The 66,031-nt window shown below is 45.3% G+C and overlaps 5 protein-coding genes and 1 non-coding gene across 7 annotated transcripts; 2 read left to right on the top strand and 4 right to left on the bottom strand.

The window, feature by feature from the left end:
* Positions 1–17,455: 17,455 nt before the first annotated feature.
* Positions 17,456–20,663, bottom strand: LOC127343808 (uncharacterized). The gene has a single exon (XM_051370009.2). The coding sequence runs from the start codon at positions 20,519–20,521 to the stop codon at positions 18,008–18,010; it is 2,514 nt and encodes an 837-aa protein (XP_051225969.1). The 5' UTR covers positions 20,522–20,663; the 3' UTR covers positions 17,456–18,007.
* A 9,657-nt stretch (positions 20,664–30,320) lies between these two features.
* LOC127343781 (transcription factor IIIA) lies at positions 30,321–33,850 on the bottom strand. Of its 2 annotated transcripts, XM_051369969.2 has the most exons (7): positions 33,771–33,850; positions 33,495–33,662; positions 33,231–33,359; positions 31,458–31,737; positions 31,113–31,348; positions 30,866–31,009; positions 30,321–30,727 (listed from the first exon to the last, which is right to left on the bottom strand). In XM_051369969.2, the coding sequence occupies exons 2-7, from the start codon at positions 33,660–33,662 to the stop codon at positions 30,563–30,565; spliced, it is 1,122 nt and encodes a 373-aa protein (XP_051225929.1). In that variant the 5' UTR covers positions 33,771–33,850; the 3' UTR covers positions 30,321–30,562. The 2 variants fall into 2 exon arrangements, with proteins under 2 accessions (XP_051225929.1, XP_051225944.1); XM_051369984.2 differs by lacking the exons at positions 33,495–33,662; positions 33,771–33,850 and adding an exon at positions 32,843–32,977 and having other exon boundaries at positions 33,231–33,361.
* Positions 33,851–34,014: 164 nt separating this feature from the next.
* On the top strand, positions 34,015–39,869 carry LOC127328961 (thylakoid membrane protein TERC, chloroplastic). Its single transcript, XM_051355519.2, has 14 exons — positions 34,015–34,314; positions 34,588–34,703; positions 34,810–34,886; positions 35,300–35,387; positions 35,474–35,554; positions 35,638–35,694; positions 36,197–36,278; positions 36,483–36,532; positions 36,805–36,861; positions 36,949–37,027; positions 37,671–37,729; positions 38,033–38,090; positions 38,198–38,323; positions 39,343–39,869. The coding sequence occupies exons 1-13, from the start codon at positions 34,083–34,085 to the stop codon at positions 38,302–38,304; spliced, it is 1,143 nt and encodes a 380-aa protein (XP_051211479.2). The 5' UTR covers positions 34,015–34,082; the 3' UTR covers positions 38,305–38,323; positions 39,343–39,869.
* Positions 39,870–40,008: 139 nt separating this feature from the next.
* On the bottom strand, positions 40,009–41,995 carry LOC127343798 (uncharacterized). Its single transcript, XM_051369998.2, has 4 exons — positions 41,971–41,995; positions 41,436–41,533; positions 40,932–41,146; positions 40,009–40,514 (listed from the first exon to the last, which is right to left on the bottom strand). Exons 2-4 carry the CDS (start codon positions 41,526–41,528, stop codon positions 40,235–40,237), a joined length of 588 nt encoding a protein of 195 aa, XP_051225958.1. The 5' UTR covers positions 41,529–41,533; positions 41,971–41,995; the 3' UTR covers positions 40,009–40,234.
* Positions 41,996–44,139: 2,144 nt separating this feature from the next.
* On the bottom strand, positions 44,140–44,212 carry TRNAE-CUC (transfer RNA glutamic acid (anticodon CUC)). The gene has a single exon. It is a non-coding gene; the product is annotated as a tRNA-Glu (tRNA).
* Positions 44,213–44,444: 232 nt separating this feature from the next.
* Positions 44,445–51,541, top strand: LOC127343771 (ribonuclease II, chloroplastic/mitochondrial). The gene is made up of 14 exons (XM_051369961.2): positions 44,445–44,722; positions 45,584–45,743; positions 45,878–45,991; positions 46,073–46,150; positions 46,222–46,350; positions 47,099–47,317; positions 47,439–47,621; positions 47,705–47,767; positions 47,876–47,982; positions 48,074–48,223; positions 48,373–48,532; positions 49,310–49,705; positions 49,879–50,103; positions 50,842–51,541. Exons 1-14 carry the CDS (start codon positions 44,499–44,501, stop codon positions 50,968–50,970), a joined length of 2,337 nt encoding a protein of 778 aa, XP_051225921.1. The 5' UTR covers positions 44,445–44,498; the 3' UTR covers positions 50,971–51,541.
* The last annotated feature ends 14,490 nt before the right edge of the window (positions 51,542–66,031 follow it).

Genomic DNA, 66,031 nt, shown 5'->3' with positions numbered 1-66,031 from the left:
TAGCGAGACGAAAAGACGCTTCTAACCCTGGTGTGTTATGTTACCAAAAATCTGTAAAACAGGTTCCGTGACATATTTAGGCATGCACGTATGGCTAAATAAGGTACGTACACTTGATCATGGAACCGACCTCTATGCCATATCCCCGCGCTGTAATGCCACGAACATACATGTGTTTTTTTGACATAAAACAACGCTTTATTGATTAAATACCATCAATACACAAAGTTCGCTAGAGGCGACATTATTACAAGACTTAGCTAAAATATGGGCTGCTATATTCAAATTACGCTTATGAATACCTAGTAGGCCAGGCAGCCAACCCAGTGCAAAGCTGATTCTAGCCACACACACACACGACATTGATTGAATTTTCGTGAGGGAATTACTAAACAGATTAATGCTGGTGCAAACGCTGGGCTTTGCCGGTGCTGCGCAGCAGGCGTGTGGGCCATTATCATCGCATGGTCAGGTTTAATGGGCTCTGCGTTGCAGCTGGCGTGGACGGTGTGTCGGTGCGTCGCGTCCATTGGTGAACGCATTTTGCTGCCCTCCATGCCGGTCAAACATTCCAACCTTCTTCTCCGATCCCTAATCGCCATATAATGGTAGATCACATACCAAGAAGATCACGATACGATATTTTTCACGACACTAGATCCATAATGCATATTATCATAAATTAGTATCATAGTTTTTCTATATTAATTGATTTGTAGACTCCCAATACAAATTTGTGGCCAAGATTTATTCGATACTAACTTTTCTCGACAAGTGCGCTATGATACAAGATTCACCGCATGATACTCTAATCTCCTCTTCCATCCATAATTACCTGCCACATCAAGACTTTTGGTGCAGATGACGATACTAATGGCGATATCAAGACTACGGCCTAGCCTAATCTCCCCACAAATCCACGGTCGTCGCCCTTCCCCAGAAACCATCGATGGAGTGGGACCACTGCGCTGCCCTCTGAATCCAATACCGCCGTCGCCGTCGCCCCCTGGAACCACGTTGCAGCCCATCCCCCGGTCCCTGCCCGGAAACCACCGCACCTGTGCCCTCGGCTGGATCCACCACGCCAACTCCACTCCTGGCCTCCTGGCCGGGTTCAAGCGCCACGCCGGGTCGGCCACGACCCATCTCCTCGTGAGCGGCCGCCTCCATCTCCTCGCGCACCGCCGCTGGTGGCCACCGGTTTCCATCCTCCATGGACCATGGGGCGTCGTCCCGCTTAACTTCCATGGCGCGCGTATTGGCGTCGGCTCCGGACTGCTCAGCCTCCTCCTCAGACTCTGGACTCTCAACTTCCTTGGCACCACCACGAGTTGATCGATCGGGAACATATATAATGGTGCCAATGAGTTCACCACTATGCATTGGGAGTCCGGCCACCTTTGTTGGCGTGTCCCTCCTCCATGCTGCTCGACCAGCCCGGGGAGAGCTTGACGTGCTCCAGCTTGCCGTTGCATCTGGCCGCTTTTAGTAGCAGTCTAGCAGAGCTCATCTCCCCGTGCATAGCCATCAGGTGCAATCACGAGAGTCCACATGCTCCTCCACACCCCATGTGCACTTCATCGCCAAAGTTCAGTTAGCTAGCTATGATGTGTAAGTTCAGTTAGCTAGGTGTGAAGGTTCAGTTTAACGCTGAGAGTGAAATTCGTTGTTAGGCTCGATCTCACCAAGTGGAGCAGCTCTATGTGAGTATGTGTGCTGCGTGTGAGCTCAATTTTAGCAGATCGATCTTGAATATTGGTTTATGTGATGTGTTAGGAATAATGAAGATTACTTTTTTACATAGATTGTATGTGAGAGCAGTTCACCTTCTCTTGACACAAATTAAGTTTGCTTCTTAGAGTTTCCACAATGCGACGCTTATCTGCCGACGCTACCGTTATGCATAATCACGTCTGTCTCAGGGATCGGGCTTGGCATCGGCGCAAAACCCCCAGTATCCTAGGCAACGTCATGCTATCTAGGTGCCAGAAAAAAAAATCTGTAGTGGCTGGAGCGGCCGCTAGTGTTGGAGCCGGAGGCTCTTACTCGGACGCTATTCGGCGGTATCAATTTCTTGATTGGGAGGTTAACCTAAACATTTTCTCAACAAAGTGCATATATTAATATTGCAAATATACCAATTACACTAAATATTTTTTCGACAAAGAGTAATATCGCAAACACACCCATTACACTGAGCCTTTGCAATAAAGTATTGCTCTAGCAGTATTATGGATGTACACAGCCAAGAACGAAGAAGAACTACAATAAAAAAAAGGTCCCGCTACATTGATCTATTCTTTTTACCAGCAGTACTAACACCACTAAGACAGCACCAGAAGTTCAGTTTCTCCAAAAGCGACGCCTTCAAGAAGGAAACAATGCACAAGCGCCATCATTGTCCTATCATAGATCTTATATATGTTTTCACCCTACAAAAGATGCCCACAAAACAATGCCTTCAATAGGGCCATTATCAGGCACAACCAAATAAGACCAGATCTTGGATTTTCACCCTCAAAAACAAGACTTTAAACTTCTCATGTGCTGTCGCCCCCTCTTACGATACCGCTGCCCCAAGTCACAAATCACCAAGCTAATTCCTCATCGCCACAAAGACTTGAATCACCATTGCTAGTCCTCGGATCTTGGCTTCCATGACATTCTCCGCCAGCTGACTTCACCGTGGAACGAGAAAGTATGCCCCATGATGGTAACAACCAGCACAGCTTCGCATCGCTCCATGTGAAACCAAACGACCAAAGAAAAACATGGGTGCGCACTACCGAATCTCACCCGATCCAGCAATCTCTAGGCATAAATCGCCCGTCGGTGGAGCCTTCCGAAACAGATCAGCATCTTGGCGCGAGTTGAAACCCTAGGGCTGTCACCTTTATTCAACCCAAGCTAGTAGCCCTCACGCCACCCGACGGCACCCTGTTGAATCTGCCACTCCGAACCTCACTTGGACGAACCGCGCAACAAGGAGGAGCCCATATCGCCAGTTAACACATTGTCGTGAAAGACCTCTGCCGCCCCTTTGACGGCCCTCCTTGCGCGTAGGAGACCGTCGGAGCTCTCCCCCCCCCCCCCACCCATATTTTATAGGCGGGAGCGGCCTGATACGCGTACAACACGCGTCCGTTGGGAACCCCAAGAGGAAGGTGTGATGCGTACAGCGGCAAGTTTTCCCTCAGTATGAAACCAAGGTTTATCGAACCAGTAGGAGCCAAGAAGCACGTTGAAGGTTGATGGCGGCAGGATGTAGTGCGGTGCAACACCAGGGATTCCGGCGCCAACGTGGAACCTGCACAACACAACCAAAGTACTTTGCCCCAACGAAACAGTGAGGTTGTCAATCTCACCGGCTTGCTGTAACAAAGGATTAACCGTATTGTGTGGAAGATGATTGTTTGCAGAAAACAGTAGAACAAGTATTGCAGTAGATTGTATTTCAATATAGAGAATTGGACCGGGGTCCACAGTTCACTAGAGGTGTCTCTCCCATAAGATAAACAGCATGTTGGGTGAACAAATTCCAGTTGGGCAATTGACAAATAAAGAGGGCATGACCATGCACATACATATTATGATGAGTATAGTGAGATTTAATTGGGCATTACGACAAAGTACATAGACCGCTATCCAGCATGCATCTATGCCTAAAAAGTCCACCTTCAGGTTATCATCCGAACCCCCTCCAGTATTAAGTTGCTAACAACAGACAATTGCATTAAGTATTGCGCGTAATGTAATCAGTAACTACATCCTTGAACATAACACCAATGTTTTATCCCTAGTGGCAACAGCACATCCACAACCTTAGAACTTTCTCACATCGTCCCAGATATCAATGGAGGCATGAACCCACTATCGAGCATAAATACTCCCTCTTGGAGTTACAAGCATCTACTTGGCCAGAGCATCTACTAGTAACGGAGAGCATGCAAGATCATAAACAACACATAGACATAACTTTGATAATCAACATAACAAGTATTCTCTATTCATCGGATCCCAACAAACGCAACATATAGAATTACAGATAGATGATCTTGATCATGTTAGGCAGCTCACAAGATCCGACAATGAAGCACAATGGGGAGAAGACAACCATCTAGCTACTGCTATGGACCCATAGTCCAGGGGTAGACTACTCACACATCACTCCGAGGCGACCATGGCGGCGTAGAGTCCTCCGGGAGATGAATCCCCTCTCCGGCAGGGTGCCGGAGGCGATCTCCCGAATCCCGAGATGGGATCGGCGGCGGCGGCGTCTCGCAAGGTTTTCCGTATCGTGGCTCTCGGCACCGGGGGTTTCGCGACGGAGGCTTTAAGTAGGCGGAAGGGCAGGTCGTGAGGCGGCACGAGGGGCCCACACCACAGGCCGCGCGGCCAAGGGGCCGCGCCGCCTAGGGTGTGGCCACCTCGTGGCCCCACTTCATCTCCTCTTCGGTCTTCTGGAAGCTTCGTGGCAAAATAGGACCCTGGGCGTTGATTTCGTCCAATTCCGAGAATATTTCGTTACTAGGATTTCTGAAACCAAAAACAGCAGAAAACAAGAATCGGCACTTCGGCATCTTGTTAATAGGTTAGTTCCAGAAAATGCACGAATATGACATAAAGTGTGCATAAAACATGTAGATAACATCAATAATGTGGCATGGAACATAAGAAATTATCGATACGTCGGAGACGTATCAGCATCCCCAAGCTTAGTTCTGCTCGTCCCGAGCAGGTAAAACGATAACACAGATAATTTCTGGAGTGACATGCCATCATAACCTTGATCATACTATTTGTAAAGCATATGTAGTGAATGCAGCGATCAAAACAATGTATATGACATGAGTAAACAAGTGAATCATATAGCAAAGACTTTTCATGAATAGTACTTCAAGACAAGCATCAATAAGTCTTGCATAAGAGTTAACTCATAAAGCAATAATTCAAAGTAAAGGCATTGAAGCAACACAAAGGAAGATTAAGCTTCAGCGGTTGCTTTCAACTTGTAACATGCATATCTCATGGATATTGTCAACATAGAGTAATATAACAAGTGCAATATGCAAATATGTAGGAATTAATGCACAGTTCACACAAGTGTTTGCTTCTTGAGGTGGAGAGAAATAGGTGAACTGACTCAACATTGAAAGTAAAAGAATGGTCCTCCATAGAGGAAAAGCATCGATTGCTATATTTGTGCTAGAGCTTTGATTTTGAAAACATGAAACAATTTTGTCAACGGTAGTAATAAAGCATATGTATCATGTAAATTATATCTTACAAGTTGCAAGCCTCATGCATAGTATACTAATAGTGCCCGCACCTTGTCCTAATTAGCTTGGACTACCGGATCATCGCAATGCACATGTTTTAACCAAGTGTCACAAAGGGGTACCTCTATGCCGCCTGTACAAAGGTCTAAGGAGAAAGCTCGCATTGGATTTCTCGCTATTGATTATTCTCAACTTAGACATCCATACCGGGACAACATAGACAACAGATAATGGACTCCTCTTTTATGCATAAGCATGTAACAACAATTAATAATTTTCTCATATGAGATTGAGGATATTGTCCAAAACTGAAACTTCCACCATGGATCATGGCTTTAGTTAGCGGCCCAATGTTATTCTCTAACAATATGCATGCTTAACCATAAGGTGGTAGATCTCTCTTACTTCAGACAAGACGAACATGCATAGCAACTCACATGAAATTCAACAAAGAATAGTTGATGGCGTCCCCAGTGAACATGGTTATCGCACAACAAGCAACTTAATAAGAGATAAAGTGCATAAGTACATATTCAATACCACAATAGTTTTTAAGCTATTTGTCCCATGAGCTATATATTGCAAAGGTGAATGATGGAATTTTAAAGGTAGCACTCAAGCAATTTACTTTGGAATGGCGGAAAATACCATGTAGTAGGTAGGTATGGTGGACACAAATGGCATAGTGGTTGGCTCAAGTATTTTGGATGCATGAGAAATAATCCCTCTCGATACAAGGTTTAGGCTAGCAAGGCTTATTTGAAACAAACACAAGGATGAACCGGTGCAGCAAAACTCACATAAAAGACATATTGTAAACATTATAAGACTCTACACCGTCTTCCTTGTTGTTCAAACTCAATACTAGAAGTTATCTAGACCTTAGAGAAACCAAATATGCAAACCAAATTTTAGCATGCTCTATGTATTTCTTCATTAATGGGTGCAAAGCATATGATGCAAGATCTTAAACATGAGCACAACAATTGCCAAGTATCACATTACCCAAGACATTATAGCAATTACTACATGTATCATTTTCCAATTCCAACCATATAACAATTTAACGAAGAAGAAACTTCGCCATGAATACTATGAGTAGAGCCTAAGGACATACTTGTCCATATGCTACAGCGGAGCGTGTCTCTCTCCCATAAAGTGAATGCTAGGATCCATTTTATTCAAACAAAACAAAAACAAAAACAAACCGACGCTCCAAGCAAAGCACATAAGATGTGATGGAATAAAAATATAGTTTCAGGGGAGGAACCTGATAATGTTGTCGATGAAGAAGGGGATGCCTTGGGCATCCCCAAGCTTAGACGCTTGAGTCTTCTTAGAATATGCAGGGGTGAACCACCGGGGCATCCCCAAGCTTAGAGCTTTCACTCTCCTTGATCATGTTGCATCATACTCCTCTCTTGATCCTTGAAAACTTCCTCCACACCAAACTTAGAACAACTCATTAGAGGGTTAGCGACAATAAAAATTAACATGTTCAGAGGTGACACAATCATTCTTAACACTTCTGGATATTGCATAAAGCTACTGGACATTCATGGATCAAAGAAATTCATCCAACATAGTAAAAGAGGCAATGCGAAATAAAAGGCAGAATCTGTCAAAACAGAACAGTTCGTATTGACGAATTTTATCGAGGCACCAGACTTGCTCAAATGAAAATGCTCAAATTGAATGAAAGTTGCGTACATATCTGAGGATCACTCACGTAAATTGGCATAATTTTCTGAGTTACCTACAGATAAAACAGCCCAGATTCGTGACAGCAAAGAAATCTGTTTCTGCGCAGTAATCCAAATCTAGTATGAACTTTTCTATCAACGACTTTACTTGGCACAACAAAACACTAAACTAAGATAAGGAGAGGTTGCTACAGTAGTAAACAACTTCCAAGACTCAAAATAAAAACAAAGTACTGTAGGTAAAAACATGGGTTGTCTCCCATAAGCGCTTTTCTTTAACGCCTTTCAGCTAGGCGCAGAAAGTGTGTATCAAGTGTTATCGAAGGATGGTGCATCTACAGCGGGGTGTGGAGTTTTCTCAACCATGCATAGTATATTGGATACATAAGTTTTAGCATCTCCCTTTTCATTAGTCTTGGGCTTGCTACTCTCATCAAACAAATTTTCAGGAACAAGCCAAGCATAGTTATTTTCTAGTGCTTCATGCATTGCTAGGAGCTTACATGGTATTGGTGCTTTGATCTCCCCACCATCATTAATATTATTAGTGTACTTTATTCTATCCATATCCATCTTTTCAAGGAGACTAATAAAATTGGTATAAGAACCAAGTATATTATATTTAGCAAAGACCTTTCTAGCCTCTCTTGCTATACCACCAAATTCTCTAAGAAGGGTTTCTAAAACAAAGTCTTTCTTTTCCCCTTCTTCCATATCACCGAGTGTAAGAAACATGTGTTGGATTATAGGATTGAGGTTAACAAATTTAGTTTCCATCATACGAACTAAAGCAGCAGCGGTAATTTCATAGGTAGGAGCAAGTTCTACCAAGTGTCTATCTTCAAAATCTTCAACGGTATTGACATGATTGAAAAATTCTTCTATATTATTTCTCCCAATTATAGACCCACGTCCTACCGGTATGTCTTTCGTGGTAAAATTAAAAGGAAACATGATGAATCAAGTAAAGTAAATGCAAGTAACTAATTTTTTTGTGTTTTTGATATAGTAAACAAGATAACAAATAAAGTAAAACTAGCAACTAATTTTTTTGTATTTTGATTTAGTGCAGCAAATAAAGTAGTAAATAAAACTAAGCAAGACAAAAACAAAGTAAAGAGATTGGGAAGTGGAGACTCCCCTTGCAGCGTGTCTTGATCTCCCCGGCAACGGCGCCAGAAAAAGAGCTTGATACGCGTACAACACGCGTCCGTTGGGAACCCCAAGAGGAAGGTGTGATGCGTACAGCGGCAAGTTTTCCCTCAGTATGAAACCAAGGTTTATCGAACCAGTAGGAGCCAAGAAGCACGTTGAAGGTTGATGGCGGCGGGATGTAGTGCGGCGCAACACCAGGGATTCCGGCGCCAACGTGGAACCTACACAACACAACTAAAGTACTTTGCCCCAACGAAACAGTGAGGTTGTCAATCTCACCGGCTTGCTGTAACAAAGGATTAACCGTATTGTGTGGAAGATGATTGTTTGCAGAAAACAGTAGAACAAGTATTGCAGTAGATTGTATTTCAGTATAGAGAATTGGACCGGGGTCCACAGTTTACTAGAGGTGTCTCTCCCATAAGATAAACAGCATGTTGGGTGAACAAATTACAGTTGGGCAATTGACAAATAAAGAGGGCATGACCATGCACATACATATTATGATGAGTATAGTGAGATTTAATTGGGCATTACGACAAAGTACATAGACCGCTATCCAAAGATGCATCTATGCCTAAAAAGTCCACCTTCAAAGTTATCATCCGAACTCCCTCCGCATTAAGTTGCTAACAACAGACAATTGCATTAAGTATTGCGCGTAATGTAATCAAGAACTACATCCTTGAACATAGCACCAATGTTTTATCCCTAGTGGCAACAAGACATCCACAACCTTAGAACTTTCTCACATCGTCCCGTATATCAATGGAGGCATGAACCCACTATCGAGCATAAATACTCCCTCTTGGAGTTACAAGCATCTACTTGGCCAGAGCATCTACTAGTAACGGAGAGCATGCAAGATCATAAACAACACATAGACATAACTTTGATAATCAACATAACAAGTATTCTCTATTCATCGGATCCCAACAAACGCAACATATAGAATTACAGATAGATGATCTTGATCATGTTAGGCAGCTCACAAGATCCGACAATGAAGCACAATGGGGAGAAGACAACCATCTAGCTACTGCTATGGACCCATAGTCCAGGGGTAGACTACTCACACATCACTCCGGAGGCGACCATGGCGGCGTAGAGTCCTCCGGGAGATGAATCCCCTCTCCGGCAGGGTGCCGGAGGCGATCTCCTGAATCCCCCGAGATGGGATCGGCAGCGGCGGCGTCTCAGTAAGGTTTTCCGTATCGTGGCTCTCGGTACTGGGGGTTTCGCGACGGAGGCTTTTAGTAGGCGGAAGGGCAGGTCAGGAGGCGGCACGAGGGGCCCACACCACAGGGCCGCGCGGCCAAGGGGGGGCCGCGCCGCCCTAGGGTGTGGCCACCTCGTGGCCCCACTTCGTCTCCTCTTCGGTCTTCTGGAAGCTTCGTGGCAAAATAGGACCCTGGGCGTTGATTTCGTCCAATTCCGAGAATATTTCGTTACTAGGATTTCTGAAACCAAAAACAGCAGAAACAAAGAATCGGCACTTCGGCATCTTGTTAATAGGTTAGTTCCAGAAAATGCACGAATATGACATAAAGTGTGCATAAAACATGTAGATAACATCAATAATGTGGCATGGAACATAAGAAATTATCGATACGTCGGAGACGTATCATGGCCGCAAAAGCCAACAAAGATGGCGGCATCGCCCATCGGAGGTAGATCAAGGGTTGAATCGCTAGGGCGGGGGAGGGGCCTCCAGAGTCGCCCCGCGCGAGGCGACCCAGGAGGGAGGGGGAGGGAAGGAGGGATGTGAACGACGGTGGCTAGAGGCGGCGTGCATGCACCATGAACTTACTGTAGGAATATTTGATTTGCGGCGACCTAAAAAATATGTTGAATTTGTATCAAATTATGTTGTAAGCAAAGCTCATGTATCAATGTCATGTCCACTAGAGTCAAAGATACTTGAATTTGTATCAAAATATGTTCCAATACACCATACCAACAACTGAATTTTGCAATAGAATTTCCCCACAGATCAAACTTTTAAAATCCTGTTAAAATTGCTTGAATGAAATTAGAGGTTATTTAAAAAAAAACTTAGCATATGAGACATGAGCACGTAGTAGCCCCATGAATGGGCGCCGTATCACACTCGACCTGCACCAAATGGGTGCGCCGGGTCGGCCTGGCATCGTGGCGATGAGCTCCTCCGCCTCGTCCACACTCCACACCCTACCGCGCAGCCGTATTTTTCGATGGCAGGCGCCAAGGAGCTCACCGTGGCCGTGCGCACTGCGAGCAGCGCACTGCCGACAGCACCATCGGCGTGCACCCACCTGACGGCCGGCGTCGAGCATGCCGTGCCGCGCGGCGTGGAGACATTGACCAAGGTCACCTGGTTTAGGCTCAGTCCGGCCGGAACAAGAATGCCAGAGCCCGGAGCTCGCCGCCGCCGTGTTTAGGCGTTCCAGGAGACCATATCCTTGTGTGCACCGGAGCGCGCCCGCCGCGCTTGCCGTACATGTCCACCAGCTCATTGCAAGGACTCACCGGTGCACCTATCTTGTCGCCGGCCATCAGGAGGAATAGCGCCGCGCGCGTTCTCTTCGAACAGCTCTACCCCCCGCGTGTCCGCCCAGAGGTAAAGAATTCCTGCGAGCAAAACACAACTTGTTGGTTTTGCAACCATACAAGGATTCTCAATCATGTGAGTGTGCTTGTGTTGAACCTTTTTTTTTTTTTTTTTTTTGTATCGATCTGCAGTTACCAGGTCATGATTTCTAACTCAGTAAATTAATCGTGGCCTTATTATGCTTCCCCTAGTTTAGGATGATGATCATGGTCTTGCCATGCTTTCCTTTTCTTCTTGCTATGAAAAATGCCCATGATGTACAGAAGAGCGGTACCAAGTTTTGTGGCAATTAAACGAAACGAGCGCTTCTGGTCACAAGCACACACACGCGCACAAGGTAATAATTCGGTGATGACCAGATCAAGCAAATCGTCGGAGAAAACGGCTCAGGACTCAAAGTTCAAGTCTTCTCTAGTGCATTTTGAATCATCAACCATCCGGCCATTGGAGCATCTCCCTCGAACGGCGCCGGATCGAACGTTTGGGGGACGTGGCGTTTGGTGGACGCCGCTCCCCAGTCGCGTCCTCCAAACGGAAATTCAAATAGTTTACATTTAAAATAGATTTAAACCGATCGTTTCCGCTAAAGTCGTCGCGATCGAAGTAGCCACGATCAAAGTACTGGACGCATGATCATATTACAGATTGGTGGTGCAAGCTAATAAGACGTAAATTAAAAGAAGGGGTTGGGCGACGCCAATGGCGCATCCTGAGTCGACGTAAGCATGTCGATCACGATGATCTCGTCGTGCTCTGCCCGGTGTGTCTGCTCCGCCACCGACGCCGAGGCAGATGCTGATGCCGCTGACGCAGGTCTACTACAAGACGCTGTCGCAGACGGGTCTGCTGGTGTCGGCTCTTGTTCCGGGGGCGGGGTTACTGCCGCTGCCTCGGCCGCCGCCATTTTGGTTTCGATGTCGTCGAAGATCATTCCTTTGTAGAAGTTGTGTGTCGCCCACGTCCGGAGAGACATTCTAGCTATCGACGCGGTCAGCAGGGACATGTCCTTCTTGCGTTTCTTGAGCTCCATCTTCTCCTCTTGCCTCTTGAGCAGCACCGCCCACCTTTGGTCGGTCTTTTTATCGCGGAAGAGCAGGGTCGAGGAGACCTCGGCGAGGCACTGCGTGATCGACACCTGCGTCTTCTCGGTCGATGCAGCGTCAGCTAAGGCGGCCTTGGCAGCCTGTTGCCGATAGGGCGCCCTACCAATGTTGTGAGCGGCGCATCCAGATCAATGGCATCTTTCCCCTTCGACAACGAATGGCGCATCAACCGCCATTTCTCGTTTGTTTTGAGCTTGCTATAGCAAAGCATCAGCCCGAAAGACTTATTCCCCTCCGAGTGCTTCTGGTACATCGCCATGGCCTTGTCGAACTAATCAAAGGAAGCGCAATCAGATCGTGATTACAAACTAGGCGTTCGCGCCGATGTCGTCTCTGGTCTCGGCCTCGTTATGGTACCCATGGAACATGTTCACCGACACCTGGATGATGGCCCATCGCGTCGACATTGCCTTTTGGCTCCTCTTCATTGTCACTTTGCGGTAATTGTTGTTGACTAGCTTGCGCTCATCAAACTCCGCCTTGATCCTCGCCCAATATTTTCCGAACTTTTGGTTGGCGTCGATGATGGAGTCATGGCTGACCGTCGACCACGACTCGCAGAGACATTCATCCTCCAGAACCATCCACTTGGGGCCTCGTGTGCCCGAGGCCTTCTTCTTCCTCTTCTTCCTCACGCCGGCCGCGTCAACCTCCGCGGCACCCGTGTCCTTGTCATCCTCTTCGTCGCCGCCCTCTTTGTCCTCGTCGTCGTCGTACTCCACCCCCTCCTCGTCCCCCCTCCTCCTCCTCAGCACCGGCGCCCCTAGAATTCGAGCGGGGCCCTGCGGCCAGTGAACGGTGCGTCGTCCGCACCGGGGCCTGGCTCGCGCTGGGGCGCTTGGTCGTACGCCGGGAAGTAGAAAACGGCGTTAGGGCTGAAGCCACCATGCGGCAGCGTATCCTCGTACCGCGGCGATAAGTTCGGTGTCACGCACCCGGGAGTGGCATAGGGGTCGTCGTTGTAGAAGCCGGATGTCGACGGGGACAACACTCCCAGAATGTACGCTGGCCCCGACGTACTCCATGGGCTCGCGTTGTTGGCCGCGATACACGCGCTGGTGCGCACGCACTGCCACCGTCTTCTTCTCCATCTGCGCCGCCCTACGTCCCCTCTGCTCTACCGTCGACAGCTTGCGGCGCAGGCAGTCTTGCTGCCACTGATCGTCATCCAGCCTTCCGGCTTCTTCTTCGCAGCCGGCGCCTTCCGCGGCTTCGCGAAGGGCGCCTTCGACCCTTTCGTCTCATTCCCGGCAGCTCGGCGGCCGCTTTCTTGGCCATTTCTTTGGGGCATGTCGGCGGCGCCATGGATGGGGAGAGGGTAGCAGCGGCGGGAGGGGCAGAGTAGCGATGGCGGGAGGGAGAAATGAATGGGCGGGATAGGCAGTGAAATCTGTTGGGAGGGAAGAAATGCGTGGCGGGAGAGACGCGATGTGGCGGTCCCCAAATCCCTTTGAGGGGCACTTTGGGGGAGATGCTCTTACATTATGTTGCCAAGTACTTCAAAAAAGGACACAGAAAGCTCAAGGTAACTATATAACTAGAAGAGACAGCTAAAAGGAGTACAATTTATCTTTAGGTTCGACACATGGCAGTGCTGATAGAGTGGTGTTTTGAAACATGGGAGCATATGCTCCCTCTATTTTGAAATGCATCTTACATATATTTTGAATTTCAAAAAGATTGAAACCAAAAATTCGCATGTAAATCTTCTCGTACTACACGCTTACAAAGTTGTTTCGTAAAAAATCGACTTATCATGTGACGTGTGCAAAAAAGACAAAATTCAGTGCTAAAAATAATGCTTTTCACAAGATAAGTTTTCTCTCTTTTTATAGACCACAAAAAATATTAGTTTTTCATGAAACTTGATGAACAAACATATATTATGAAGATGTACATGTAAAAAAATTTGTTAAAATTTTTCGACGTTTCGAAATATGATTTTTTGGTAGAGGATGCATACGCACCCGGGAGCCGAATTGAATTTCCCGCAGTGCTGATCCTCAAACATACATCAAAATGTGATTTCGCATAAGTGGTGGATACTGCAGTTGCAGCAGAGCACTGATGAACTGCAAGCAACAGACTTGAAAACTCTCCTAGGATTAATTCTTAACTATTGCCGACAAATCATCGGTTGGAAACAAGAAATGGATTCATACTTTGCAGAGACACTAAAACAAGAAATGGTCAAGCCACAAAACAAAAACTGCTCGACTTAAAACTTCTTGACGCCGGAAACGCCTCCTGGGTGCAACCATGTGACACATACTCGACCTCAGACAACATGAATGAGAAAGCAGCATCTTCACTGAATCATAATACAGACGGATGTCTGCCTTGCCTCTACCACAATAGAAAAGAAATGGGACTTGCTTGCCTATTGCTCTCTTATCTGGCATGGAACATACTGATTTAGCCTACTTCTTATAACGTTGCCGATATCTCATACAGGAGCATGCTCTATTGCCTGAAAAAACATATCATTTGCATAATCCCTTCCGGTCCAGGACAAATCAGCCTCACAGAAGCAATCTCACATAGGAGCAGCTACCCTCTTCCGCATCAAAGTCTCGACGGAAATGGCTTCCCTCTTGCACCCACCTGGATGAGATCGTAATCGCTCATCTGCAGCCTCTAGCTATGTCATCACATATGACAATTTGAATTACTACTACACCTCTAAAACTAGAAAAAAAAACATATTGCAATTAATTGCCAAATACCCTGTACCACTTAGTACAAACTGTACTGCGTTGCACGAGGCAGACCATGACGCCTTCTCCTCGTCAACTCAACATGTTAAGCTCGCTGATTACCTCAGCCTAGAGTTTTTATATGCAGTAATGCAAACATGCAGTCATTATCACATAGCCTAACAGATCAGGTGCAGCAAAATTCGACTGGCTGCTATCCTGTTTCTTTTGCAACTATTCATGTGCAAATATTGTGGTACTACTGTTTTTATGCAGCTTACAGCTTAACACTAACAGCAGTGTCAGTAACGCCAAATAACTGCGTAGAAACGTTTCTTGCATAGCCATGGGAAGAATTAAATGATTGATAAATTAATGATGCACTGAAGTAGACATCAAATTCTGCTACAAATTCGCTAAATCCAAACTTGTACAAGCTGCATACAGAGAGATATTTGGCTGAATGCTAAGAGCATCTCCAGTCGCGTCCCCCAAAGCGTCCCCCAAACCGCGCCGGATCGAGCGTTTGGGGGACGTGTTTTGTTCGTGCCGCGTTTGGGGGACGTCGCTCCCCAGCCGCGTCCCCCAAACGCCGCCCCCAAATGAATATTTGTGCACGAAAATAAAGGTTTTCATTCAATTTTGATTATATATTAGAAAGTTTGAATGAAAACGGCTAGATTTCATCTAAACCTAGACTACTGACCGCCCGGCGGCGCGTTCGACGGCCCCGCCCCGTCGTCGCCTCCCCTACGCCGCAGCTCCTCCTGCGCGCGCCTCCTCTCCTTGCGTTCGGCGGCGGCCAGACGGTGCCGCTCCCGCCGCGCGTCCTCCGCCGTCCCTCGCCGCGCCGCTCGGAGGGAGAGCTCGATGGCGCGACGAATATGCGCCTCTTCGAGGGCACGGGCGTCGTCCCGGAGCTTCTTCTCCAACTCGAAGGACTCGACGAGGGCGCGTTGCTGATCCGCCGTCTCGTCCGGTGCGGCCCGTCGTCGTCGGACCACTCGAACTCGTTGCCGCCGTCGTGCCGTCCTCCACCTCGGTCTCCTCCGCCTCGGCCTCCTCCTCCTCCATTGGCGCCTCCTCCTCCACATCTCGTTGGCGCCTCCATCATCGCCGCCGCAAACGCGTCGGCCGCCGCCAATCGCTTCCGCCCGCCTCCCCCATAGCGCCGTAGCGCCGCCTCCCGCCGTCGACGCTCCTCCGCCGTCGCCGTCGTCGCCGGAGCTCGATCGACTCACGCCGCCGGCGCTCGATCGAGTCACGCCGTTCACGAGCAGCCGCTCGCCGCTCATCGCGCCGCGCCGGCGCTCGTCGCCCATCGCTGCTTCCATCTCCTCCCGCACGCGGCGTCGTCGCGCCTCTTGTCCCGTCGAGGCCGCAACGGTGTCGCACCGTCGCTCTCGCCACGCTGCTGCTGCCGCCGCCGCGGCCTCTCACCGCGTGAGGCGTGGGCGGAGAACGCCGCTATATCCGCCGCCCGCTGCGCCTCACGGCGGCGCGGTGCCTCCTCCTCGAGTGCCTCCTCGAGTGCCGCACGCCGCTTCCGGCTCGTCAATTGAGGAGACGGCGGTGGAGGGACGTGGCCATCGCCGGCGCGGTTCGCAATTGCCACTGGTCCTGGAGGAGACGGCCGTGGAGCGACGAGGGCTGTGTTTGTTGCCGGCGGGGTGTGGTGGCTACCATTGATGAGCCGGAGACCTTTTATAGACGCCGGCGTCGGGAAGAAAGCGCGGGAACAGACGAGAAGAGGCGGGAAGATCGCGCGGGAACGGGCGGTGGCGTGCGAACGCCGGCGACGCGTGGAGGCTGCGCAGCACCGACGAGACGTCTCGCCTGCCCCTCCGTCGCCATTAAGGCAAAGATGCCGCTGCGCGCGAATAACTACCGTCGCGAGGTAGGCGACGGTTAGGTTAAAATTAACTGTGCCGCTGACGCGTCGGCCCCGCGTCGGTTGGCCTCGCTTTTCGTTGTGTCCGGCGTCCCCGGAGCGTCCCCTGTGGGACGGGGACGGGCTCGGGGCGCCGGACACCGTATCGGGGAGCGCCGGACAAAAAAGGGCTTTGGGGGACGCGGCTGGAACGCTTTTTTTGTCCGGCGCGCCCCAAATCCCTTTGGGGGACGCTTTGGGGGACGCGACTGGAGATGCTCTAAGCTATGTGACTGAACTCAGTTTTCTATGTAACCAAAGTTCCAGTAACATATTAGAACGAAGCCTTTTTAAGGGCGCTATAATCCATTCCAACTCCTTGCAAACTCAGTTTACAGGTAAGTGACACTATTCATCCAATATTGAGAACAGATTAATGATTTTCCTTCAACTACTTTTGGATTGCACAAGGTAAAAATAAGCTGTCTGAAGAAGAGGAAGAGGACGAAGAAGGATGGGTACGGTGGGGGAACTCGAGGTGGTCATTTTTGTGTGTGTATGTGTACCTGGAGTGGAGAAGTAAGCACGGCCCATCGATGGAAGGCTGGCCATGGTGTCTCCTCCCTGTGAGAGTACGCTTTTGATCGGCAATAGCACATGGAGGATGAAGAAATGAATGAATAAAAGAAGTGAAAGTCGTAGCTTGGGTTCTTGGACCCTTACTGGTGGCAGAGCAGTACGGAAATCTGAGGGCACCATAACTGCAGAGGAATGTACACCGCAGTGTGCGAGAGCCAGAAGTTTCAGTCAACCAAAGGTTTTGATGCCTTCACCTCTGTTAATAGAGGTAGTGTTGGTGTCCTACAGACTGAAGCGAAAGCTACCGGCAAATTATTGGCCATACCTTTACGACTTCACCAAATCATGAGAAAAAGTAGTTGAGGGCGAATTCTTGGCCATACCTTTAACTACATCATCAGGAAAATAGTTGAATCTTCAACGAACTTAAGCAGGAAGAAATCATACTGGAAATACTTTTCTCACATGTATGCTGGTGCAACTAAAAGCATAGAGAGTACAGAAGCCTTTTGCAAGAGCTCCTATATCCGCTAACTGAATATATCATCAGTAACCTAATACATCTGTTGTTCATACCCATTTGCCCTCAGACACACAACAGATTTGTCAAACTACAAGCAAATGCACCCTTGCATACATAGCAGATCACTGAGAATGACATTGCTAAGAATGCATTTATATGAAGGAAAGTAACTGTTTAGAGAGATTAAAAAAACCTCCGGTGGCTGCTAGAAAAGATTGTATTAGTATTCATTGTGCTTTTTCTCCCACTCCCCAGTCGCCATCAGAAGCCATCATACCTAAGATTGCAACAAGCCGTGTTACACTATTGTCTGCCTTCCCTTGCCCATCGAAGATCAAAAGATTCATGGACATTTCAGATTCTTGTGATTTTGACACACCGCAAAATGAACTCAATGCTACTGGCAGGAGGCATTATGTAAGAAAACACTCAATTGTGATTTTCAAGGAGCTGGTCTCATATGCAAATTTATCGAAAAATTGGTACTAGTAGTTGCCCTCAACTACTAGTCAACCAAATTTATCGAAAAATTGGTACTTTGCAGGGAGCAACTTCATGTCCTCCTGATATTTCCCTTTCCTTGAAAAGAGAGACAACATCAATGAAGTAGTTGAAGCTTCAAGTGAGATGCTCTTCCCATCAACTTTACACAAATATTCTCCAGCCTTGGCGATCTCACCTTTTTCCAACAACATTCTGATGATATCATTCATAAGACGGGAGCTGGGAACGATGCCACTCTTCTCCATTGACGAAAACATATTGTTAGCATCCTCCACTGCTCCATCTTTTAGAAGATTTATTATCATTACTCCATAGGTGGATGCATTAGGCACCAACCCATTGGCTGATATTGCAGCAAACAGATCCTTCGCTTCTTCTTTTCTTTGAACCTTGTGCATTGCATTAATCATGGTATTGATTATTGCAATATCGAACTTCATATTCATTGCACCTAGTTTCTGGAACAGAGCGATCGCTTCGCTTACGCAATTATTTCTGCAAAGTCCTGTAAGAATGATCCTGTATATGGAAATACTCACTGATATCCCAGTGTCAATCATCTCATCGAACATTCTCTTTGCAGCAGCAGTTCTCCCATCACGATATAACCCATCCAGTATGATGCTATATGTTACAGTGTCAGGTTTAATTCTCTTACATGGCATTTCTCTGAACAGAGCCAAACCATCTTCGACCCTTCTACTTCTAAAATAGCCATTAACAAGTGTATTGTACGTAACTACATCAGGCTCGACACCAGCTGATACCATGGCATCAAACACTCCGAGTGCTTTATCCATCTTGCCGACTAAGCCATACCCATCAATTAATGTATTAAATGTAATGGCATTAGGCCTCTCACCTATCTGTATAACCAAGTCAAAGATATGTTGTGCATCCATAACCCTTCCTTCTTTGCATAGACTGTTTATTACTGAAGTGAAGAACACAATGTTAGGACGAGGAATACCTTTGTTTACCATTTCAGAAACCAACTCCTTAGCTTTAACCAGATCACCATGCATACAACAACCCTGAATTAGAGAGTTATAAACAGGTTGGTTTGGCTGTTCTCCCATAGCAATCATCTCATCAAACTTTTCCATAGCATCGACCATCTTACCCATTCGAGAAAACGTGGCAATTACAGTTGTATAGGTCACTACATTCGGACTCACCCCTTGCCCTCGCATTTCATTAAATATGAGCATAGCTTGATCCATCATTCCACATTTAGCATATGCACCAATTAATACGTTGAAAACGTGGCAGTTGGGTACAATACCGTTGTCTTTCATTGAATTAAAGAGATTAATCATATCAACAAAGCACCCGTCACTGGCATATCCATGAAGCAAAATAGTGTACGAGACGATATCAGATTTGTGTCCCTTGGCAGTCATGGAATCAAAAACTTGTGCAGCTTCTTTGCTTCTTCCATGCTTGCAAAGGGAAGTCATGAGCGAGCTGCAAGTAAAGTTATCTGGTATCAGACCTCGCTTCGTCATCTCTTTGAACATTTTAGCTGCATCTTTCCACCGCCCTAATGTGGAGTACCCGTGTATCATGCAACTGTACGTCACATTATTCGGTTGAACACCATTGTGAACCATCTGGCGAATGACTAGCTCCGCCTTGTCCACTGCTCTAGCCTTGCACAACGCATCAATAACGGAGTTGTAGATCACCACATCAGGCACAACCCCTTGCTGCACCATTTCATGGAATAGATTGCATGCCTTGCCTATTTCCCCCTCCCTAAAGAAGCCGTGGATGACCGTGCCATATGTCACCACGTTCGGGGAGCAGGCACGTCCTGCTTTAGCCATCGTGTAGAGCAGGTTGAGTGCCTCCTGGCTTCTGCCATCTTCACATAACCTCTTCAGAACTGTGTTGTATGAGATGACATCGGGCGCACAGCCTAGCTCGGACATCTTACGAAGCAGCACGTCCACAGCCTCGTCTGTCCATTTCACGTAGCAGAGGCATTTGAGGAGGGTGTTGCCGAAGATGCGGTTTAACCTGAGGCCCGTCCTGAGGAAGCGTCCGAAGAAGGCAAGCCCGAGGTCAGCGCGATGAGCGCGGCAACAGCAGTCCATGAGGATGCCGTAGGTGTGGACCGTGAGAGGCGCCACCAGCGGACCGGCTTCTTCTCGGCACACGCGGTTGAAGAGTGTGACGACGAGAGAGGGGCCGCTTCTGCGGTCGTCGTAGGCCGGAGCACGGGCGAGCGCAGCGAGGAAGCCGTTGAGGGAACGGGAGTGGACCGGGGTTGCCTGTCCGAGCAATTCGTCGAACAGGTTGTGTGCATCTTCCGGGCTGAGCGTCCCGGCGCGGGCGTGCTCTGTGGCCGCGGCAAAGGCTGCTTCGGGAGACCAGGAGTGTGATGGCGGTGAGGTGGAGGATGAGCTGCGACGGACGAGGATGCAGAAGCGCGACACCGGCGTGGTGGTGGAGTGGAGGAGGCGGATTCGAAACATTGGCGAGGTGGAAGAAGAGTGACGGAGGAGGCCGGACATTGGCTACTTGGAGGAGGAGGAACAGCGGCGGCGCAGGCGGGGCATCGCCGCCGGTGCTGATCAAGAAGCAAGGCGGCGGGAATTCCGGCTCGTAGCCGCGGAAAGAAGCGAGGCGGCGGGATTCCGTCTTCCCATCGCGCGAGTCCAACTTCACAACTTGCAATGCGTGAGGATATTTCTCCATTTAATCTTTTCCACTAGTACTAGTATAGTATCATTGCAAAATCGTAATGCAAATTTCTACAACAACATCTATTTGATAATAAAAAATAGTTTTGGTGATTTAAATCTATAATACTACGTCTACTTATGATATTACTATGAATTTTGTCATTATTAATTGTACTGACACATCAGATTTTTCATGTATGGAATACATTATACGGAAAATAGTCTAAATCATAAATACTTTTTTAAGACAATTAAGTGACACATTTACCGTATTACGTAGTTAAATGACACAAGAGTAACCTTTTTCTGTGATGGAGTGATCACGTTTATATCAAAGTTTTTCTTTATTTTTTCTAGAATACACATAGAGTGTTTTTCAGCATCATATACATTTTTTCAAACCTTTTTTAACCAGTGAATATATTTTTACGTCGGTTTCTTTAATCATGAACAAGTTTTATAAGAGCCCTGAATAGTTTTTTCATGATGTGAATTTTCTTAATATCCAAGAAAAAACAAGAACAAAATTACACCTTTTAATTTATAATAAGTGTCAGGATCTTAATTTAAATAAAAAAATTAAAACTCCGACACTTACTATAGATCGAGTAGACAAAAAAAGAACAAAGGAAAGAAGGAAAGAAACCTTAATGGGTAGTGACCCTCCAATGTATTCTTTAGGTAGTGTGGTGAAAGCACGAATTGCAAACTGCAAAATGTCGCCCTAAAGGCATTAGGGCACTCACCAATCCGCTAGTTTAGGGTAACTTCAACAACGACATCAAAACGTACATGTTTGCTTGGGTTAGACGGATAAAAACCAAGCCCCACCTCTTTGTCTACGGACTATCCGTCGGTCTGCCTCCACATCATCATCCACCCACTCGTTAGCCTCTCACCTACCATGTCTCTGTCTTTTTTTTAGTGCACATGCATGGACGCTCACTCCCCAACTCCACTTCACTCCCATGCGTCATCGGCCTCCCACCTATAGCTTCTTTGTGTCGAGCTGGTGAAAGCGTGGCTCCGGGAGGACGTCTCACCCACCCACTTTGACGACCTCGATGCCACAAAAATAAATGATGAGCTCTACGTACCTTTCGGGCTAGGATGAAATGGCAGCGGAGGACCCCATGCTTGGTGGCGACGCTCCGCGCCGTCCAAAATGGAGGTGGTCAACTCCAACGGCATCATGGAGACTGGAGAGGCACCAGTGCCACCATCAACTCCGACGATTGTTGTCAGGGGTGGATGTCGAGGGTACTCCTCGGCAATGCCCTTCGTTTGGGGCTTAGGGTTAGCGGAATCCTGCAAGCTGACACGAGACATCGGTTCACAGACAAGCGGGGAGAGCGATTTACCCAGGTTCGGGGCCCTCGATGAGGTAAAACCCTTACGTCCTGCCTGTCTGTTCTTGATTATGATGATAATGGGTTACAATGGGGTGCCGAATAGTTCGGCTGAGATCTCGTCGAGAGGCTAAGTGTTACGGCGACCTAGCTCTAGATTTTCTGGTGGCTACGGTTGCTATGATTGATTCTGTGTCTCGGCAGCCCCCCTCTCCTGGCCTTTATATAGGAGGCAAGGTCTCAAGAGGTCTAACCGAGTACGACTAGGTTTACAGTAGTTTTGGATCTAATCTTTCCTCCTTCGGCTGCTTCCTTGTCTTGCTCGTCAAGGATTCCTCCGGTGCGCCGTCCAGGTGGCCCATCTTGCCTCCAGGTGTCTTCATGGGCCTCCAATTAGTCAATACAGGATAGGTCAATGCCGGTCACCCGAAGGGTAATGCCCACGTCAGTAACCCCCGAGTATCTAGCCGAACGTTGTTCGGGTAGAGACTGAAGCATGTCTTCTGTTGTTGTTCCTCTCTTTGATTGTCCTTGTTCATCTTAAATCAGCATTGTCGTTTTTGTCGGGTGCGCGTCAGCGCTCCCGATGGGAGTAGCCCCCGAGTCTAGGTACGGATGCTTGCACTCCGTGCGTAGACTCAAGTTGTACTACTCGAACATTCCTCTCTGCCGAAGTTTTCCGCAGGTCTTCATAGGTCATCCGATATATTTTCTTCTTGCAAGGGATAATGAGTAACGTGCCCAACTTTTGTTGGTTAACTACCGATGGCAAAACAACGTTACTCTACACAGAATCAAGTCCCCGTGCATGATCCTAGATCGCAAAAAATTTAGTCGGGTGCGCGCCCAGCGCTCCCGATGGGAGTAGCCCCCGAGTCTGGGCACGGGTGCTTGCAACTGAGCGCAGACTCGAGCTAAACAATGCCCTCTTTTTCTTCGAGTCCTCAATATATCGGGTGCGCGTCAGCGCTTCCGATGGAAGTAGCCCCCGAGTCTAAGCGCAGATGTTTCGCAATCTGCGCATAGACTCAAATTCACCATCCGATAGCTTTTTTATTCCTTCGAGTGCTCCAGGCATTCTTTATGACGTCATTGATGACGTTTTATCGATGTCTTGATTTTGACTGACAAGACGTGACCCGCTGGGCCCATTCTCTCTCTGTCTGGTCCTATTTTTAAGCAATTTCCGCCCTCTGCGCACAGTTACCAAGGTGTCTCCTCGATTCCCGCAGCCATCAATTAGGAAAAGGTCCGCTTGATAGACTGGCATCAACAACACGTGCCCACGCAACTCTTCTCCTCTTAAGATCTCCGGAGGGCAAGGAATCCCTAATCTTTTCCCAAATCTGCCTTTGCCTTTCTTCTTCCTTCCGCAACTGCTGCGCCGCCACCACCGTTTCTCCAATCTTCCCCAGATCTAGACAATGGTGAAAAAGAAGAGCGTTACTGCCGCCGGCAGCTCTACGACCGGTGGCGCCGCCGCCAAATCTTCCTCTACTCTTCCAAAGAAGAGCTCTTCAGATGCTCCTCCTTCAGCTCCGGCGCCGCCAGCGCCGCCAGGCTCAATAGCCAAGCCAGGAGATTGGCAGGCGTCCTCCATCACGAAACGTGATGAGAAGAGAGCTCGAAGCCTTGGATTAGTCTCTCCTGACGAGGGGAACGTGATACTTCTAGGTGCGATCTCTCGGCCCAATCCCCCTGCTGGTTTTACCGTGGTGTTCTTATCAATCCTGTATCGGGGTCTTTCGCTCCCTGCCCATGAGTTTCTTCTTCGTCTTCTACGGACTTATGAAATCCAACTGTGGCAACTTACTCCCAACTCGATCCTTCACGTTGCTGTGTTTATCACTCTCTATGAGGCATTTTTGGGCATCGAGCCTCATTTTGGATTGTGGAAGAAAATCTTCTATGTTAAGAGGTACAACAGTAGCAATGGGTCCTTCGTCATCGGAGGCGTGGGGTTCGTGGCTCGCTCGAAGGTTAACTATTTCAGTTTCCCGATGAGAGAATCTGTGCAATGATGGAGACTGAAATGGTTTTATGTCAAAGATTCTGTGACAACCGAGTCCCAGCTCCCTTGCTTTGCCGATGTCCTTGATGCTAAACCGAAGGATTCCTGGAAGAACATTCTTTTTCCCGACGAAAGGGTAGCTGCCGATGAATTATTCACCAAATTCCTCCGGATCAAAGAAGCCGATGGACAAACTATGATTGGTACAGAGGTAGCAGCGGTGTTCCTGAAGTGTCGGGTCCAGCCAATCATGACGAGAGTTCGACCAATGTGGTTGTATACGGGTCCAAAAGATGAAACTAGGATCAATGTCGCTGAACTGTCGGAAAAGGAGCTGCTCGATGAAGTCCGTCGTCTTACTCTCTTCAGTCAAGAGGACTCGATCCCATTGATATCTTCCTATACTCCTCTCGACGTCAACCATCCGCTGTCAGGGGTAATTCTCTTCTTCATACTCTTATTATGCTGCTTTTGCTTAGCCAACATATTTTCCATTGTTCTTATTTGCTCCTTTCTTCGGCAGGTTCCCGTAGTTTCTGGAAACTTAGAAGATTCACCAAATGACAATTCTGAAGGAAGAGGCTCCCCAGTCCCCGTTGATTTTCATACTGCCGAACATGTAGAACCGGAAGACGAATATGATGACCCGATAGATTCGGAAGCTGCCCATGCCAACCTTCCTTCCTCAGCCGACGATGCTTGCAACACAGAGGGATCAGTGCGTGATGATGACGCTGATCATGATGCCTTTATTGATGCAGCTGTGGAGGAGGCCGGGGCTTCACCTGCAAAGAGATCGACTGGCGGCTTTGCCGATGAGGACGACCTCTTCGACATGTAAGCATCTTTTTCCGTGAAGCTGCATAGTGTCTGTTTACTCCTTGCATTCCTTTCATAACCTTTTGTTAATCACAGTGACGAGGGTTTTGTCGAGCCGCCGGCTAAGAAGGCCAAATCCGGAGCTGTTCTGCCGGACGTCGCTGCTTCTGAAGCGTCGGTTCCTAAAGTAGCCCTCGCGGCCCAGGTATCAATAGCCTCCTCCCTTTCTAAAGGGAAAGATGCTCCTTCGACTGCCGTCACCAAGACTCCTCCTTCTGTAAGTCCCTTTTGATTGTAACACGAATCTTTCTGGTGTGTACCTTGCTTAATCGAATTTCTCTTCTCTTTTTTCTTTCTTTAGGACATGCGAGGAGTTATCTCCTCTTTGGAGGCCTTCGCTTCCCAATTCACTTCTCTGGAGGCAGAGAAGGTTCGGCTGCAGAAGGAGGTCAAATCTTCTTCCTCAAAGTTGGATGGTGCGGTCAAGATAGCTGCCGAGGCCCGCCAAGAAGTCGACTCCCTGAAGGAGGAGCTAGGCAAGCTAACGGAGAAGTTGAAGAAAGAAGAGGCGACCAGGCTGGCTGCCGAAGCTTGGGCGGCTGAAAAGGATGAACTCCTTCGTCATTCTTCCTTGGCTTTACTTGGTAATCTCCTTTGCGCTCCTCTGTCAATTATCGCACTTATGGGTTCGGCCTTTTACCAATGATCTTTCTCATTTTTCTCCTGCAGAGGCCGCCAACATTCCTGCCAACGCCTTGGACAAAATTCCAAACAACTCTCCGGCCAACGGTCTGTCGATGACTCTTGCCTCCCATCAGCTCACGCGGGAGCTTCTTGAGAAGGGAAAAGGTGCCATGGCGCGGATACACTCGATGATCTTCCCCAAAATCAGTCAAGATAAAACTCTGGGGCAGATGATCGACGCCTTCGCGGTTTACACCAAGGAGGTTATCGAGGTATTCAAACGTACTTCGCGTACCTATGGTGCCATTCTTGCCTTCCAGCTTATGATGGGTCACGGCTTTAAGACCGATACTGAAGAAATGTCCAAGGAGCTGCCGAAGGAGGAGGATGGGCGGTTTGTTGATTTGAGCACCTTTAAGGCGTCAGCCGTTAGATGTGCACGCTAGCTCCTTGAGTTGGTTTCATCGAGGAAGGCATCGACAGGCCCTAGTTTATCAACTCAGACCCAAGCCCTCTGATTTTTGTAGCAGACTTTTCTTTCAATTCGATGTGAAACATTGTCTTGCTTGGATAACTTTTGGTTGTAATAAACTTTTGTGCTAGCAATGTTGCTAGCACACTCTTCGTTATAATATTGTCACTTGCATTCTCCCGATGGGAGTATCTTCCGATGCTGGTGTGAATCAGTCTGTCATGCTTGTTGGCGTTGTTTCTTGCAGGTGTTCCCCATGCCCGCATCTGTCGAAGATTCTTCGGGTGCTCTTTCTGAAGATGATCGGGTCCAACGTATGAAGGATCGGATCACACAGTTAGAGAAGGATCTGCGCAGCACCTACGCCTTGGCTGCCATCATCAAGAAGAAGGGCGAGATTGCGGCTGATGTGGAGCGCTACGCCCTTTCTGAACTCCATAAAGCCACCGAAAGTTTAAACTGTAAGTTCCCTGACCCTTGCATTCATTGTTCTTCTGCCAAAACCATATTTGCCTGATCTTCCGTCAATTGTCTTGCCAGTCATATCTTTGAATCGTGCTGAAGAGAACAAGCGGGTCCATGAGCGCGTACACGCATTAACCCAGTTGTCGTCAGCCGAAGAGATTTTTTGGCGGGAGCAATCGAAAGCTTCGGCTGTTGCACATTTTCAAGATCGGGTCCAACAGGTCCATCATTTCTTCGACAAATGTTACAAAGCCCTGAGGGTAGTTTGGAGGACAATGTTTCCCTTGAACAGAGTTCCCCCTACGCTATTAACTCTGATATCGGAGTTTGGGAATACCAAGAAGATTCGGGACTTGGTGCGAGCTCAGGTCTTTGCAGGGGTCAGGTTTACGCTTGCTCTTGTCCTTGCGCGTTATCCTTCAGCGAGCTTACTGTCTATTGCCAATGCAACTGGTGACTTGGAGACGTTGTATCCGAAGGTTTTGCTACCTGCCAATATGATTGTCGACAAGCTGGAGAAGGATTCGAAGGCACCTGAAGAAAAAGACACTCCGCAAGGGTGATTTCAGGAGTTAAGGTTGTTTGTATAGATGTTTTGACTACTTGATCCAAGTGTTAGGATCGTTTGTTATTTGGTAGATACATGTATATGTATTTTTACCATGTTGATGCCGTTGGCAAATTTTGAAGAAGCAAATCTTAATTGCTCGTTTAGTCGTGTATGTATTTCGTTGGTCGGCAAATCCTTTGAGTGATCAGCTCGTGTTGCGGGTTTTGCTAATCCCGTTGTATGCGCAACTTTGCCTTCAACCGATGTATGCTTCGACAGTCACTCCCGAATTATTCGGGTGTAATGACTGTCGGTGAACCCGTTGTTCCTTGATATTTCCGTAAGTAAAATATCGAACGTGGGTTGTGTTGATGTGTACTTCCGGACTCTTGCTATTTACGGCGCTGGTAGAGGCATCTATAGCAGAGGGAAGGGTTAATGTCCTTGTTTATTTTGCATCCTGTAGCACTCGTAGAGGCTTTTTTCGGAGCACGATCCTTTGCCGCGTACTGAGTTTGATCATCGTTTGCCACGGGGCCTGGACAAGGTTTACAAAGATGCGGTTTTAGGTGCTCCGGTCAACTGCAAAGCTTTTCAAGGAATCAAAACTTAAGTTCTTATTAATAAAAAATGCGGGACTAAAGGGCGAAAAAGGGGGAAACCCTGTTTGGAAAGCAAAATGAAACTAAACACTAGTAGATTGCTTAACTAGTAGATTGCTTAAGTATTGAAGGGGTTCCTCTCATCTTCTGGCAATGTCACTGTGTTGGTGTTTTTTGAAGCGTCGTCGACTTCGTCAGGGGTCTGGGCAGCGATTGTCAGTGTCTTGCTGCCTCCTATATCTTCTGCATCGTCAACTGCCGAAGCTTTTGCTGTCGAAGCTTGGGCTGCCGAAGTTTGTGCTGCCGGAGCTTCAAGGGCGAGGTTGGCTGACTTCTTCTTTGCTCCTCTAACGCGTTCTTCTTCCTTAATACTGCGTGACGAAGTCTTCGGCGGAAGGTCAGCAATTTCCTGCCTCAGGCCAAACTTAGCAGCAATACTCTGAAAGTCCCGATCACAATTGTCGAGGGTACTCCTCGGCAATGCCCTCCGTTTGGGGCTTAGGGTTAGCGGAATCCTGCAAGCTGACACGAGACATCGGTTCACAGACAAGCGGGAAGAGCGATTTACCCAGGTTCGGGGCCCTCGATGAGGTAAAACCCTTACGTCCTGCCTGTCTGTTCTTGATCGATGTTTGCCTCCCCCGTGAGTACTTCGAGAGGCGCTTCCTTGCGAGCCCCTTCGCCGCTCGCTGGATCGGTCTGCCGCAGATAGGCATCTTTCGAGGGTGGCTTGTTCCTTGGATAGTCGCTCCCGATTTTTCTCCAATATGGAGCGGTAAGCATTGAGAGTGCCAACCGTGGTTCCTGCCGGAAGTGGCGTGTTGTTAAGCACGGCTGCCTTGGCTGCTGCCCATTCCTCCTCTGCGATGGTGTGGTCACTGTTATTGTTGCTGGCGCTGTTCTCAAAACTAGCTCGCCTGCTGGAACGGGGGGTGCGATCTCCGTCTCCCCTGTTAGCAACATAAACTTGGTGGGGCGCCGCTCTTCGGGTGTCTCCTCGGGCGATGCTGTCGATGTTGTCCTCTCCCGATGAATAATGGGCATTGCAGATGAACGGTGTGTCGCTCGATCCCAGCCCGTGTCTGGTATCACAGTTCATGCAGTAGTACGAGGTTAGCTCCGAGGACGCGGGATCGTCGGATCCAACCGACATGGAGGATGCCGAAAGGGGAGTCGAAGGCGCAGGCGAACTCGACGGGCTTGTCAGGCCAGCCGAAAGGTCGAGTGATGACGACGCGCTTGGGCTCGTTGATCTAGAGATGGGTGATTCCAGCAGCCGAAGGATTCCTTCCGAGTTGACGTTGTAGTGGACGCTCCCGAAGGTCATCTCCATGTTGCCTTGCAGATCGGAGAAGGTCGAGCGAGACGAATCGTTGTGCGGGGTGAATTCATAGGAGCCGAAACGAATCGGGCTTCCCAGATGAGGCGATGATGGTGTTGATGAAGCTCCTGATGACATGACGGGCTCCGCCGATGTCCGATCTTGTGCCGACAGGGTTCCCACAGACGGCGCCAATTGTCGAGGGTACTCCTCGGCAATGCCCTCCGTTTGGGGCTTAGGGTTAGCGGAATCCTGCAAGCTGACACGAGACATCGGTTCACAGACAAGCGGGGAGAGCGATTTACCCAGGTTCGGGGCCCTCGATGAGGTAAAACCCTTACGTCCTGCCTGTCTGTTCTTGATTATGATGATAATGGATTACAATGGGGTGCCGAATAGTTCGGCTGAGATCTCGTCGAGAGGCTAAGTGTTACGGCGACCTAGCTCTAGATTTTCTGGTGGCTACGGTTGCTATGATTGATTCTGTATCTCGGCAGCCCCCCTCTCCTGGCCTTTATATAGGAGGCCAGGTCTCAAGAGGTCTAACCGAGTACGACTAGGTTTACAGTAGTTTTGGATCTAATCTTTCCTCCTTCGGCTGCTTCCTTGTCTTGCTCGTCAAGGATTCCTCTGGTGCGCCGTCCAGTTGGCCCATCTTGCCTCCAGGTGTCTTCATGGGCCTCCAATTAGTCAATACAGGATAGGGCAATGTCGGTTACCCGAAGGGTAATGCCCACGTCAGTGGACCCAAGAAGGGCTGAGTGGGGGCAATGGCCCCCACTCAAATTTTTGAATTGCAGTAAAATCTACTCCCTCCGGTCTTTTTTAATTAACTCGAATTTAGTACAAAATTGTACTAAATCCGAGTCAATTAAAAGAGACCGGAGGGAGTATATATATTTATAAGAAATCCCTTGAATCATTTGAATTTGCCAAAGAGTTTGGTCCCACTGAAACTTTGTTCTAGGTCCACCACTGATTATTGTCATCGATTCCGACGATGGTAAGGTGCCTTGGTAAGATTTACATTTATGTTACATCTATTTTACTGTTCTAGTTAAGTCAATTTCTAATTGTATTAAATAATTTATGTTTAAAAAGAAAACCAAATCGGATGTCTGTATGGGGTCACCCTTGTGTGCACCTGCGGACGGACGGTCCGCAAAAACTTGTCCCAAACAGATAAAATCCTAATAAGTTCATAGTATATTCCCACGAATCAAACAAGCCACGTGGAAAAAGTTCCCATAAAAACCCATCGAATCAAAGATATTCTTAATTTCCATTTTTTACAACTATAGTGCCTTCTAAAAGAAGAAACGTATACGTTAAAATATTAACATGATTGGCGCCTCTCAGCGAAAATGGCATCTTCATTAATTCATACTCCGTACTATTTCATATACAAGTGGAGGGTCGATTGAATAACAGAAAGGACTTACCTGCCAATTGCTATCCAAAAATCTTACAACTAACATACTGTTTTTGCCTAGCTTTTTTTACTTCAGCTATACATACATACACGAACAATAGCAGTAGTATAGAAGCCCTCTCAAAAAACACAACATCTTTCTCATCCCTTCCAGTTCAGGACAAATCAACCTAATTGAAGCCATCTCAGATACGCAGTTCCATCATCGTAGGCAGACGCATCACCAGGAGCAGCTACCCTCTTCCGCATCAAGGTCTCAACAGAAATGGGCTTCCTCTTGCGCCCACCTGGATGCGGTCGTAGTTGCTCATCAGCCTCCACAAAATCTCCCTGTTGAGATTTGATTGAAAGGAAAGCTGTGAACATCCCCTAGTGCAAAATGAAGTTCCTAGTAGCTACAAAGGCATGGGGAGGTGGAGGAGGTAAAATATGTGACATGGTCATACTGGAGTGGTGTTTTGTGTTTACCTCAACGTGCACATGAACACTAGATTTCTCATGATTGTCCCTTACATGCTTGTACGAAAACCTCTTGCCACACCCAGAGAATCCACAGATGAAGGGTCTGCTCTGCTCATGAACTGCCTTAATATGCTTGTCCAAATTGGATTTCTGGAGTTCAAAGTTATTGAGAATGAAAAAAAGAGCAGTTTTGCAATATATTGCAGAGATAAATCCATGAAGAGAAGTCAACATGTAACACTGCAAATCACACCTTTGAAAATGAGCACTTGCAGTCATCGAAGAGGCATTTAATCCTCTCAGTGACACGTGAACCTTCATGCATTCGCTGATGACGCTTGAAGTTCTTCTTCAGCTGTTTGGTGCCACAGACATCACACTGAACATACCGATGACATGATTGGTTATGGGCCTTGAGGCATTCCACATTAGTGAAGGTCTTCATGCAGCCAGGTTCACAACAGATAACTTCAGAGTAATCCAACTTGACTGGACCATAAGAATAGAGACATCAACTTACAAGATTGTGACTGCTAAGCAATTGTTAATGCAGTAAGAAAAATAACTACGGAAATTTTAGAGAAAGTCAGTAACTCACCATGTGATTCCTCATGTTTCTGTAACTTGGAAGCATATTTGAAAGTCTTCCCACAGTCATCCTCTGGACAGATGAACTCTTTCTTGCTTCCACACTGAAAGCTATCCTCGTGAATTTCCTGAACATGTCTCTGCATATTACCCTTGGTACTGAACTTGCGATTGCATCCTTCCATAGGGCATATAAATAGTTTTCCTTGATGGGTAAGTAGATGGCGGTTCAAATGGTCCTTCCTGCTATAGCTCAAAGGGCAACCATCCACATGGCAGGCAAAGGGTCTCTGCAACAGTTTTCGAAAAGGATACACATCAGAATAGTACTCTCATATCCATAGCAAAGTTCACTTGACATAATATAAGTTTATGCATACATTTATATACATGCTCAACAGCACTAGCTTAATTACTATGCACATAAACTATTTAGTTAACCGTTTGGACATAATGTCCATCAAGCGGTAGTAGCACCATGGACACTACAACAGCATCAGTTAACACAACTAAACAAAAATACATGCAATTTACTGACATGGGCTGTACATGCTAAGACTGCACATTAGTAGCTTGAGAATGCTAAGTAGCATGAATTGCACATACACACTCATTAGTAGCTTGAGAATACTAAGTAGTACATACATACACATCTAATTACTAGAGCTTGGAACAAGAAGGGCTAGAGTAAAAGTAGTCCCAAATGAACGAGCAAACCTGAAGAAGCGCGTGAACAAGGCATTCTTGATGGAGCTTCTCAGGAGGGTCACCCCTTCCTGATACTAGTCCATTCAAGGCCTTCTGCCATTTTGGAGTTCTTTGGGATCCAATGCTTCACACATTCATTTCTTACATATAGTCTGCCAAAATCAGCACAGTTCAGAGAATCAAACCACCATACACCCAAACAACAATACAACAATTTACCCAACTCACAATTGTTACATATCAGCATAGTTCTATGTCAAATCAGAATTGTTCTTTCTTGCAAAAAAAAAAATACTGTGCAACAAGACAAATTCTATTACCTGTGACAAAGAACATGATTTTAATATTTCGGTGAAAATGTTTTTTGGACCTCAGGGAAACCGTAACCAACATCCACGTATACATATGTGCTGACCAAAACGAGTACTGTTATCGTATCATGCACGCATACTACAACTATTTGGTTAGCTACTGGATCATAGATGGTGGACCATTAAGTGGCTATTATACTGAATATATCAATTCACAGCTTCAACTATGACATATGAGTATACGACTGAAAAGAAGACATGATTCAAAGTGGTCGGTGCTAAGAAATGATCATTCAATAGCTTCAAAAACATTAAGAGTGCAGCACATGAAACAATCAGGAGATAACAAAAAGTAACTGACAACAGAAGAAATAACCTGTAAGAAGGGCGTGAAAGAGGCATTCCTGATGGAGCTTCCCAGGAGGGTCTCCCCATCCCAGTACTAGTCCATTCAAGGCCCTCTTGCATTTTGGAGTTCTTTGGGATCCAATGCTTCACACATTGAAATAGCCTGAAAAAAGTCAGCACTGTTCAGCAAACCAGCCTACTACACAGCAATCACACCAAACACAACCACGTAGCAAGTCCACTGTCAAACACAACTGAGTTTCAATCGCCGCTTCCAAAAACCTGCCGGTGCTTATGTTGATCTTGCACGGAGCATCGACCGAACAGCCAAACAGAATGCACCACTTGCATTGCACCAACAATATGGAAGTTCACTGAACAGGTAGGAAAACCGAAATTCAGGACCAGGTAGGTACCTCGGGCGAATGGCTCTGCATATGCTGCTTCAGATGCGCTGGCTTCTTAAACCCCGCGCCACACTCCTCGCACTCGTGGCTGGCGCGCGGCGCACCGCCACCACCTCGAGTGTACTCATCCACTTCGCCCTGCAGCACACACAGAGTGAGAATACTTGAGGTCGCCCGCAATTCGCAGCTCCCCCGGAAATCAGCAGCGCAGATGCTCTCACTGCAAGGGCAAGCAACACGCATCCTACTAGACCGAGAGAAGAAGCAACCCACCTCATGGTGCTCGAGGACGTGGTCTCGGATCAGCCGCTTCTTCGAACGAACGACGCCGCAGAACTCGCACTTGTACCGCCTGATGTCCCTCACGGGCTCCGACGACGACGCTGCCGCCGAAGCCGTGCTCGCCCCGACGCCGCCTCCGTCCGAATCTCCTTCTCCCATCTGGCCAATCCCAGAAAGTGGCGTCACGAATTCCACGAAGCAGACACGATTACGGCGAAATCAACGACTAATTGGACGTTCCAGCGGCGCGAATCGAGGAAAACTTACCTCGGATCGTGGAGGAACTTGCCGGATTTCGCAGGATCGCGACGGCGCAAGGGAGAAACCCTCGAGCTCGACCACCCGAATGAGGATGGAGAACCTGTGCCACGTGTCGACGAATCAGTAGTGGAGCCTTACTGGGCCCAGCGGGCTCGGGTTTCGGGCCGTGGGCCGGGCTGGGCTCTGTATGGGCCGCGGGCCCGACGAGTACCAGCTCACACGCGTGCTTCCATTTCCTCGGCTCGGCTCGCTCTCCCACCCGCTGTGGCTGAGGCGCGAGACCGAACACTGCACAATCCCCGCCTCTCGTCGCCGGCGATGGCCGCCATGGTCGCCGCCGCCGTCACCGCGCGGCCCCCTCCGCGGATTTCCGCCCCATGGCTACGGCGCGGCCACGTGCCTCCGCTTCGTCCGTCTACGGGGCGGCCTCTCGCGGTCCTCACGGTGGTCGCCGCGTCGCGTCGGAGCGACGGCGGGAAGAAGGTGGCGAAGAAGCGGCGCAGGCGCGCCACGGAGGCCGACCAGGAGGACGGTCTCTCCGTCAGCTCCGGTAAGCTGTGCCCCACTCTGCTAGACTGCTAGCTCCAAGCGTCCTCCGCTCCGCGCTTAGTTAACAGCTTGTGGCTGGAATCTGAAACCTCTGAGCCTATAATTGCTCGAGAACTCGTAGAGCATACGATTTTTTTTCAGAGTAGAAATTTTATGATGATTCCTGAACACGAATCCCTTGTTTGTACAATGACCAGCGGTCCAGCGCTATCCACTGAAGAACTGATCATATCTGATGTGAGCTTATAAGCATTCTTCTTGATACATGTTGCAGAGATGGCGACGAAGAACTCCACTCCGCGCGCAGAAGTCGACGACGGCAGCCTGAAGCCCGCGCCAGAATCCAGCATTACCCCAAAAGACTCGGCCATTAGAAGAGTTGCACTGGTGGTGAGTACCTGCCCACATAAAGATGTGGCGAAATTGATTTGGTGATATAGATAGTAGACCATTTGCTTCTGCTGAGGTAGTGAGTTCGAACGCTGTCATGTTGCAGGTCATCGCTGCAGTGCTATTCGGCGTTAGCATCGCCTTGAAGGACGGCGTTGAGAAGGCATCGGAGTATTTTGCAGGGTGTGTGTTACGCATCTCGACTAATCTTTAACATTCAGGCTGTTTTACAGAACTGTTGGAGGTGTGGCTCCTTTCCGCATTAGAATTCTCGGACCATATAAGAGCCCATTCGAGAAAATCAGTGGATATTGCATGTTGGCTTTAGATGCTTGGATAATTGCACAACTCTGTCTAGGCATAGTCACATAGGAAAATGTTTTTCTGACGAATAGGAAGGTAGTGAAAATAACCATGCATGGGTGCTTAAGCTCATTCTTTGGTTTGTGCAAGTTAGTTTGCTTAGTGCGAATTTCAATATCTTTACTTGATTTCTTAGAAAAGCTTTGCTTCGTAATTTAATATTAGCCTTCAGTTCTTTTCATGTCTTCTACATTTGAGGTATAACAGTGTAATCAGGTTCTGCTATGTACCAGCTATTTGTTGGAACAGAGTTTGTCGGTGGACAATCTCTTTGTTTTTATCCTGGTCTTCAAGTATTTTAAAGTGCCCCAGGAGAACCAGGTACAGTTAATAGCTTATGTGATAGATAGAGTACAAATATACTTTGTGATTTCCTGCTCACTTTTTTCTGTCACATTGGAAACTAGAATCGGGTGCTTTCTTATGGTATTGCTGGGGCAGTGATCTTCCGTGCAGCGTTGATCATCCTAGGAGTAGCAACCATTCAGGTAAGCTGTTGCCCCATGTTACTGTTATTTTTTTCTGTTTTATCCAATCATAACAACTCCTATAAATTCCTCATGTTCTGTAGAGTTTTGAAGCGGTGAACTTATTTTTTGCTTTGATCCTGCTATTCTCTTCTTACAAGGTAAAATGTTCCTCTTTGTGGTAAAAAAAAGGGGGATCATGCTTTTCATATTTTATTTTCCTTTCATGTACATAGTTACTTTTGCTTTTATACATTGGAAACTTGCTTCATCAAAATGATAGGTTCTTGCTAGCACTTAAAAAAAGGTCTACTTCCTCTTTTCCACTGAAAGTTTCCTTTGAGCAAAAGCAAGCCTCATATATGTCTTTGACAATATATTCAGCCAATTTAGTTGCATGTACCAGTACTACATTACCATTCACTTATTCAGCATAACTCTTCCATCATATAGAAGCTAATGGCATAATGGTTTGTTCTTTTTCCGATTTTATATTTGGTCTTTTTGTTCCAGTATATCATAACAATTAGACCTAGTTTTCCATGAGTTAGTAAGCTGTCGTAGATCCAATTTAATATGTGGGGAGTATGATATTTGTTAATTACTTTCACTATATTAATATATGCAATGCATGTACATGTAATAGTCATATTCTTATGACAGCTATTTGCTGGAGGAGATGAAGAATCTGATCTGTCTGATAACTTCATTGTGAAAACATGCCAAAAATTCATTCCTGTCACTGGTAAACAACTCCTTTAATTCTTTTTATTATTTAGGATATCAGCATGGTTCACTTTCCGTTCCACATCATAGCCACAAGCCCACAATGACCAGATCCTTGCTAAAATTTTGAAACATTTCTTTGAAACCAAACTGCTTATTTCTGGGAATTAGTAATCACTCGTTGGCATGCATGTTGAACTCGTTCTTCTGTTGCTCTTATCAGATTATTATGATGGTGACCGGTTTTTGACAAAGCAAGATGGTTTACTGAAAGTAAGTGGTGTTCAAATTAAGCAGGATCATTTATCACACTAGCTATTGCATGATTACTTATTAGTTATTGAATTGATATGTGCATGTGCTGGAACCTGCAAATTTTACCAATTCCACGTAAATGTTTGACTAGTTTACTAGTGCTGCATGCACAGAAGCTTATAACCACAACAGCAGTGCTTTGTGTTTGATTGGACTATCTCAAGACAGTACTTCAACCTCGTAAAGAGCTATCTGTTCCTGAACATTGCATTCTTTGTTTGGGTCTGCAGGCCACACCATTACTCTTGACTCTGGCAGTGATCGAGCTAAGTGATATTGCTTTTGCTGTAAGTCCGTTCTCTATACTTCCTGTGTGAAGTTTCCCTTTCCATTTTGCGACCTCGAGCATGGGGATTAACATCTTTAAATTGTAGGTCGACTCAATACCAGCAGTCTTTGGTGTAACAAGAGATCCATTGATAATATTGTCATCAAATATTTTTGCTATTTCTGGTAAACCTTCTTTCTGTCCCTATGAACACACCATACACTGCTTTTTTTAATAAACAAATGGACTATTCTTGTGACAAAACTCTTTCATCACTACTGATGGATTACACTGTCAACATCTGATTTGTGTGTTTCAAAACTAATCCTCCTCCTGAGGTTTTTTGTGGCCTACATATTTTTTTTACTCCAACCTGCACTCTATTCTTTCATTCTTTCTCAGAGCTCTTTATTCATGATGTTCAAGTTGCCTGTTACATCAAATTTTGTTGTCTATGTATGAAAGTTAATAGCTCAAAGTATATCTGATCACCTCTGAATTCTATTTCTGTTAGTTCAGCCACACATCGCCTACTAGTAATATCAATCCTAAATTTGTAGAAATCTTTGGGTTCATGATTGTTTTATAGTTACCACTTACAAGTACCCAATGTAATAAGTATGGCTGAGTAATTTCATCATCTCTTATCATGCAACTGGACATTTGGTAATCGCACCTACTATACAGTGAAGATAAGTGATGCATGAAACAGCACCTTGGATAACATTAGATCTTGATGTAGAATGTTTGTGTAGAATACAAATTTGTGCATTTTTAATTCACTATGAAGTGTTACTGTAATAATGTGACAGAACAATTACCTTGTAGGTTTGAGGTCACTCTATGTACTCATTTCTGAGAGCATGTCTGAGTTGGAGTATCTGCAGGTAAATATCCTTGCTCTTTTAATGTTTCTTGAATTATTTGCATTTTTAATACTTTATTCAGCTAGCTATGCATTCTTATTATTTTACAGTTTTACTATTAAAAGAACAAAATTCAGAAATTGTCACTGAGATTTGGTCCATAGTAGTGATAACTTGTGGTGGTTGCCTTATCGCTTCCAATTTCCTTAATCCCTTGCGCATGTATAGGGTACCATGGTTCTTGAATGGTCAATGGGTGAACATATCCATATATTTGTCTATTATTTTTCTGCCACTGATTGCTGTTGGCAATGTGCTTTCCAGCCTGCTGTTGGTATCGTTTTGGGCTTCATAGGGACAAAGATGATCTTTGACTTTTGTGGTGAGCAATCAGAAAGCACATTAGCTAGTTGTTGTATTCATTGGGTTCCACACTTTGATCTAGTGTTTCCATTAGCAGACTGCCCTGATTATGCTGATTTATGGCAGGTTATCACATACCAACAGAAGCTTCTCTTGCTATTGTTACCACATGTCTTAGTGGCGGAGTAATATTGAGTCTAAGAAAAGCATCAACTGAGGAACGTGACAAATAGCCAGCATGCTGGGGAGAAGGTAAAATTAATGAACTAAGCTTGCTGTATTCTTTCATGGATAGTCATACTACAACATACAGATTCTATTTACAACCTAGAAAAACTCGCCCTTTTCTCACTAAAGAGTAAAGAATGTTTATGTTACTACTTCAAAGAACCTTTAACCTAACAACACATGTTATAAGCCATCTATGTATGTTTAACTTATACTTTGCTTGTAGTTTAAATATTTCCTTCTAGATTGTATTTAAACTTAGAGAAAGAATACACGAGGTTGCAACTGCAAGTGCCAACAATTGGCAGAAGAAGGAAGCGCCTTGAATGGATTTGGCCTCATATCGGAATCTCAAGGCTTTGTGCATGGTTGGCGTACATTACACTTATACTTACAGCGTACTTGTCACTTAACTACTTTGAGCCATCCACATGCTACCATTCTACAACTGGTAATTTAGGAGCAAGCAACCTGCTAATTTACACACCCACTAATTCATCATAACCATTCTGGTTGAAGTTACTGTTACTGCAAATTCCAGAACTTACTATAAGCATCCCTTTGTTTTTTTTACGTTATTTTAAGCATCCCTCCATTGTAAGCAAGAACCACACCGTCTACTACAGCTTATCCTTTGCTGGTATGCTTTCCACGCTTTGCTTTTCGAATTTCAAGTATGTTCAGATCGGACTGATTCTGGTCATGATAGCATCCAAATCCAGTACTCCCTCCGATCCATAATAGTGTCATGACACGTATAGTAAGACTGTCATGACACGTATAGTAAGACACTACATGACACTATTATGGATCGGAGGGAGTACTGTATTTCATTCTTAAATGGTTGAATGGTCATGTCATGAGTTGTGACAAAACAGAACCCAAAGATCATGTTATGATATTTGTGCTGTTCAACATTAGTATGACTATGCACATGGAACATATTTGTATGTCTTGGTTTCTTCCATGTGAAAATTCTTCTTGCATATGACGGCACTGCACACATACATCTAAGCCGTCCCTCTCTCTTGGTGCCAATATAGGTCAATCAAGTTAACCGTGACTGGAGGATAGAAAGCAGCAGCAACAGCCTCCATTCGTTCGCAGTTTGCATAACACAACCATGCAGGCAAGAGCCTCCATTCGTTTATGGAGTTGAGGGCAATTCAGCCTGTGACCAAGATTGATGATCAGACATAGATGCCTGATACAAAACCTACAAGTTCTATTACCCGCCCAAGAAAAAACCTACAAGTTCCACAGAAGGTTTTGGAATGTTAAGTCAGCAACAGGCCACGGGCCAACGGCTGACAGCAAAACCAAAGACAAATAAGTATACACTACTTGTGATAAGTTTTGTTAGAACAATTTTTGCCATGGTTGTTGGTTATGATAACAGAACATTTAGCTTATCATAAACATTATGGTATGTTCATCATGTTTGTAACTTAGCAATGTTAAGCCTGGAGTGTCCATGTAAGTACCATTTCATTCTTCCATTCTCCTGCCGATCAAACCTCACTTGTAGAAACATGCTGTCAAATGTAATTATTTCCTACATTTCCTCAAATGTACAGTCACTCATGTACATACAATGTAATGTAATCCTGTTGGTTCCAAATCGCAGCACATAAATCCAGAATTCAATGACGACCTTCCAGAATTACAATCACATAACAACAGAACATAAAATATGGAGCAATCAAACATTCTACGGAGAACATGATTCTTCGACTTTGAATAAAAGAAGACAAACTGGGGCGCAGTTTATAGTTCAGTTTGAAACTGGAACGAGCAAATAACCTTATATACGACTATGGAAATGGCACTTCATATCTACAATTTTTGGAGAGCTAAACCGACTTTGTCGAAGACATAATGTAAACTAAGATATATCTAAGCGATGCTAATTATGAAACCCTGCAGATCAATGACTCAGACCTTGGAGCCATCACCATCCTCAGCATAAACCTGGCCATATTCGCCCTTGTCGTCGTCCTCGTCCAGATAGTCAGCCCTTGCATTGAGGGCCAGCATCTGGCAAACAAGCCAGAACAGAGCAGCGTCAAGGGCCAGGAAAGCGGCACCTCCAAAAAGGCCAGTCTTTGCGGTAGGGCACTGGGTGTCCATGTCATGGTGGATGTTGCTGGTGCGATGGTGACTCTCCGTGATCGTTGCCCAGAGCAGCATCGCAAAAGCTAGAGCTGACACCAGCCTGATTTCACATGAACAGTTAGTAGAATGAATAATGTGTAACATGGTTACCACGAGTAGATACTAAGTGCAGGAGACAGCGGTACTATGCATAAAATGTAATGATTCAAGAAAAATGCTAACAGGAAATGTAACAGCTTTCATATCAAATACTCCCAACCAAAATTAAACCCTTGAACATCAAGGGCCAATATATCACCTAGGGGGCATTCCATTGAATTGAACAAGAGTGTCTGTACTGTTCAGCATTTACCTATGGAACTGTACAACATCAAAATAATTCAGGGTCTATCAAAAGTGACTGACAATGCACAGCCAATCTTCATCAAAGGCAGGGCTCTCTGGCTAGATTTATCTTAGATATTATTGCTTCTAGTGAGCATGGAAATTCTTAGCTGCAGAGCCGAAGGGAACTTACTCGGCAATGACAAAGAACACCGACAGGCTGGTGCTCTGGAATAATGCTCCACGAGGAACCGACTTGCCCTTGTACGGGAAAAAGATGGAGACGTGCCCGATGACAGCAGCTAACACGAGCGCCACAATGGACACGCTTCCCATTGCAATCGTCGGGTCGCTCGGGAACTTGCAGATGACGACATCCTTTCCCTTGATAGGTGTCCCATAAGGAGGCTGCATGCACGATAAAGGAAAATCCGCATTAAGTTCAGTATTCAGGGAGATCCATAGATGAGCTTTCTGCAACTGATTTGATTGTGAGCCTGATAGACAATTCAAGTAAAGTAAAGTAGTAAACCCGGCATGGTTTGGACGAGGGAGGACAGTGTTCTTATTGCAAGGAGGTTCCTCAATGATTTGGTGAAAAATATATTCCGAGCAAGTACCAAATTCCGTACCCTTCAGGGGTTCACAACAAAATGTATGACTGGCAAGTGCTTATGTAACAGAAAAGGAAGGCAACCTTTTTGTTCTCCGCGATGACGCCGAGCAGAAACGCGAGGACGCCAAACAGGGAGACGGTGAGAGCGATCCGTTGAGCCGAAGTGAAGCCCATCGCTCCTGCATAAACAAGCACACGTCGCAGTCAGACGAGACAAAATCATCGGTAAGTAACTAAATTGCTAAAAATAACAGCTGAACATGAGCAAAGATCACGACAGCCTGGCGGCAACAACGGAACGCAAGAGGGAACGTCGTGTTAATGAAATTGCAAAGCAACGATGAATGAATTAGCAGCTGTCCAGTGTCCCCTTACAAGAAAAACAAAAAAAAAAATATGTGCGTGCGCCATTTTTAACTTCACATGGATGGACGGACGCGTATAGATAGGTTGAGCTAGACGCGAGTGGATCGGTAGAAAAAAGTGGGATTAATCTAATCGAGACCCGTCGCACTCGAAAGGGCCGATCGTCGGTGGAATTCCCGTCCAGATCGATCCGCGATCGGCGGAAACAGGATGGACTGAGACGAGATCGGAGCGAAGGGGTCGGAGTTACCGCAGAGACGGACGGCGGCGGGAGGAGCTCCGGCGGGCGCGGATCGACGGAGGAATCGAATCTCTTCACCCTCCGCGCGCGTCCAGTCCTGCGGTGCGGTGGGGTGGGACGGATGGGAGGAAGGTGAAGGTGGGTGGTCAACTTCTGAACCACAGATATATACGGGCGTTAGTCTGGCAGTGGGGCCGGTGGGCCCAGATGCCGTGCGGAATGGACGGTTTGGGTTTTCCCGGCTGCGTGGAGTGGAGAAACGGCAGCAGATGCGAGAGAATCTCTTCTTTATTTGTTTTATTATTATTACCTGTAACAATATCCACTTCGTTTTTTCCTAGAGTATACTTTGTTACTCGTGTTTGTTATTCAACAACAATCTCTCAACACGGTTTGCTGCGTGGAGGAACGGAACAGCGGATGCGAGAGAATCTTTTCTTTACTCCTTTTTTTTTTACATGTAATATTCACTTTATTTACTCCCTCCGGTTCATATTATTTGCCACTAACCTTCAAAAAAATATTACTTGGCACCAGTACCGATGTACTTAGAATTAATATATGTCTAGATACACTTATATTAGTACCGGCTAATATGGATCGGAGGGAGTAATTAAATACTTCCTTCGTTCCAATGATTAAGCCTTATATTTTAAGAAAATCAAACCAACTAAAGTTTGACCGAATTTTTGGAAATAATTATAAAAAAATATGATGTTTTATGGATATCATATAAAAATATATTTCATAAAGTTATATAATGATATTTATTTTGAATTTTCGATTTAATTCTTTGTGAAAAACTGGTCAAATTTTACACGGTTTGACTGATATCATACCAGGTGGAACTTTTCTTCGTCCTGAACAAACGTACTTATGTTAGTCGAGATGTAGTACAGATAGCTTTTGTGTCATTAGAGATGCGACCATCCTGTAAAATCTTATGCCCAACTCCGAGGATGTAAGATAGGAAGATTAATACCTTGCTGATCTTCCTGAGTTAGCCAAATGAGCTTACCATGCTGAAAGTCAACCATAGCATGAAACAGAGACTCATCCAATTTACAAGATTTAGAGTTCATCACATGTCTTCTCACCAATTCACTATAGCATGTTAAGAATCTTTCACTAACCACCATCAAGAGATCCTTATCCTGGGGACAACAGCTAGCTTTCACAATTTATTCTTAACTCCTCCTCAAGTATTGATACAACCAGCGTTCGAACCTAGGTTCGATTTCCTAAGCATTCTATATGAGGATCTGACCGAGTAAATCCCTGTCTTCTCCTCTAGTCAGGACCAAATATCATTAAATTTAAATATTGGTTTGGGAATATAAACGATTGCATCAACATCAAGAGAAAACATACATTTTTTTTAATATCACCATCCCAATTACCCATTCCATCTATTAAGTCTGAAATTATCATAGGTGTGTCATGATCATCACATGGACGTCCAGTAGGTTTGTGAGATGGCATAACGGGAATCCATCTATCATTCCAAATAGATGTAGTCTCACCATTTCCAATGCATCTGAATCATTCCAGGATACAGCACATCACAACCACAAATAATTTGTTTTCCAAGTCCTTGATGCACTTTTTGGACATCCTGCTATGTCTGGATTTACGAGGAGACACCAAGCTTGTTTTCCTAGCATTGCATCATTGAAGAGCTCAAAATTATGAAAACTTGTTTTCCTATCATTGCATGATTGAAGAGCTCATAATTCCGAGAACCAAGAATCATGCGCATTTTGGGACAACCATCCTATCCTATGACCGTCAGTGCATACCTCGTTTATCAAGTGAGTCACTCTATTAAAATTTATGTTTATAGGCCCGTTTTTCTTGTGTGGCTAGACTGGATGTCCCCGTGACTTTTTTTTATACGAACGGTCTATAAAAAGGTTAATGTTTTTATACAAGAATTTTGGTAGCTATTCTTTATGGTTACAATTACATGAGTGCATGTGTTAGAGCATGACTAAGCCAATGGCAAGAGAGTGTCTCCTCTACTGCTGAAAAATACACTTCCAGTTTCCATCACCGGCTGGACAATCTAGTGTGAATTGAGTGTTGGCATTTCATAGGTGGCAATCATCCGTGGAGATGTAAGGAACTTTTAGAAGGCAAAAAAAAAGCAAAAGATGACATAAAATGTAAAAATCAAAATTCCGTCGCCGGGACTTGAACCCGGGTCTCTCGGGTGAGAGCCGAGTATCCTAACCACCTAGACTACGACGGATCATGTGAAACCAGTGCTTACTACTTTTATAGTAGTACAAATTGGAGCTTAACCACTTTATCACCCTTCGCCCCCCCAACAGAATGCTCTGGTGGGCTGGACCACATGCGTGTGGGCCGAATCCAGAATGATGCACGGCCCATACAGTTCAGCAACACGGGCCCAGCCCACCACATCAGCACGCGGCAGCGGCAGCCTCGTCTTCCTTGTTCCACTCGTCCTGCGGACTGCGGAGCGCGGCGAGCCTCTTATCGCCAAAACCCCACCACCCCTCTCCGGCGAGCCGATGATGAGGCCGTCGCCCATGGCGGCGCGGGCGGCGAGCGGGTGCTCCACGGCGGCGGTGGCCTTCTTCCGCCTCCGTCCCCTCGGCCGCGCCGCCCGCCCCGCTCCCGCTCCCGCCCCCGCCAGGCGCTTCGCTTTCAGCGGCACCGCCGCCTGCCGGGGCCGCCTCGTCGACTCCGTCCTCCAGGAGCTCCGGTCCCGGAGGCCCGTGCGGGTCTCGGCAAGGTAATGCGCGCCCCCTTCCCGGTCTAGGTCCTGCGTCCTGCGCTCTGCTGTCTGCTGCTTGTAGCAAATGGAACAGAGAACCAGGGTTAGAATTAATTATTAGGCCCCAATCCCAGGATCAGGATTCAGCTGTCGTCTGAGCGATAGCTTGGGCGCGCGATGATAGGGTTTGCGGCGATTATTTTAGATACATAATCTCTACGCAATTCGTTCCGCGGTACTTAAAGAGATATGTATAGTCGTGGAGCATCAGACTGTTAACGTCATAGTCTCGAAAACCATTTCGTGTGGGGATGGACTGTCACGCTGGTTTTTCGAAATGTATAAGGACTTCAGTTATATTCACATAGAGCAATGTGGAGGTTTCCTTTTTTTTCCTTTCCTTTTCGATTCGGCATTATTTTTGTGTCATGGGCTATGAAGATTGCAGCGCCTTTTAATTTATCAATGACAGTTAATTTGTTGAAAACCATTTTATCTGGGATGGGCTGTGGCGCTACCTTTTCGAAATGTATAAGGATTTCAGTTACATTCACACAGCAATGTGGAGGTATCCTTTTCCTTCCTTTCATTTTCGTGTCATGAGTTCTGAAGATTGCGGCACCTTTTAATTTATCAATGACAGTTAATTGCTTACTTACACATACTGTTGAGATTTGGATAGTCTTGCGCAGTCCTTTAAGAGAGGCAGAGGTTACGTATGCTTATTGTGTTGGGTTGGCTCCCTCCTGATGTTCTGCTTGTTGGAGTTAATCAAGCATGATTATAATTTGTAACAACTTGTGTCCATCATTATTATATGCTGGTTTTTAAATTTGACAGTAATGAACCTTACAGTTTGGATTCTTATTTCCTTTTCAGGATAGGGTTGCAGGGCACAAAGGAACTGTCGGACAGTAAGATAGACAAGAAAACATTACGAAAAGGTTTGCTGCTTGAATTTGTCAAAGATTCCGAGAGATCCTTGCTCGCAGTTGTAGAAAGGCCCGATGGCAAGAAAAACTGGGTAGTGACTGACCAGGTATGAAAAAGGGAGGGTCACTAACTAACTATAGTCTGTCCTGTTGATTTATTTCCGAGGGCATATGCGCACTTTTTTCACTGATAGAGAGGCATTTTCGATTCTCTCCTGACTTGGTTGTTACTTTTGTACAGAATGGTATCCTGTCGTCTATAAAGCCCCAGCAGGTTACATATGTCGTACCTGGTACCATAGATTTCGATTGCTCAAGAATAGCTGAATTTCTGGAGAAAGCGCAAGACCTTTTGGTGAGAAATGTTGCATTAGCCGCGAGAGTACTATGTATAATATGCATCTTGACTTACCTCTTATCATATGGTTTGGTACAGGATCCTACTATTTTGGAATGTGCCTGGATGGAGCTTTCTGAGAAGGACAAATCAGTAACAGTTGAGGAGTTTGCAGATGTAAGGGGTTCATAAGATCTGTTATCCTGTGTCTTTCTGTATACAAATCTGATTCTTGTGATTTTTCTCAGATAGTATATGGTAGCAAGGAGTCTTTGGAAAGCTACTGTGCACACTTCTTGTTATCACGGGATATTGTCTATTTTGTGAAAGTGGACAACAGAGGTTCGTCCACATATCAGCCTCGACCGTCTGCTCAGGTAAATTTTCTAAATATATGTGTTTGATGATTCATAGGATTTGTGTAGGAATTATGTCGGATTTAGATCCTATAGGATTTTTTCCTACACTAGGTGTTTGATTCATAGGAACATATCCTATAGGAATCTTGTAGTGAAAATCCTATAGGAAAAAAACATGAGGTCACACCTCATGAAAAATTCCTTTGGCACAATCAAAGAGAACTCATCTTCCTACAGGATTCAACTAGACATGACATCCTAATCCAATGTATTTCCTAGTCCTATGTTTTTCCTATCCTATAAATCAAAGGAGCCCTGAATAAGTTGGTGACCTCATTAATGTTGCAAAAATGCATTTTGATAAAACCTGAGATCATATACGTCCTATAGACAGCAAAGCCTGGACTGATTAATGCTTCCAATTCCATGGAAATTTAGTTCCCTCTTTCTAATCCTACCTGTTCATTTTGCACTATTGAGCCTGTTGTGTTACTCTGTTTTTGCACGGCAGCAGTCCGTACAAATTAACGTGTTATGTTTATCTCTCTGTGCTGATTTTGCTTATATTTTCCCTCTGATTTGCACGATTAGATGTTTTGTGGACTTCCATTTGCTAATCTGACATATTTTGGCAGAGAAATATTTGATTTGATGTATTTTATCAAGTGCATGTTCCCATAAATTTCTGTAGTTGCTTAACTTTCTGCAATTTGGTTTTGGCATTGTTGTATTGATTGGTAGACTTATGTTTATCATCTGGTAGTAGGTGGATGAACTTATACGAAGGAAGCTTTCTAAAGAGGCTGCCGATAAGGAACTAGAAGAATTTGTTGACCTACTCAAGTCTGCCAAAGCATTGCCTCTAGACTCTAAGCCTTCTAAAAATTCATGGTTGATGGAAGAGAAAGTGAAACAAAAAATTGAGTCCCTTCAGGCATATGCAGTTGATGCATGTAATGATGCACAAAGAAGAATGGCGGGAAATGTAAACTATCCTATTCACATACCATCATTTTCCAACTTAAAAAATATTTTTTAATCTAGTATCATGCTTTGTTGAGACAAAGTGCCGACGCTTGTGCACATGGTTGTTAATGTGATGACAGATTCTCAAGGCTCTGGGGTTCTCACGGACTTCATCAGCTGCCCTAAAGCTTCTCATAAATGTTGGGTACTTCCCCGTGCATGTCAACCTTGATCTTTTCAGATACGATGTTCAGACCACATATAGTGAGGAAGTCTTGTCTGTTGCTGAGGAGCTTCTGGCGGATTGCCCTGATTCAGATAAGGTATATTTAGTTCCTGAATTCTGAACCACTGATGCTCTTCATATATACATATACACTCAATATATCTGGCATTTCACTTTCAGCATATCCGGAAGGATCTTTCAAATTTGAGAGTGTATGCCATTGATGTGGATGAGGCTGATGAAGTATGTTTCTTTATTTCTACCCATGCATCTTCCACAAGAGACTGCATAATATAAAATCCGCTGCTCACCGATAAATCCGTTAAACACTACAATTTTTTTGGTAATCAGCTTGATGATGCACTAAGTGCAACTAGACTACCTGATGGTAGGATAAAAGTCTGGATACATGTAGCTGACCCAACATGCTTTCTTCAACCCCGGAGCATCATTGACAGGTTATTGTTGCATCTCCTGCTCAGCAGTTCTAGCTTTTCTATCAATAGAATTGCTCTTATTGAACGTAAAGAAATTATGTTCTTCCCACAGGGAAGCCATGCACAGAGGAACCTCGATATTTTTACCAACTGCCACCTATCCAATGTTTCCAGAGAGGCTTGCCATGAATGCTATGAGCTTGCAACAGGGTATAGATTGTAGATCTGTAAGTGTATCTGTGACTTTGCATCCAGATGGAAGGTAGCTGCCTGCTAATTTTTCGTGTCTTTTATCAGCCAGTTGTCTTTTATTTCTTATTTTTCCTTTTCTTTGGGAGGTATTATGTCTTTCTTTTATAAATAGTTTATTGAAGTTGTCGACAACTCTTCATTCATTTTGTGTGTGCATAGTATTGCAGAATATGCGATAGCGAACTCAGTAATCAAACCTACGTACATGTTAACGTATGAGGGTGCAACTGAATTGCTCTACATGAATCTGGAAGAAGAGGAAGACCTAAGGATTCTTCAAGAAGCTGCTTCTATTCGTGCGCAATGGCGTTGTAGCCAAGTAAGAAGAGCTAAATAGTCCTTTTATGTTTGCTGGTTTATATTGTTGGAAATAATCTTGTTGTTGCTTAGTTGTTAATCAAGTTGCTAGTAGTATACAAGTATGAGTTGCTTAGTAGTTAAGCTAGCAGCACTAGTTCAGTTTGGGTTTTGCTTGTAGCAGCAAAACGCCATCTAGACATTAGCTGTACTAGGTCGGCCACTGTAGCAGACTAGCAGGTCGGTTACTGTACTAGGTCGGTCACTGTAGCACCGACCTAAAAACCTCTATATAAGAGGCACCCTATATGGAAATAAAGAACAGAAGAAAAGGCAGCAGTCTTGAGCTGCACCAAACTACTTGTGTCCACTTTCATTTGAGTTGAGAGTGTGTGTGCCAAAGTGCGAAGTGTGAGTAGCAGCAGCTCTTAGTAGTAGCTTTCATATATATCATCCTTTCATTAGTCATTTTTATTAGCATATGAAAGTGCAATCACCATTTTAATTCTTAGAATGAGAAAAGAAACAGACTGCAGGTAACTGATGTAGGCTCACACTTCTGTACCGTGGTACATATATGCTGCAAATAACTTCTCCATCAATTTGGACGATCATTTTTCACGTTGAAGAAGCAATTTTACCCTCTCCCTTTTACATTCTCAAATAATTAGTTCCTTATACCACCTAGCACAAGTCTGTACCTTTGGGGACTTTCTGAAGTTTTATGTGTGTACACTAGCCAACTGAGTTTTATAAATGCACTTTGTACTTGACACCATTGACACTCCGAATTTTGCAGGGTTCAATCGACACTTCTATGATAGAACCTCGTATCAAGGTGGCAAATCCTGACGATCCTGAACCAAACATTAACCTATATGTTGAAGACCAAACCAACCCAGCAATGCAGCTTGTAACTGAGATGATGATACTTTGCGGGGAGGCGGTAGCTGCTTTTGGTGCTGACAACAATATTCCTTTGCCATACAGAGGGCATCCCCAGTCAAGTACAGCTGTGTCAGCATTTGCCTATCTACCTGAAGGGCCTGCCAGGAGCGTTGCCAATATCAGTGTACTTCGTGCTGCAGAAATGGATTTCCGAAAACCTGTAGCACACGGTGTCCTCGGAGTTCCTGGTTATGTACAGTTCTCCTCCCCCATTCGAAGATATGTCGATCTGCTAGCACATTATCAGGTATTTATGCGTCTATTAAGCATATGAACTATGTGGATAGGGACAGGAGGAGGACTTCAATAGTGAACTAATTGCTCTTTCGAATTTCCAATTTCTTTCATATGTTATGAATGGACTGTAGTTTTATCCACATAAGTATGATCTAATTAATTTTGTACATTGAAAATTTGCAGGTAAAGGCGTTTCTTAGAGGTGAATCTCCACCATATTCAGCTGGTGACCTAGAAGGAATGACATTTATTGCGACCATGCATGTTAAAGTAGCTAGGAGGCTCCATAGCAACAGTTTACGTTACTGGTTGCTGGAATACTTAAGGAGACAGCCAAAGGGGAGGAAGTATAAAGCACTGATACTTAGGTTCATGAAGGATCGTATGGCAACTTTGCTTTTGTTGGATGTAAGTCAACATACTTCATCCAATGAATTTTTGTTTAATGTTGAAGTGTTTGCATAGGAGTACTATTTTTACGTTTGCTGGGATTGTGAGCAAGAACTTTAGTCGCTGAGAGTTAGTTGTCCTGCACCTAGTTTACAAACTGGACTAGTCCTAGTCTACCAGTTTGACTGAGGAAACTCGGAATCACCCCCCTGTCCAGTGTGGTTCAGTTGGAAGACCACCAATGCAAGTTCACTGGTCAGAACCAGCTCCCCTGGACACCCCCAGTTTTGCTTCACTGCTTCTCCATAGATTCCTAGAACCTCCAGGTTCCTTGTCAGTTTGACGAAAATCAGTAATACTGCCTTGCTCCCATTTTCCTCCCTTCATTTTTTCTGGTTCTAACTTTTGACGAAGGTCACCAAAGCCTACCTGGTGTGGAATAGGTGAACTTGTAAATGTGATGGCATGCGCTCATCAGTTTTCTTAACTTATTTAAAAACACAACCGAACTTGCTTTTTTGGAGGTAGTTGCAGCAAACCTTACCTAAACTCATTAAAAGTTAAGCAGTCAAGGGAAAGTCAGCCTCCTCCTGCTATTACTAGCTGCTGCATCTGGTTATCTTTTGTACCCCAGTGCTAGCCTACTTGCCGCTAGTTTGTTTGTAATGTTTTGGATTTTCAATGATATATAGATTCGACTCTCTGTCCCAATTTTGAGCGCCTTGTTTCAATTATCTTTTCTGGTGACACTGGCAGGTCGGGATCCAAGTCACAACCATGGTTGCAGCAGGGAAAGTGGGAGACGGAGCTACTGTTGTTGTGGAAATGGTTCATCCCCGTGACGACATCTTATCAGTTACAGAGATTCCGGAAGATACGGAGTAAATGCACGCAATGGCTTCTGGATGCCCAGCGCCCTGCTCACTGAACCTAAGATAGAACTGTGCTGCAGCCTTCAGGTACCATATGCACCTAAGAAACACAAGTCGCCTATTGTTTCCTCTGCTGTTACAGTTATTGATTTCGGTGTGGAGGGTTAGAGGTGATTCATTGCCTTGGCACTTTGAGATGAGGATCTCCCCTTTCAGGACCGTGTTCTTGAGTTCACTATCAAGCCCAGGTTGATGGATTCATAGAACTCGTAAAGTGCAGGCGTATGGTCATGTTGTGAACCTTTTAGCAGGATAACAATCATCAAAGTATCTTCCTAGTCCCATTTTGAGGCTGAGGCATTCTGATGAAAGTTCAGTTCCTTCGATCCTCGTGGTGTTTAGGTTCAGATGATGAGTTTGGGGATCATAGTTTTTTGTACAGCTACACGTATGCATGCGTATGATCTGGGGTTTGTTGCCCTGGAGATACGAGATCTTATTCATTCACTGCTATGATCTTGGACCTATTGCTATGTATATACTTTCTTCATGTATAGAACGGGATTATGGCAGCACTGTTGTTTCTCCGATTTCGTTCGTTGGTATTTGACCCTTATGAGATGGAATTTACGTTGGTTGTACGGTTGGATCATGTCTGAATATTGCCAAAGCTCGTACAAGATGCCGCTGAAATTTCGTATGGACAGGGGAGCGGGTTAGCTGAGGCGAACAAGGAAAACGACGCTGAAATCTCAGGTAGTGTAGAACGTACGAGGAGCCCAGCGGCTTGTGGTGGCATGAATGGAACCTACGGAATTCTTACGCTGGGTACCAACAACGGCCTGAAATGGATACCGTTGAGGTTGGTGAACGACGGGTACCAAACACCATAGCAGAGCGGAGGAAATCCCAGGTTGATCGTAGCATATCGTACGAGATTTCATGTTGAGACTGCACTAGCAGGCATTATAGGTGTAGCGTATGACATGGTGTTTTGGTTCATAACTCTAGATGCACTTTGATGGAAAATGTATTATTAAAGGTCTAAAAAATCCAAAAATATATCCGCGTGCATATCCAGACATTCTATGTACGTACATAAAGTTCGTTAAACAAAGATATTTTTATGGTCTGCTTAAAAGGACAAAAAAATCACGTATTAGCTTTTTTGGAGCACCGAAAAGTATCATTTTTACACTTGAAAAAAAACATTTTTAGCATAACTTTATATACACACATAAAATATTTAGATGTACACCCTGATATTTTTGAAATTTTTAGACATTTTAAAATACGTTTTTCAGACAATAGATGCATACGAAGTGGATTTCTGAGTTACGCCCTCCGATCGATATCTTTTAATTGACTCGAATTTACTATAATTTTATACTAAATATGGGTCAATTAAATAGGATCGGAGGGAGTGTTAGCATCTATGAAGACCTCGAATCAAACATCCCATTTTCAGAACTTCTTAATCCAAATTCTGCATGCACATGGAAAAACAAAAAAAAAGTCAAATCTTGTCGCGAATAGTACCCGGAATTCAGACCCTGTGTTCTCGGCATGCGCGCCGAATCTGGACGTAAATTTCAATTTCGTGACATTGTAAATGTACGTACGTCGACTGAATGCCATGTGTTTTTTTTTTTTTTGAAGGATTCCTGCAGTAGCATACCTGAAGCCTCTTGCACATTGTGATGTTCGTAGAGTGGTAACTGGTAAGCATCACCGTTACAATACAGAGGTGCGTGCATCAGGCGCCAGTGAATTACCGTATTAGGCAAAGATGAAATATAGATTAGTTAACGCGTGATTACAAGAAAAGAAAAAGCACTCCTAGTAATCGTCAGGTACATATTTTGGAAACCGTCTCGACGCCAAAACTAGCAAACACTGATACTAGAGTAGATTTTAAAGCACTAGATTCTCTCGCACCGACAGAAAGCTTTCCCTATGAAACAAACATGCAGACGCAGTAGCTTTTGGAGCACAAGACAAAAGCTTAGGTATGTTTAATTTAAAATTCCACCGACCAGTATCTGGGGTTAAAGTGGAGATTAAAATTTAGGATGGTAATTTAAAACTATAAAACTTTGGAAGAGTAGAAACTCATGATATGAGAACAACAGAGCATCACATGGTGAGGGGGGGCCAAAGTTAGCACCACAACATGAGCATACAGTTAGGCAGAGTTCGACAGGAAGATTGCAGAGTGCGCAAAAGTCACGTGGCTTATCGTCATGAGACTCCATGTGTCAGTGTGTCATTGGCTCTGCTGCACTGATCTTGCTGGAATATTTTCGTCACATAGCTAATAATATACCGGGTCTCATTATCTGTAGCAGTAAGGGTGACGAGGTGCCTCTCTGACCCCGTACCCAACCCTGCACCCAACCCTCCCCACCCTCCCAACCCTAACCGCCGCCGCCGCCGGTAGCGCCGCTGGGGCAAAGACCCTCGGGGCGTGGCGGCGGCGGGGGCCCTTCCTCGTCGCCGCGTGATGAACGGCGGCCGGATCCCACCTCCTCGAAGCATGACGGAGCAGGCGCATATCGGATGGGATGGGCGACGTGCGCTGCGGCCCTCTCCTCCCGGCGGCTATCCCCTGGCGAACAGGCCGACGCGGGTGGGTTGGGCGGTGGCGGTCTGTCTCCCTCCTTCCGTCGGCTCTCCCCCGCAGCACTCCGGCAGGGGCTGGGTGGACGGCGGCCAGGCCCTCCCCCCCCCCCTCCTCTCATCGGTGCGTGGAGGAGATCTCGGGATTCTTCCGCGACACGAGAGCGCCCGGGGCAGCATCCTTGGGTTCGACGGAGGAGGTGGCCCTCTTCTTCGCCGGGGAAGGTCAGCCTGCGGTTGGTGGTGGTGGATCCTTGATCTATCACCGCGATCCGGCGGCGAGATGGAGGAGCATGGAAGCCGGCGATGGTGTCGCCGGTGGAGGGTTGGATTGGCCAGCCCGGGATGGTCACCGACGTGGGGGTCCGACCTGAATAAAGGCGGCGGTCCTAGGGCCTCTCTTGCGTGAAGAGGAGGACCTACCGGAGGCCTGGACTCGTGATCTGGCCGGGGGGTTGAGTTCCGGAAGGCTCCGCCGGCGAATGTAACAGTGTTTTGCCTGGAGTTTGCTGGATCGGAGGTATCCGTTCATGCGCACCCATGCTTTTATTCCGACCGATTGGTTCTGGAGGGAGCGACGCGAAGCTCTTTTTCTGTGTTGACATCAAGTGACTATGGATCCACGATGAAAGTCGGAAGAAGAGAATTTCATGAAGACCGGAGGGGAGGACTAGCTAAGGGAGGTTCAAGTCTCCGCGCTGTTGAGGGGCTTGCTTGGTGTTCTGGGCTTCACAGCAGCGGTATGAAAGTGGGGGCGACAACATAGGTGAAGTGCAGAGTAAACCCAGGGTCTGGTCTTAACTGGTTGTGCCTGGCAATGACCTTGGTGGAGGCATTGTTTTGAGACCGGGGACTATCTTCAGGGTGAAAACCCAAGATCTTTGATCGAGCGACGACGGTGTTCGAGCACTGTTCCCTTCTTGGAGGCGTCGTTTTTTGAAGAGTCTGTAATTCAGGTGTTGTCATGGCGGTGGATATATTGATGTTGTTAGGCCTGAGATACTGTAGCGGACCTTTGTTTCTTAGTTTTCTTTTCCTTTTTTTGGCTGTGTGCATCCGTAGTGCCATTAGGGTGGTGCGTTTATTGCAGAGGCTAGGTGTAATTGGTATCTCTTGATATTAATATATTCTCTTTATAAAAAAAAAGCTAATAATATACCGTGGTGGATTATATCACGGAGACTGCTATTAAGCTCCATGTACCAGCAAGTTTTTACTAAAAGCTTAAACAGAGTAATAAATGTGAGCAATGTAATTAGGAAATTACAGGTTTGATCAAAAGCTTAGGACGAGAAAGAAACATGACAGACATTTGTCAATCACAAATAATCACTCGTTTAGCACACTCTTTAAGATCCCGCATATGAGCGCTGGACCTGAGTTGAATTTCTAGCTCATGACTATCATTGTTTTTGTTTTCAGCACAACGCACCACGAATGTCATTTCATGATGACTGACGAATTTTCGAACATAAGTATAACACTCCAACATGTGTGTTTCACGAAATAGATATTTTTGATTTTGTTTACCATTCTGAAATTATTGTTTATGAGTGTGAACATGAGCTCAAGTGGTGAGTTGAGTTTCTGAGATATTGAGCCTATCAAGGTGAGATTCCTTTTTTTTTGCAAAGAAAGTGAGATTTATTTTAAAAGAGAACCAAGAGACCGCTAATTGGGACTAGGTAGAGAAAGAGTGTGTCCATAGTTTAGACTAGTCATAGTGGGGAGTAACATTGGGTAGTAACATGCACATGTTACTACTCTATGTTACTACCTTCATAGTGGATATTATCATAGGTGTAGTAAGATAGAATGCCACATTTATTTCTTTGTAGAGTCATTTTCTTTGGAATGTGTGATGTGATGGTAACATATATAGTTACCACTATCCTCTCTTTCATCAATTAATAACATGTCATGTCATTAAAATGCTTAGTTAGTATTGCATGTTGTTGATGTTACTGCCTTAGTTACTTCCCACTATGAGTAGTCTTATGGGGAACCAGATCCTCTAACTTTTTTGTGTGTATTTATGTGTCCAGTTTATGGTAGACCAATTTCTTCCTTTTCTTTTTTGTGGGGAGACCAATTTCTTCTTGGGCTTCTATCACCTTGGGATTTGGTCTGATCATTTCTTTTATTTTCTCTTCTCCTTTAACTTGTTGGCCTTGACAATAGCTATGTGATTGGACTTCCTTTGACTTCTCTTGATCTTGTTGTGTCACGTAGCCGCTAGGTGAGACCATATGATTTAGCTATTCTCACAACAATAAACATAATCTTCACATTACAAAGGCACATTCTTAATTTTTTAGGTACGAGTGAATTTCTGCACTAGTGTTTAGATATATTCGAATTTAGATAAATTTGTGACATCCTTTTTGAAATGGAGGAGTAGATAATATGGTGCCCGCATCTAAAATAAAAAAGCGGTGTCTGACATGTAGGGCCACCTTATCAGATTATGTAAATTGGTTAAGTCAGGTAACTATGATAACACACATACTTCAGGTAAAAATAATGGAATAGTCATTCTTAACTAAGCACAATTTAACGGCAAAAAGTGGAACGTAGTTCCAGTTAAGATGTGGTTAGAGAAAAGTAGTCGTTGCCAAAACAAGTAACGCGCAGTACATGCGTAGCGGCTAGAATTCTACAACAGTTGATATATAATATACATAGTATAGATCAAGGTAATAGATTCTCTTGCACCGACAGAAAGCTTTCCCCGTGGAACAAACCTGCAGATACAGTAGCTTTTGGAGCACAGGACAAAAGCTTATGTCGGTTTACATACCCCCAAAGTACAATTAGTTTAACGTCTCACCAACCAGTATCTGCGGTTAAATTGAAAAATTAAAAATGAGGATTGTAACTAAAAACCATAAAACTTGAAAAACTTTTCGTGGTATATGTAACTAATACGTGCATGAATCAGTAACGAGTTGGACCGCTCCTCGTTCCCCATCTACAGTAGATCGAGGCGATTTGTGACAACCTCCGTTCCTCCCACCTCGCCGGCGTCGATCCGGTCGATCCCTCACCCTCCGGCGGCCGCTCCGGCAGCGGGAGGATGGGAATCGACGGATCACGTCGTGTATATAGCGTAGGGTGTAGCGGTGTGGGTGCCGGCGGTGCTGAGGAGGCAGCGGCGTTGTCGGTCAGCTTTTGGTGGGCAACACTCCTCTCCTCCGCTCTGGCTGCTCCGGTGGAGCGTCGAAGCGGACCTACTGTCCCTTGCGCGATTGCGGCTCGTCGGAGCTGTGGTCCGTGGTATCCCCGTGCCGGTGGCCGAGAGATGGCGGCGTCGGCTTTTGTTGTCTTTGAAGGTGAGGTTGCAGGTGACCGAGATGGCGTCGCCATCTGTCGTGTAGGGTGGAGGTGCTCAGGCACCGAGGAGCGTCGACTTCCTGGTCGCATGGGGAGTCCTCCCAGTCCAAGCTTTCGGAGGAGAAGCAGCGGGTTTCGTCGGCGCAGCGGCTTGCTCGACGGAGACGAGGCCAAAGCTCAGAAGGACTTCAATGTAATTTTCTTTGTTTCTGGGCTTTTCTGTAAGAATCTTGGTTAATGCTATCAGATCCTTCTTTGCAAAAAAAAACTAATACGTGCGAATGCCAGGGCATCACATGGTGAAGGGCCAAAGTTAGCACCAGAAGCAACATGAGCATACAGTTAGGCAGAGACAGACAGGAAGATTGCAGGGAATGCAAACGTCACATGGTTTATCATGTCATAGGACTAGTGTGTCAGTGCAACACTGGCTCCGAAGTTAAAGGACAAATCTGGTCTGCCTGGAAATTTAGAGTCACCGAGCTAAAAATATATTGTGTAAGGGCGTCCGCAACCGGGGCGACGCATATCCAACGTGGTCGCGAGCGTCCGTTTTCGTCGCCCTGCGGATATATTTTGATCGCGCATCCATTTGCGTCTAGGTGTGCTCCCAGCGGGACGATCCATTTTTTGTTTTGCAACATATTTAAAAAGCATAATCTACTACATAGAAACAATACAAAGTAGTTGTAGAGATCTAGACTACTTGCTGCCCGATGGCCCAGCCCCGTCGTTGCGTCCCTCCCTCGTCTGTCGTGCGGCCGCTAGGGCTCGGTGCGCCGCCGCGTCCTCTAGCGGGCACAACCGCAGCCTCTCGTTCGCAGCGTCCTCGGTCTTCTTGAGTGTCTCGAAGGAGTCGACTAACGCCCTCTGCTCCGCCGCCTTCTCCTCCGGGGTAGGCGTATCAGGGTCATCAGAAGACCATGAGATGTCGGAGTCGTCGTCCTCTGCGGTTGCAGCAGCCGCCACCCCGCGACGTTCCATCTCGGCGTCGAACGTGTGGGCCGCCCGCTTCTCCTCTGCTTCATTCCCCATGTCAGCTAGGAACTTGGCGTCCCTGACCGGGTCTAGGAGGTCGTCGGTGCTGTCGTCGTCGTCGAACTCCTCGTCGGAGCTCGAGGCCGGGGAAGGTGGAGTCGGAGGTGGATGCGCTGATCCAGCATACCACTTCATGTTGTAGTATACAAGTTGTTGATATGATCTTCATGAAGGGACTTCTTCACAAATATCACATCCCTCAGAGTGGTACAACAGAAACATTGCAGGTCATAACACTCTAGATTAAATTACAAACATGGTCTTAACAAGTTGGTATTCTCACAGGTCCGATGAGAACACCTTACGATATTACTTAAGTACTCTTACAACTCAAACTTAAAGATCATAACGAGCTCAACAACTTATTTAGGTAAGCTACTACGTGATGTCTACGCCCCCTCCTTTTCCTGTAGACAGTGTTGGGCCTCCAAGAGCAGAGGTTTGTAGAACAGCAGCAAGTTTTCCCTTAAGTGGATCACCCAAGGTTTATCGAACTCAGGGAGGAAGAGGTCAAAGATATCCCTCTCATGCAACCCTGCAACCACAAAGCAAGAAGTCTCTTGTGTCCCCAACACACCTAATAGGTGCACTAGTTCGGCGAAGAGATAGTGAAATACAGGTGGTGTAAATAAGCAGTAGCAACGGCACCAGAAAAGTGCTTTGCCCAGGACAGTAAACAAGCAGTAGTAACGCAGCAGTAGTAACGCAGTAAAACAGTAAACAAGCAGCGATAGCAGTATTTGGGAACAAGGCCTAGGGATCGTACTTTCACTAGTGGACACTCTCAACATTGATCACATAATGAAACCACTCTACACTCTATTGTTGGATGATGAACACCAATTGCGTAGGGCTACAAGAGCACCTCAATGCCGGAGTTAACAAGCTCCACAATATTCGATATTCATGTTTAAATAACCTTAGAGTGCATGATAGATCAACACAACTATACCAAGTACTAACATAGCATGCACACTGTCACCTTCATACTATGAGAGGAGGAATAGATCACATTAATACCATCATAGTAATAGTTAACTTCATAATCTACAAGAGATCATAATCATAGCCTACGCCAAGTACTAACACGGATGCACACACTGTCACCATTACACCGTGCAGGAGGAATAAAACTACTTTAATAACATCACTAGAGTAGCATAACGACATCTAGATTACAATCATCATCATATAAATCTCAATCATGTAAGGCAGCTCATGAGATTATTGTATTGAAGTACATAGGGAGAGAGATGAACCACATAGCTACCGGTACAGCCCTTAGCCTCGATGGAGAACTACTCCCTCCTCATGGGAGACAGCAGCGTTGATGAAGATGGCGGTGGTGTCGATGGAGAAGCCTTCCGGGGGCACTTCCCCGTCCCGGCAGCGTGCCGGAACAGAGAGTCCTGTCCCCCAGATCTTGGCTTCGCGATGGCGGCGGCTCTGAAAGGTTTTTGCGGGTTTCGTCAATCGTGATAGGGTTTTCGCGACGGGGGCTTTAAATAGGCGGAAGGGCAGCCTCGGAGGGGGCCTGGGGCCACCACACCATAGGGCGGCGCGCCTGGCTTCTTGGCCGCGCCGCCACCATGTGTGGGCCCCCTGTGGGTCCACTCTGGCGACTCTCGGGTGTTCTGGATGCTTCCGGAGATTCTAAGATGCTGGGCGTTGATTTCGTCTGATTCCGAGAATATTTCCTTACTAGGATTTCTGAAACCAAAAACAGCAGAAAACAGGAACTGGCCCTTCGGCATCTCGTCAATAGGTTAGTTCCGGAAAACGCATAAATATGACATAAAGTATGCATAAAACATGTAGGTATCATCAATAAAGTAGCATGGAACATAAGAAATTATCGATACGTCGGAGACGTATCAGCACCCCCAAGCTTAGTTCCTGCTCGTCCCGAGCAGGTAAACGATAACAAAGATAATTTCTGAAGTGACATGCCATCATAACCTTGATCATACTATTGTAAGCATATGTAATGAATGCAGCGATCAAAACAATGGTAATGACATGAGTAAACAAATGAATCATAAAGCAAAGACTTTTCATGAAATAGTGCTTTCAAGACAAGCATCAATAAGTCTTGCATAAGAGTTAACTCATAAAGCAATAATTCAAAGTAAAGGTATTGAAGCAACATAAAGGAAGATGAAGTTTCAGCGGTTGCTTTCAACTTGTAACATGTATATCTCATGGATAGTTGTCAATGCAAAGCAATATAACAAGTGCAATATGCAAGTATGTAGGAATCAATGCACAGTTCACACAAGTGTTTGCTTCTTAAGGTGGAGAGAGATAGGTGAACTGACTGAACAATAAAAGTAAAAGAATGGCCCTTCGCAGAGGGAAGCAGGGATTAAATCATGTGCTAGAGCTTTTCAAGTTTTGAAATCATATAGAACATAAAAGTAAAGTTTTGAGAGGTGTTTGTTGTTGTCAACGAATGGTAATGGGTACTCTAACTACCTTATCAACCAGACTTTCAAGAGCGGCTCCCATGAAGGACGTTATCTCTACCAGCAAGGTAGATCATCCCTCTTCTCTTTTGTTTACACATGTACTTTAGTTTTTATTATGGGTGACACTCCCCCCAACCTTTGCTTACACAAGCCATGGCTAACCGAATCCTCGGGTGCCTACCATCAATCTCATACCATGGAGGAGTGTCTATTTGCAAAATTAAGTTGCTTACTGATGAATCAGAGCAAAACATGTGAAGAGAATTATTAATGCAAGTTGTAATTAATTGGGGCTGGGAACCCCATTGCCAGCTCTTTTTGCAAAATTATTGGATAAGCGGATGAAGCCACTAGTCCACTGTGAAAGTCTGTCAAAAGTAAATGACAAGATCGAAAGATAAAACACCACATACTTCCTCATGAGCTATAAAACATTAACACAAATTGAGAAGTATTTTGAAGGTTTAAAGGTAGCACATGAAGTATTTACTTGGAATGGCGGAAAATACCATGTAGTAGGTAGGTATGGTGGACACAAATGGCATAGTGGTTGGCTCAAGGATTTTGGATGCATGAGAAGTATTCCCTCTCGATACAAGGTTTAGGCTAGCAAGGTTATTTGAAACAAACACAAGGATGAACCGGTACAGCAAAACTCACATAAAAGACATATTGTAAACATTATAAGACTTTACACCGTCTTCCTTGTTGTTCAAACTCAATACTAGAAATTATCTAGACCTTAGAGAGACCAATTATGCAAACCAAATTTTAGCAAGCTCTATGTATTTCTTCATTAATAGGTGCAAAGTATATGATGCAAGAGCTTAAACATGAGCACAACAATTGCCAAGTATCACATTATCCAAGACATTTTACCAATTACTACATGTAGCATTTTCTGTTTCCAACCATATAACAATTTAACGAAGCAGTTTCAACCTTCGCCATGAACACTAAGGATAAAGCTAAGAACACATGTGTTCATATGAACCAGCAGAGCGTGTCTCTCTCCCGCACAAGCATTTATTCAAACAAAAACAAAAACAAACAGACGCTCCAAGTAAAGTACATAAGATGTGACCGAATAAAAATATAGTTTCAAGAGAAGGAACCTGATAATTTGTCGATGAAGAAGGGGATGCCTTGGGCATCCCCAAGCTTAAATGCTTGAGTCTTCTTGAAATATGCAGGGATGAACCACCGGGGCATCCCCAAGCTTAGACTTTTCACTCTTCTTGATCGTAGTATATCATCCTCCTCTCTTGACCCTTGAAAACTTCCTTCACACCAAACTTCTCATAAACTTTATTAGAGGGGTTAGTACATAATCAAAAACTCACATGTTCAGAGGTGACACAATCATTCTTAACACTTCTCGTCATTGCTCAAAGATACTGGAAGGTAATGGAACAAAGAAATCCACCCAACACAGCGAAAGAAGCAATGCGAAATAAAAGGCAGAATCTGTCAAAACAGAACAGTCTGTAAATACGAATTTTTAATAAATACTTCCGTTGCTCAAATCAGAAAACTCAAAACTAATGAAAGTTGCGTACATATCTGAGGAACACGCACGTAAATTGCCATATTTTTCTGAGTTACCTACAGAGAAAACAGCCCAGATTCGTGACAGATAGAAATCTGTTTCTGCGCAGAAATCCAAATCTAGTATCAACCTTCGATTAGAGGCTTCACTTGGTACAACAAAACACAAAACTAAGATAAGGAGAGGTTGCTACAGTAGTAAACAACTTCCAAGACACAAATATAAAACAAAGTACTGTAGCAAAATAACACATGGGTTATCTCCCAAGGAGTTCTTTCTTTATAGCCATTAAGATGGGCTCAGCAATTTTAATGATGCGCTCATAAGAAATAGTATTTGAAGCGAAAGAGAGCATCCAGAGGCAAATTCAAAACACATTTAAGTCTAACATGCTTCCTATGCATAGGAATCTTGTAAATAAACAAGTTCATGAAGAGCAAAGTAACAAGCATAGGAAGATAAAACAAGTGTAGCTTCAAAAATTTCAGCACATAGAGAGGTGTTTTAGTAACATGAAAATTTCTACAACCATATTTTCCTCTCTCATAATAATGTCCAGTAGCATCATGAGAAAATTCAACAATATAACTATCACATAAAGCATTCTTATCATGAGTCTCATGCATAAAATTATTACTCTCCACATAGGCATAATCAATTTTATTAGTTGTAGTGGGAGCAAATTCAACAAAGTAGCTATCATATATAGGAGGTATATTGTAATCATAATCAAATTTATCCTCCATAACAGGTGGCACCATAAGACTACTATCATTATAATCATCATAAATAGGAGGCAAAGTATCATCAAAGTAAATTTCCTCCTCAATGCCCGAGGGACTAAAAAGATCATGCTCATCAAAACCAGCTCCCCCAAGCTTAGAATTTTCCATAGCATTAGCAACAATAGTGTTCAAAGCATTCATATTAATAACATTCCCATTAGCATGCATATAAAGTTCCATGGGTTTTTTAATTCTTTCTTCAAACACATCATGTCCTAATTCAAGATAAAGTTCATAAAGATCTCTCATATTTTTGTTGTTTTCCATTATGCCTAACTAGTGTAAACAAGAAACAAAAAGATGCGATTGCAGGATCTAAAGGAAATAGCTTCGAGCACAAACACAATGGCGCCAGAAAAGTACTGTTACCTGGAACCGGAGTATGAGTGCCTTTTACCTTTCCTCCCCGGCAACGGCGCCAGAAAATAGCTTGATGTCTACGCCCCCTCCTTTTCCTGTAGACAGTGTTGGGCCTCCAAGAGCAGAGGTTTGTAGAACAGCAGCAAGTTTTCCCTTAAGTGGATCACCCAAGGTTTATCGAACTCAGGGAGGAAGAGGTCAAAGATATCCCTCTCATGCAACCCTGCAACCACAAAGCAAGAAGTCTCTTGTGTCCCCAACACACCTAATAGGTGCACTAGTTCGGCGAAGAGATAGTGAAATACAGGTGGTGTAAATAAGCAGTAGCAATGGCACCAAAAAAGTGCTTTGCCCAGGACAGTAAACAAGCAGTAGTAACGCAGCAGTAGTAACGCAGTAAAATAGTAAACAAGCAGCGATAGCAGTATTTGGGAACAAGGCCTAGGGATCGTACTTTCACTAGTGGACACTCTCAACATTGATCACATAATGAAACCACTCTACACTCTATTGTTGGATGATGAACACCAATTGCGTAGGGCTACAAGAGCACCTCAATGCCGGAGTTAACAAGCTCCACAATATTCGATATTCATGTTTAAATAACCTTAGAGTGCATGATAGATCAACACAACTATACCAAGTACTAACATAGCATGCACACTGTCACCTTCATACTATGAGAGGAGGAATAGATCACATTAATACCATCATAGTAATAGTTAACTTCATAATCTACAAGAGATCATAATCATAGCCTACGCCAAGTACTAACACGGATGCACACACTGTCACCATTACACCGTGCAAGAGGAATAAAACTACTTTAATAACATCACTAGAGTAGCATAACGACATCTAGATTACAATCATCATCATATAAATCTCAATCATGTAAGGCAGCTCATGAGATTATTGTATTGAAGTACATAGGGAGAGAGATGAACCACATAGCTACCGGTACAGCCCTTAGCCTCGATGGAGAACTACTCCCTCCTCATGGGAGACAGCAGCGTTGATGAAGATGGCGGTGGTGTCGATGGAGAAGCCTTCCGGGGGCACTTCCCCGTCCCGGCAGCGTGCCGGAACAGAGAGTCCTGTCCCCCAGATCTTGGCTTCGCGATGGCGGCGGCTCTGGAAGGTTTTTGCGGGTTTCGTCAATCGTGATAGGGTTTTCGCGACGGAGGCTTTAAATAGGCGGAAGGGCAGCCTCGGAGGGGGCCTGGGGCCATCACACCATAGGGCGGCGCGCCTGGCTTGTTGGCCGCGCCGCCACCTTGTGTGGGCCCCCTGCGGGTCCACTCTGGCGACTCTCGGGTGTTCTGGATGCTTCCGGAGATTCTAAGATGCTGGGCGTTGATTTCGTCCGATTCCGAGAATATTTCCTTACTAGGATTTCTGAAACCAAAAACAGCAAAAAACAGCAACTGGCCCTTCGGCATCTCGTCAATAGGTTAGTTCCGGAAAACGCATAAATATGACATAAAGTATGCATAAAACATGTAGGTATCATCAATAAAGTAGCATGGAACATAAGAAATTATCGATACGTCGGAGACGTATCACTACGCTGCTCGGCTCTAAGATGTCTAGGGTAAGACACTATTCCTCCGCCTCGGTGTTGTCAGCTCCGTAGACTATCCCATAGTCCACACCTTCCACTCCTCCTGACAGATCAGACTCCTCGTAGACCAGCTCGTAGTCCCCTTCTGGTGCTCCGTCGTTGGCCTCCTCTTCATTGTCACAGTCTAGCAAGGGTGTCGAAAGAAAGTAAGTACATAGGTACTCAGCAAGTTCAAAAGAGAAAAGCTGTTTGATGCACTAGCTACGACCATTGATCAGAAAATCTGAAGTCAATGCATGTTTCAAAAACATTTCTTCAAAATGTTTATTTTATTTTAACTATGTCCGTCAGTCTTCACAGGTTGACCAAACTTCACGGAGTTCCTTTCCTGCCGCGTTCGTAGTTCCCTTCCCGGAACAGGGAGTGACAAGCCACAATTCAATACACTCTGCAGAGGTGCATTACTTTTCCCACAAGAGAACTTATCCTTGTTGCCATCCGGGTGTAACTTCCCGTCCACACTTCCTTGGTGTGAGGCCCAGTATAAGAACCAAGCCAATCACTGCCTTCTCTGTGACCCTGCATACCCACCCTTTTGTCCATCCGCACATCCCTGGTAGACATACCCCGTTCATACGGCTTTACACTCGATGTGCTATGGATAATCCATCATAGACGGTAGAGCGCTCTCATCCACTTGGATGGGGATTTAAAAAGATTTCCCAACCTACTGCAGTGTTATCACAACACCCAGCGAGGCTCTATCAAGTCTGTTGATATGCAGAAGGGAAAAGATACAGCTGACTTCCCCATATGCATTATAGATCTTATGGTTAACGTGAAATGTACGGCGCTAGAATCACTATAGGGCATTGGTGATTAGTCCTAGATGAGTAGAACCCTTGCAATGGAACCTCCACCATAAACACATACCATGGTTCCATTGCCCACCACATAGTCATATTCATAATTGGAAAAGTAACATTTTATTTTCAATGCAGGAATGATAAGTATAGTACTTTTGCGAGTAAATTGATAGAAAATAATCAATATGACATGAGCAAGAGTGAACTTGCCTGGTGACTGCGAGATAATGCAGTTCGATGTTTTGGATGGAACCTGGACCTCGGGTTCTGAAAAGAAGCATCATTGTCTGATAAGGACAATGTTATAAAATCCAAATGATGCATGGATGGGTGCATTATTTTATGTTGAATCCCTTTCCCCGGATTACCTATTAAGATTTGAATGATTTAGGTTTGATTTAAATATTTATGCCTTAGGCAGTAATTTATAATCACTTTAAATCCTTTAATATAGTTTTCCATGAAAAGAGAAGGATTTAAGAGTAACAGAAT

The sequence above is a fragment of the Lolium perenne genome, chromosome 1, assembly GCF_019359855.2.
Source record: "Lolium perenne isolate Kyuss_39 chromosome 1, Kyuss_2.0, whole genome shotgun sequence".
Lineage (NCBI taxonomy): Eukaryota > Viridiplantae > Streptophyta > Magnoliopsida > Poales > Poaceae > Lolium > Lolium perenne.
The sequence above is the reverse complement of the archived record's forward strand: the minus strand, read 5'-3'. Positions and strand labels throughout refer to the sequence as shown.

Bases quoted from the DNA above. Each gene is read 5' to 3' on its own strand.
- LOC127343798 (XM_051369998.2), bottom strand. From the start codon at position 41,528: ATGGGCTTCACTTCGGCTCAACGGATCGCTCTCACCGTCTCCCTGTTT. The intron at 41,147-41,435 runs GTTGCCTTCCTT...TCGTGCATGCAG, and splicing joins TCATCGCGGAGAACAAAAAG to CCTCCTTATGGGACACCTAT. The intron at 40,515-40,931 runs GTAAGTTCCCTT...ATGTGAAATCAG, and splicing joins GTGTTCTTTGTCATTGCCGA to GCTGGTGTCAGCTCTAGCTT.
- LOC127343808 (XM_051370009.2), bottom strand. From the start codon at position 20,521: ATGTCCGGCCTCCTCCGTCACTCTTCTTCCACCTCGCCAATGTTTCGA.
- LOC127343771 (XM_051369961.2), top strand. From the start codon at position 44,499: ATGATGAGGCCGTCGCCCATGGCGGCGCGGGCGGCGAGCGGGTGCTCC. The intron at 45,744-45,877 runs GTATGAAAAAGG...ACTTTTGTACAG, and splicing joins ACTGGGTAGTGACTGACCAG to AATGGTATCCTGTCGTCTAT. The intron at 46,351-47,098 runs GTAAATTTTCTA...ATCTGGTAGTAG, and splicing joins AGCCTCGACCGTCTGCTCAG to GTGGATGAACTTATACGAAG.
- LOC127328961 (XM_051355519.2), top strand. From the start codon at position 34,083: ATGGCCGCCATGGTCGCCGCCGCCGTCACCGCGCGGCCCCCTCCGCGG. The intron at 35,388-35,473 runs GTACAGTTAATA...ATTGGAAACTAG, and splicing joins AAGTGCCCCAGGAGAACCAG to AATCGGGTGCTTTCTTATGG. The intron at 38,091-38,197 runs GTGAGCAATCAG...GATTTATGGCAG, and splicing joins GATGATCTTTGACTTTTGTG to GTTATCACATACCAACAGAA.
- LOC127343781 (XM_051369969.2), bottom strand. From the start codon at position 33,662: ATGGGAGAAGGAGATTCGGACGGAGGCGGCGTCGGGGCGAGCACGGCT. The intron at 31,738-33,230 runs GTACCTACCTGG...AAACTGTTGCAG, and splicing joins TGCAGAGCCATTCGCCCGAG to AGACCCTTTGCCTGCCATGT. The intron at 31,010-31,112 runs GTGTGATTTGCA...TTTGAACTCCAG, and splicing joins GCAAGTGCTCATTTTCAAAG to AAATCCAATTTGGACAAGCA.